At 41.0% G+C, this 72,089-nt stretch overlaps 1 protein-coding gene across 1 annotated transcript; it reads left to right on the top strand.

The window, feature by feature from the left end:
* The first annotated feature begins 15,939 nt into the window (after positions 1–15,939).
* Positions 15,940–55,469, top strand: tshz2 (teashirt zinc finger homeobox 2). Its single transcript, XM_085394384.1, has 3 exons — positions 15,940–16,338; positions 16,425–16,593; positions 51,713–55,469. The coding sequence occupies exons 2-3, from the start codon at positions 16,554–16,556 to the stop codon at positions 54,748–54,750; spliced, it is 3,078 nt and encodes a 1,025-aa protein (XP_085250510.1). The 5' UTR covers positions 15,940–16,338; positions 16,425–16,553; the 3' UTR covers positions 54,751–55,469.
* The last annotated feature ends 16,620 nt before the right edge of the window (positions 55,470–72,089 follow it).

Genomic DNA, 72,089 nt, shown 5'->3' with positions numbered 1-72,089 from the left:
TAGACTGACCCAAAAAAGACACGGGAGAACAAATGAAGAGCAGCATCAGAGGGAAAGTAATGAAACGTCTTTCAACAACACTTTGTCTCCGCTCCTTTGGCCAAGTCTGGGATACCTATTAACACTCCCTTTAAATTATTCATTCTGATGGATAAAACACCTCCACAATTAATTGCATGTGAGCCACCCAACCCCCTTAAATCTCTTGAAGAGGCTGAAATTCATAGCGTGTGCTTGTTAAATGTATCATTTCCGTACACGGGACTTTTAAATATAGAGTTAAATGTGAAAATAATAACTTCTAGGTAAATACAGTCAAAGACGGATGCTGATTAATGGGCGTGAGATGAAATATCGCTCTCTTTGTCGCTTCACGCCCACCCTTCCCCACCTTTTGTGGCATGCCAGAGGAGAAGGAAAATAAAAGAGAGACGCCCTTCTGATAGGAAACTTTCCCATCCTTTGTACATTCTGTTTCATGGACATCACTTCAGAGAAAATGAGCACCCCGCGTCTCGCTCACTCATGTAAATTACATCAGAATCCCAACCTTGCACCATTCACTGTGAAAACGACATTCAGGGTTATATATTAATCATAGACATCACCAATGTATGCAGTATTAATTGTCCTACTTTCTTAAGATGAAAGAAAACTTGGGTATCGTGTTCTGCTGTGGGGAGGTCTGCTGAGTCTGAGTTGTTAATTTGTAGATAATGTGTAACATGATTTCATTTACTAGCTGCTTATTTATATTTGATTTTGTCCTAAGTCTTGCTTTACACTATTAGCTTGCTGGAACTGTACTGTTGGATCCATCTGGAGAGGAATGGATATTACATTTGTGTCTCACATTCAAGGATTAAGTGGGCAGAAAGTGCAGTATTGATGTGGGATATAAACATAAAGGAAGACTGATGGCTGCTACTAAACTGATGTTAGTGTCAGTATTGACGTTTTTGTAAAATGCCGTTTTAAAAATGCAAACTCAGAAGCTAGAAGAAAAAAAAGAAGAAGTTATATTAAAAAAAAGTAATGCTGTAAGCAAAGAGGGAAAATAAGCATTGTGTTTTTGTAAAAGAAGCTCATCCAGGAAGAAGAGTGTGCTGCCCAGCTATTTATTGCTGTGCTGCTGAATGCATCGCCAGCTCAAAAGGCTTCAAATCATTGGGGAGATTGTTAGGCTTCTGTGAAAATTACGGAAATGCAGGGGAAATGGATGAGCAACACTTCATAACAATTAATCAGAGGCCGCTGATTAATAAAGTTCATTTTTTATTCCCGATGATTCAGGGGATTATCAAAAGGACACTGTCCTTGTCATTTTGATTAACAAACCCATCCTCGCTCTGGAAGAGGACGCGCTGAAGGGAGACGCTCTCTTTCGCCCATAAAATAAATATTGAATGAGAATATTAACTCGTTAACCTTGACAAGTATTTGTAATTTTCATAAGGGGGTAAACTAGCAGATTCAGCACAAAAAATGCTGTGGGGGCTTGAGAAAAGGCACAGGAACAGGGGAGGGGGAACGACAACGCACAACAAATTAGAGAGAATGAAGAATGCTACTGCATGAATCCTGTCATTTTTATGGGCTGCAATGATTAATTTGTTTGTTCAAATTCTCAATTAAGCCAGGAGGAACTGGCAGAATTAGAAAAGGAGAGCAGTGCAGTGCTGTCTTGGCTTTGCAAGCACCCTGGGGAGATATAGCCCTACCTGATCTCAGGTCATCAGGCTATTCTGCAGACAGCTCACACAGCCAGGAGCAGGGGTGCGGTATATGTCTTCACTATTCATTTCGAACAGCACGGAAAAAACGTAAGTCAAAATATTTCAGCAGCCCCCCCCGCTCCGATAAATCATTCTGCCTTTTTCTTTCATTTGTCCAGGTCGCCTTGTCAAGGGTAATGCCCTTAAAATGTCAATTGTCAGTGTGAGCATGCATTACATTAGATATAAAGTACAGTTCACCGCACACAAAAACAGCAGTCAGTCGCAGTGCTATACAAAAAGAAATAAAATATGGAGCTTGCACTTCCCTTTTCCCTGGAGGCCCTGTGCACTTATTATTTGTCAGAGTGACAGATGTTTTTCAAATGATGGTGTCTCATGTGTGCTGAACTTCTACCAAAGCCCAACCGTGAGAGACTGCGGGATGCTATACACCATCTGATGGAAACCTCTGCGGACTCGCTCCCTGCGCTCGGAGGCTTTTCTTCGGGGAAGTCGAACACAGAGGAAGAGGTTGTCTGGGTGGTCTGCTGAGGTGATTGCAGCAATTTGCTAAGTAACATGCTCGGACCCGGACCCGACGGGAGCAAATATACAGCCCAGGAACCCAGAGTGCAGAGCGGAGTCGCTCATTAGAGTTGAATTTTCAGAGTGCTGCGAATTTGTTTTGGTGGCTGCAACAAATATTATTTACAGCAAAGACATGCATATTTATATAGATAGAAAAACACATTTGCAAGTAAATCTGCAACCGCTCAGTTCCACCAACTGAGCAAAAAGAAAGAGGTCATTTAGTGGTGTGCATTTTTAACTCTGTGTGGGAGGAAAACACTCAGGTAGCATCGTAGAGCTAAAATACTTTTTAGTGGTTGGTTGTTGAAATATGAAGTGTCTGCCAGCACAAAGAAGGTCAATGAGATCTTCTTGTTCTACTTTCTTTCTCGGTTTTAGAGTAAAGGGCCGTAAAGGACGAGCCAACAGCAAGCTGCGCATGAATTTTATTACAGGCGTTTGTGAGATTCTTACCCATTGGTGAGAGACTGTTAATATGTGTCACATCTTTTAACAATATAAACCTCAGATATGCGGGGCCACTCGTGCTCTCAAATACATAACTTGGGGATATCCCTCAGCAAATGTATTATTTTTACTCACCTACATTTATGAAACATCTGCAGCACATCATAAAGATGCACTCTGTAAACGAGCATTCCTAACATACAATGCCCCAGTTAAAGAGAGAGGAATCACAGCATCCGCTCTAAGCTGACCCATTAATGTGTGGACAGTGTCCTTTTCTTTTTCACACAATGCATTCAAAATCAAGTGCCACCCTATTTTATCTTTAATGCACCGCCTTCTGTTTGCTCAGTAAGATATCGGTTTACCACTATAACCATTCTGCTGAAATCAAACAAAGGGAAGCATCTTGTGCATTCAAGTGCAACTTGTCACAGAAAGAAAGCGCTGTATCTGTTCTACATACGCTGCAAATTCCCCGAGTAAAATTGCAACTTTTTTATTGTGTTTACGACCATTATATGATTTTTGTAATGAAATCACAGTGTGTTTTCCGGACCAGTGGGTGCTTTTAATAGTGTTGGCCACCTTTCTTTCTTTTTTTTCCAATTCAAGGTGTCCTCTATACCGTATGTATATCCGTAGCAGCAGCATTGACTAGAGCCAGCACTTGTGAAACGAAAATGCTTATTAGTCAAACAGTCCCCATCGGAATAATGCCACGGTCAGCCAGTGGTGAGGGATAACTCTGCCTGGATGACACTCTGGATCCTATTCTGTAGGGGATCTGCTTTAGTACAGCCCGCACAAACATAATGTATGGAAACACAAGCAGAGAAGCATCATGGGACCACACAATGGAAGAGCTGCAGATGAGATACTGTAGCAAGAGCTGGGCTTGCACAGAATATGCTCTTCAAAACAATGACAGTATGTTCTAGTTTCTGTTTAATGATCCATTTGCCCCTGAATCCTTGATCCAAACCGACAGGCAAAAAGAACGCAGTTAAAAATGAAGATCGAATGATTACGGGCGGTGTTAAAACTTGTGTCCTTCGAAGAATCGATTAACTCTGAACAAAAACTTAAGACACATTTTTAGGCTAGTGACTTCAGATCCGGCTACACAGAATATATACATACAAAAGATGGGCTTTTCAGTTTTATGCATAATCGCTTTAAGCCTGCTTTCTTTCTAATGGCCAGAAGGGTGTGACTCATAAGGTCACAAAATAAATCAGGTTGTTTCAAAGTATAGGAAAGTGATCATACAAGTGTATTTTGACATGTTTTACATTTTTATGCTTTTTAAAGTTATAGTTATAGAATGATAGGTGATATAATAAAGAATGGCAGGTAGCCTATGGTCCAGAGCGGGTCTGCTTTCTGGTTGTTACTCTTTGTGTGCGTTGTGTTCAAATTCTCAGCAGAATCTGCTCTTTGCTCGCAAGGCCCAGTTTCAAAACACCAAAATAGTGAGGTTCCAAAACTCAGAGCTTTAAAACAGAACTGACAAATCCATGGTTGACGTAATGGTAGCCATTAATTCATCTTTTACTCTGGCAGGGCTTCTCAAAGCTCTGACTGAGTGCCAATTTATGAAACCGGCATATGATTGAGGGCTGCACAGGAAGACTCAATCCATCAAACAAAATAACTGCAAATCCAATGATTTATCTCTTTTTTATTTCTTTACATTTTTTTAAAAGTTATTTTTAAATGACTTACTTTTCAAAAGAAAAACCTTTCTGGTAGTACAGGACAACCTGGAGAAAGGTCACTAAATTCCTGACCTGACACGTGTGTTGGGGGCGGAGTTTTGGGCAAATGTTACTTTTAGTTAATGTTTGAAGTTTGTCTGTTGTGGCTGTTTCTTCATTCTATGAGAACCTTAAGAAATTGTAGGCAAAGATTTTGTGTTGCTGGGCTAACAGCTAATCCACCACCAGTTTTTAATTTAAACTGTAAATTATTTATATTATTTTTACATTGAACTAGAGTGAAGAAAACAAATTTAGTAACATAACGAGAACTCGTTTGATATAATAGATTAGGCTAAATATTATAAAATTGTTTTTGAAATTTAGCAAGCTCTCCAGGATATTTTGTATTCACATATTAGACAAAATACTAGACATGATTCCTTTTGTATTGTTAAAAAAAGATTAAAGGTGGTCAAACATGCCTAGAATGATGGAAGTGTAAGTACTGTATTTATTGAAGAGCTACCAAAAGGGGGAAAAGATCAGAGCTAGCAAACCCAACTTATCTGTCAGTTAATAGGCTCGTTAGCTTTGTTGCTAACCAGGCACGCAGTTTATACAATTACACCGTCTTGTTTTATGACCACACACACTATGTTTGGCACTTTATCCCTAGACAGTCTTTATTTGAGCATTTCAAGCTAAAGTAGATTCAGCCACACCTGTTTAAAGCTGGATTCCTTTATTTTGAAATCTGTAACTCTTTCTACCTTAAAGTGAGGATGGTGTTTCCTGGTCAGTTGGTTTCACTCCTTCCTTTGTGTAAATGTTTATACAGATTATAATGATGCAAAAGTATGCTGCTGTGGCTGGGCCCTAACAGAGTTATATTTAGTCTGACTTTCATTGCCAGGATCCTTCACGTTTAATGTGAGGAGGTTTGTCAAAGCATCATATATTTATGTGGAACATTTGCTGCGTATGGGGAAGGGGAAAATCAATTTCCCACCCCTCTTGATAATTTTTTTTTCAGAGTGTACTGGAAAAATGTCATAGCAGGTCTATTATTTTTTGAATGGTAGTCAGGCAGCTGTCCGTCTATATATTTAACATATTTTTGAACACATCAATCTGTCAATAAATTCAGGCAATGACAGTGAAAGGTGATGAAAAAAGCAATAGCTAAAATTAAGCGGGGTACTGGCTTGTGTACTCTACTGATTTAATTCCTCCTCTCCACTTAACAGTCTCAGACACCTTGTCATTAGCCAGTAAACCTTCTCAAAATAAATCCAATCCCATAAATCTACCTCTGAAGGAATCTGATACTTTTAAAAAGTGACAGCAACTGACCTTGAGATTTATTTTTGTCACACCAGAAACTGTCTCCCTCAGCAACGAGAGATGTGCCTGTCCAGATGGTTTTGTGTGGCATCGTCTTGCTAATTGTCAGTGATGCCATCAAAGGGATGTAGCAGACCTGACAACTTAGCTGATGAGCAATAAGATGAGTATGAGGGGGGAAATTAGAGCCAAAAACATGTGACAGTTATTTCGTGCAGCCTACCAATGCTTTTAAGCACTTTAAGTCGTTTGGCTTCTTTTGTTTCCTGCAGTCTAGAATAGAGTAGAAAGCAAAGCTATTATTATTAAACTGGGGTTCAAAATAGTCATTACTGTGTAATTATAATGTCTAATTGCATTTTGCAGGCTATAAATATCTCTGAACGTATAATAACGCTGAAGGAATAGGCCCATAATAGTATGCTGCACTGGGCCTCTGAATACTGTCTCTATGGTAATAATATGTTACATGTTTTTTGAAGCTATCACCTGTCTAAGTTCACTTTAAAGTTGAATAGGCTGCAGCGCAGCAGCACAGCGGTGCGTCCCTGGTGACTGTAAAACATGCAAGACAAAACATATGACACGGGGGATAATCCTGACCTGAGACTGACATGTGCTAAAGTACATTATAGTCATTGCCAGGATAAAGGTCACATTGACTTCTGTTATAAATTGGAGAGGACAGCTCCAGCATACATGGAGTGTCAAGTGTGAGGAGGTCTGAAAGAAAATCTCTCAGATGTTTCAGGACACACACGCAGGCGGACAGACGGATAAAAGTGTCTACGTCTCGCTCTCACTTGTGATTAGCACACTTAATCATCGCATTAAAAGAGAAGTCCGAGCTAAGTTCATCACATAATGGAGACGCACTCGTAGGTTTTTGCTGCCTTTACTTCCAAACCTGGTGGTGGTCATTAAAATAACAGATAAAGGTGGGATAACAGCTAAAGTTGGAGTTTATTATTGTTACTGTTTATACTTAATGAGTAAATTCAGGGTCTCGACTATTCTGCGGCAGGAAAAAAAGTGCATTTACATATTCATTTGAGGCATGATAGTCTTTTGACTAAGAATACCCTGCTTGAAACGACAGTGAGCACAAGAGCAGACTTTTGCTCTGAGATACAAAGGGAAATGACTTGAAAGGAAATAAGCAAATGAATGCAATGCCTCATTAGGCGGGTTTTATTTGACCGTAGCCAATTAGAGAGCATCTGTAATTTAAAACAGTCAGCCTAAAAAAAGACTCAACGAAGAACACATTTCTCTCATGGGACTGAATCCTTTGCCTTGTTTTCATTCAAATTATTTTTTACCAGTGACATTTTCTATTTGAGTAAAAATAAATAATACTCAGAGGACACTGGAGTTCAGAAATATGCAGATAGGCAGACTGCGATATGAGTTTACAAGTTTAGATTTTAAAAAATGCCCGGTCTGAGGGACTTCGCAGAGGTCAAGGTTGCTTGCCGAGGTGTTTGGCCTCGCTCTCGGCTGGCTGTGCTGAATTGTTTCGCCGTTGCTTTGTGATCAATATCCCTCCCTCTGTCTTAATCAGCGACCTGCTGAGGCATTTGCGGGCTGTTACCTTAATGACACAAAGGTGCGCTTTGAAAACAGAGCTGCAGTCGAGGCAAGACTGACAGCTGGTTTAGCCATGAATCACACCTGAGTGCAGATTAACGTGGCGCTTCTCGCAAACAGAGACAGCACTGAAATATTGATAGGGGGAAGTCGTTTCTGGGGCTTGTGCGAGTGATCCGCAAAGATATGACCAAAACACGATCCCAACTGCTTACTTTGCAGGGAGAGCCTCGTGAAAAATAGTAACACCTGTATTGCTTATACTGGTTGTTAAGCATTGGAATAAAATTTTGTGCAATATGCATAACCAAATGCTGGAATAATGAGCCATCTGTATGTGTGGTCCCTTCCTTGGAGATGCCAAGAACGGCACCATCTGTGATGCAGCTACCAGCTGTTTTCCTTCTTATTACATGTTTATTAAAAGCTGAAGTTGTCCTCTTCAAGAAGAGGAAAAGAGAGCATGGGTGGCAGTGTTGGTTATCTGATTGCCTCCATCTCCATTAGAAACAGACTTGAGCTCTATTTCTGGTCCTATAAAAATACACTTACTGTTTCAACAGAACAGAGGGAGCGCTAATTAAATACTCCTTCTTTTTCATCAGCGACTCGAAGGAAATTAAGAGAACAAACACAAGATTGACTGGCAGCAAAGCAACAAACATAAAAGAGGATGAATGAATCGAATCCACAAGGGCTGCAAATAAATAAATAAATGATGTCACTTACCCCACCTTCGCTTAGCCTTTTGGGTTTGTATTTCAAAATCCCTCAGCAGGGTTTGCGCATCTTTTCTATTTGCATTGTTTTCAATTTTCAAAACCTATTAGCAAGATATCGATCGACCACAATTGAGCATTTATGCACAGCAGGCAACCTACATCCCTCAAGTCAGAATCAGATCACATCTCCCATAATTGAGGGTGGCAGAACTGCAGACCACCCTCTGCAACTGTCAACAAATTTCAGGAGCTCAAACTAAGATGCGTCAGGGATGCATCCTGCACCGAGTGATGGACACCGAGAAGGAGAACTGGAAATGTCCATCAGCGTCCTCTGCCATGAGCTGAACAAGACAGGTCAGGTCTGAATAGACACTGACAAACCCAGAGTGGACACACTGTCGACGCAGACTAAAGCAATACCAAGGGACAAGTGACAGGCTGTTCTGATGCCTTACCTAACTGCAGCACACGCATGCTGGGAGGCAAAAATAGTGTGTGGCTGATCGGACACCCACATCCACTCTAGTCTTTACGGACAGATGGGCCTCACACCCTAGAAAAGGATATTTAATGAACTACAGCGCGTGGCTCAATTCAAAAAAGTCCGAATGCTGAAGTTGGCACTGTGTGTTAATATGTGTGATAAGAGTTACAAGCGCAGAATGCAGTCGAAAACAGCAAATTAATATTTCTGACAGTGCATCCATTTCTGAGGTTAGTATGTTCACTCTGCTCAATGCTCAATAAAACAAACAAAATGCCCTCTCTTTCTCTATAAACAATTACCTGCCATAGATTGTAACCTTATTGGATCGAGTGAAATGTTTGAAATAAATCATTAAAGGCACTGACAGGGCATTTATCTTCACTCTTGCTTTAATGCTCTGTGCACAACACACTGGATGAAGTCAGTCAAGGGTGTTCTTTTTTTTTTTGTTCGAGTAAGCCGGGCCCCAGTGTGCCTCAGTGTGTGTGCTTGTAAGAGCACTGTTGCGTGTGTCAATCCTCCTGTGGAGCCATGTTCTCAAAGCTCTTCATTTTGAAATCAAGCATGAATAATTAAGCTATTTCACAAGGCTGCTTTAACGATATATTACATGAGAAGAAATAGGTCAAGCAGCAGTGTAAGAAAGATTGTTTGTATGTTGTATGGGTTTTATTGGGTTAAAAAGACGGTGTACAATGCTCCCCTCCCTTCTCGGCCCGCGTGCTGTACTTACTCTGCAGGATGACTGACAGCCCCAGATTCAGACTCATTTTCCTACACATATGTAAACCTTTAATGACGAGTCATTCGTTTGTTAGGGTTAGATTTAGGTCACGGTGCCATTCCACCTGAGATAACAGGTCAACTTTAACCTTAACTAACCTTAATAATTTTACTTTTTAAGATGTCTATCTGAATGTTTTGCTGTTGTTTTTAACAGACTCTATTTTTATAAAGAATGAGTCTTTTATCATAAAGCATTTTTTAAAATTATACACATTGTAAAGAAATATCTTCTGGGCGTGGCATGGATAATAAAGACCGGAATAATCCAATTATGACAACATCTAAGAGACTATCCAAGGTATTGTATTTACTTAAAGGTTTCCTGTTGTGTATTATAGTGAAGCCCCGTCATAAAGAGGCCCTAAATTCCCCCAGGAAGTCTGGACTCATAACTATATGATTGTAGGTTATTTCCTTTAACCTTCCATAGTGTGAGAGGCGGGGTACATCCTGGAAAACGAATCAAACACAAAAACTCCCAAAGAGTTTGTAAATTATGGTGATTGCCACCTACCCAGCCTCACAATGCAGTCTTTGCTGCTCTTAAAAAGAGCAACTTGTGGTCCAGAGCATTGCCACGACTGGAGAACTGACACCAAAATACTCCTTGTGCTTAATTAGTGACACCAGCAGCATTTAACAGAACCATGGGATGAGAATGTGTTGATTTTACAACTAGTTGCTAGCTTGGTCTGCCTGTTGTAAAGGGCTGGGTCTGTCATATGGGTGTATTTTATTTTCTAACCCTAAACGTCTGCTTGCTTTTAAAATTAAGTTCAAGTGAAAGGAAGAGCTGGAAGATCATAAAATGATCTGTAGAGCAAATGCAAACTGCAGAGCCAGATTTTTTTTTCAGTCCGTTTATCACCAAACACGACTCGTTTACACATCAGATCCACTTTACCTACATTTAAAAAAGGCTTTAAGGAGTCTGATCTTTGACACTGTGTCATAACCCACAACATTTGTTTTTCAGTGGCCAGAACAAAATGTCTCTAAATCCTTTAGTTTTCTCTGTTTTGACAAGAATTTACGACATGTCCCTGTTTTTGTGTCCACTGCTCGGTTTACATTATGGCGCTACAGTTCTCAGATGTTTTTGTAATCATGTTCCAAAATGAAATCTGACGGCTTGTAAAATCTTTGTTAGAGTTTATCCTGTAAATCAGCACTACATAAATAAGATGAGGTGGCATGGTGATGCAGTGTTAGCACTGTGGCCGGCAGCAACAAACTCCTGGGTTTGAATCCACCGGCCAGCTTTGGCCTTTCTGCGTAGAGCTTACATGTTCTCTCTGTGCCTTTGTAGGTTCTCTCCTGGTACGCTGGCTTTCCCCTACAGTCCAAAGACTTGCTTGTTAGGCTAACTAGTGACTAGTAACTGCCTGTAGGTGTGAATGTGAGCATCAGTGGTCGGCTGGCTGTCTCTGTCCAGGGTGTCTCTTGCCCCAGAATAGTTGGAACAAGGTTTCAAAACCCCCATGACCCTGCTTGGTGACAGTGGTGAGGAAAAAACCTCCAGCTCAGAGAGGGGCATACATCTGCCTTCACTGTTTAAGGAGGGGAGGAAGTCGGGACAAAAACACACTGTGGAAGAGAGCCAGAGGTTAATATTAGCTAAATAAATGCACAGCAATGGCAGTATATTCTTCTGCACATACAATTTCCGATGTGCAAAAAGCCTTAGACAATACAGAATCAAAAAGTAGTCACCAAAATAACAGGAGAAGGAGTGTGAGGCATTAACACCTGTCAAGAAAAGAACAACAAGTACCCACTTGTCAAGTACCAACCTTAGTTCAACAATATCAGAATGGTGTCTGAGTCTCTATGGAGTACTGTAAAATTGTGAAAAGGAGTAAGTTCTGACTAATGTGAAAAAAAGCTCCAACGATCTCTGTCATCTGTTACACCGAGCCCCGAGGACAAACACGCCGAGTCCCGCAAAGCTCCTTTAAATGTGCTTTCAACAACAACACACACATCAGCTTGTTCACCTACTTTTAACAAAACGGTTTTCTTCTCACACAGGACGGGCCCACATACTGTCGCGTGTGTATATAACCACGGGTAGCCTTTTCCTCTCTCTGTGTTTAGATTAACTCTTTCATTGCAAACATTATTTATAACTCACGCTATTCATCGAGACGTCTTAATGTCATCATCAAAAATCCACAACCGCGGCGTCATTTGAAAAATGTTAGATGATGTTTGTATCTGTTTATATGATCACAGATTACTCCTGTTTCATGTGTGTGCGTATGTTATTTTTTTTATCCCTCAGTCTTGACATAAGTTCATATTAAGCGTGCATCATTAAATTGCTGAAATGTAGTCCTGCTCTCAGAAATTTTTATTTTTAACCACTTGTCAATCACGCAACTGGAAACTTCAGTTATTTCCACAGAAAATGTAATAGCTCTTTGTTTTTTTAAGGCTTTGGTAAGTTTTCACAAGCATTACAAGAATTACATCTTAAAATCAAGCAGCTGCTTTTGACTGTATGCATATGTTGTTGCACTGCTTTGAAAATAGTGAAACCAGACTTCAATCAGAGGCTGTCCATTGTACATGAAATTTCATCTTTTGATTAAAGACAGGTTTGGATTTTCAGACCATCCTCCTTTTATCATGACTAGAACATTATAATTAGATTTCCTATTGTGGAAAGACTGTAACTAAATAGTTCAGCCACAAAATATGAATGCACTCAGTCTCATGATATTGGAAACATTCTTAGGTTGAGCCCAGATTTCACTCGAATGGATAATTGACCAGTGCGGCTCCACAAAAAGCTCGTGTGTTTTTAAATGTTCCACATTCGCAGGCGGTAGCTTGTCAATCTCGTAACGTGAGCGGATCTGTGAAGTCTCGACGACGTTGCTTGTTTGGGTTCACTTTGAACTCGCTCTGTTCTTGTGCATCGCTGTCTGTCAGATATTTTCTGAGTCTGTTGCATTGTCTTAACAATTATGAAATAATTTGAAAGATTCCCCTGGATTGTGTTTGCATGGCAGAGCTTTAGAGGAACTGTGTCGAAATTGTTTTCACATTTCCTGTTCTGACCTGGGAAAAAGTGTCCATAAATCTTCTTGGAGAGTTTATAATGTCTATGATGATCAAACAGGAAAAAATGCTATAATTCCTGTATAAAAACACTGGAAAATCTTGACACATTTCACACTCAGATTTTTTAAACTGCACTTTTAAGTGCTGGTGAACTGTGTGAGCTCATATGCAGCCAATTAGATAAATCTGAAATGCTAGAGAGTGGGAGAAGACGGACACAAATGTCAAAGATGGGGAAAAAAAGAAATAAAATGTCTTAATTGCAGTATTGTCCTCTATCTCGCTGCACTGGCTCAAACCAAAGAGTTGCGATTCATTTTCTTTAAAGGCCATTAGTTTCACAAAGAAACAAATCAGGGAATTTGAAAGACATCCATTCATTTTCTGGGTATATTAAACATAACAAATAGGGTCACTTTGGGTCAGCAAAACAAGCTGTAAAAACACAATCAACATATGTATATTATAAGATTTAGGAAACAGTTGCGTCTTTACGCGATCAGGATAAACGATGTAGCATTAACGTTGTGTATTCGCTATCCTTTAAGCCCTTGTCTGGCCTATATCATCTCCTGTGGGAAATATGTGCCTTTTTAGCTTTCAGGGCTTTACTGTGCTGTCCAAGCAGTTACTTTGTCTCTGCTATTTGCTTCCTTTGTACAGTTTGTTTATTGAGATGCATATGATGAGGTGAGACCAAAATAACACGCTGAAAGATGCGAAAGTGTTCCAGTTGGCTAGGAGAAACTGAAAATGCACTTCAAGCTATATATTTTGCTTAAATTAGTATCTTGTGAAGTATTACTGACTTTAATCTATTTTAGCTGTTTAGATCCATATCGGGAGTCACGGTTATCGTATAATGTTCTTTTTGAAAAAAATGAGAACTGGTTTTTCAGACACCGATATCAAACATGTGAAACTCCTAACAGCTGTCTGTTATGCAGTTTTATTTCAGTTTACAACACCGACTGTATGTGAGGCACACCGTTCAAGGTTAACCTCAAACTTCACTCCAAAAGCGGTGTTTGACAAGCTCTGAATGGTCCAAAATAGACTGCGAAGATGCTTCAAACCCTCTCAAAGTAAAAACTATGAGAGGTCAGAACTTTGGCTGCAGTCAAAAGACACTTTGTTGAGCCTCTTTGTTGACAATAAATAAAAGACTGATTTTGTTGACACTCCAAAAAACAGTGCTATGGGTGACTTCCAAGGAATGTGGGCACATTTTTGGTTTCAGAGCTGACTGATCGGGATTACATGGGTGTCAAAGCTCAAACAAAAATTTCAAGAATGCAAAAACTCTGTTTTTTGTTCTTTGTCGGAGACGCAGCCTCGCTTCGTGATGAGATATGAGGCAAAAGATTTACTGAATTAAGATCCGATTTCCAGCTTGGGAAACATCTGCTTGTGTAACTGGGAAGAATTTCAATTAGTTTTGTAGATTTTTTTTTTTTTTTCAGCAGTAAATTTGATATATGATTTTAATTCCACTTACGGTTTATAAGCCTGTCGTCAAAAACTAGTCAAGTTTTTTTTTTCCTGTTTTTTGATGTCTAGTTTCTCAGCATGTGTGCTCTATATTAACTTCACTGTAATGAGAGCCACAGGTGGCTGTGAAAAAGCACTAACAAGATATATGTTTGTCAGATGCGGTTACAGTGGCGGATCACACTTAAGTGAAATCTGTTGAAGTTGTATCCCGGAAAATCCTCGAGTATCCAGGCATAAAAACTGCAAACACGAGAAGAAGAAAAAAGCCCATCAAGACTTAAAGGATGGCAGATTCAACCATCTGCATGTGTGCGCTACTGACGCATGAACGGTAGGTAAAAAGTTGTAAACACAAGCGCTGATCAGAAACTTTTTTTTAACCCGCCAGTCATGCTCCAGCACCACATCCACATGCATGGACGGTGTGTAAAAAGCTGTAAATACAAGCGCTGATCAGAAACTTTTTTGTTTTTACAGCTCGGTGAATGAAGGTGTGGAGATACGGGATTCAGTAGGTGCAGGCGGCAGCGGAGCGAGGCCATTCTGGGAGAGATAAGGTGAGTTTGTGGTGGGCGCTGGTGTAACGGCTGTCACCGCACATGCATGCTTTGTGTACACACAGGGTGTTAAGAGCTGTCAGACAGGTATGGCTCAGGCTTGATCTGAGACGTGATTGATCGCACAGGTTCAGGTGGAGTTCACGGGAGGTCTCTGGTATCATTGGCGAAATGAGTGACAGACACAAAATAGGGTGATGGAATATTATCAGGAAGCCATTTGTAATGCGGGGAGAGCCTGGATCTCAGAGGGGTGTTGTCTCTCTGAAATGAAGTCATCCATCAACTCAACTTCATATTTGATTAGGTCACGAGTTGCTTTTAAAGAGAAAGAGAGTCTTTACTATTATGCTCCTTAGTCATAGAGGATTAAGGCAAAGAAATGTTCGGTTTAAAGTGAATAAAGTTAAAAATGCCTTCTGAGATTGTTTCAGAAAAATCTGGCAACATACAAACCCCCTTCCTGGAAGTAGAGCAGAGCTACTAATATTTTTTTCCTACCACTTTGTCACTTTTAGAAAATGGGATCAAATTAGAAGTAGAATAAAATGTCATGTTAGCAGTGGTGATGATTTTCTTTGTTTTATTCAGAAAGTAAAGTTTGTAGTATTTTGGAGTGTTGGTCAGGGGAAAAAAGCAATGTGATTACATCAGTGTGAGCATTTTTTTCTTTACTCTTTTCCCTCACAGTTTGCAGACTACACTCAAACAAAAAAGTCAGTGTCACTGTAGCTTTGCTGCTTTTACTTTCATCGTACACTTTATCAAGAAAATAATGGGCAGATTAATTTATAGTGAAAATATTCTTAGGTTGTAATTCTAAATTAAATAGTTGGTCATGTTTTCACTTGGATTGATGCCTCTTATTTGTAGCCATAATGAGAAGATTAATCAGAGATACAGGAAGGACTAGAGAACTAAGAGGAAGGAACTAAGTCTAATGTGATCTTTATGTAAACAGTGTCCTGAAATGTCAGTTTTTACTGTGTGTTTTGTAATTATCGATTCAGGACCCTTTTGTAATTTGAGTATCCACAATGCCATCGACATGGCCATGCATAATCTCAGACCAATTACACGTTCATAGGGACTTTATGAAGCATTTACAACGCATATAAAGCATTTTTACATCAGGCCTCCAGAACTGCATTCAGCTTGGAAAGTATTAACCGAAACAAAAAAAAAACAAAACAATTTTGTGCATTTTGATACTCCTGCAAAGAGCGGGCTGTTTTTTGGAATCAGCCTGTTCACATAAGTAGGTTTATTCCAACATTCAGCGAGTTACTCGGTCAAACCCACACAATAACCGTGTGTCTGCGGCAGTTCATTCATATCTGCTGGAGATCTTACAAACTTGTCTTTCATCCAGCGAGCAAAGCGGAAGCTGCAGGAAAGGCTCTAAAAACAAGAAAAGCTGCATGAAAAGGCGCCGAGCACAGAGTGATAGAAAGCAGCAGCCCAGCAGCACACAGCCTGTGCTCCCGTCTCTTTTCTCTGGCCTCTGTTCCTTTAATAAACTCATGGTTATCTAGTGTAACAAATGTCTCGCTGCCATCATCAAGTCCAGGCGAGGAGGGAGGAGTTTTTAATGTTCAGTTTGTTCTATGGATCGATGTCTGCTGGCATCGCCTCTCCCCTCGCCTGCACCGTGCGTAATATACTGTACCATTACCAAACGCTTTTTACGCGCATTCCTAACACATTTTAGCCACCGAAAACAGCCTGCGGAACTGACTGACACGCGTCGATCAACATATGTGGCACTGATGGACACAAACGGATCGTGAAAGAAGAAGATTCGCAGCCCGTAGGAGGAAGAAGAAGGTGAAAGAACGATCCCGATTTAACATCTGTTTCCCCCCCACCGCTCTCTCTAAAAACGATTCCTAACTGGATTTTTCTTTATATAGTGAGAGAGACTGAAGTAGTCGGAGAGCCACAATAAAGACTCACACACACTCTCTGTCTATGCATGGACTATCGTAGACCGCATTCAGTTTTCACCTGGGCACAGTAGTGAACTGCGACTCCAGAAAAAAATGCCACGGAGGAAACAGCAGGCACCCAAACGGGCTGCGGGTAAGAGATTTTTTTTTTGTCAAAAAAGAACCTGTGTGTGAGATTTGTCGATATTTGTTTTACGATTCTGCGAATAGCGTGTCTACAACACAGGGTTTCCCTTTCAAACTTTTATCATGTGGGACCCCCGAAGAGATACGAATCAGATCCTTCCGTTTAGTAAGAGATTGTCCCGAGGAGCCCATCAGAGCAGGTTTTCTATAAATGTACATGTGGCTATGGGTTACTATGTCCCGTAGAGAAGAACGTGAACGCAGATAAAGTGAATTTAATAATACGGAAATGAAACTAATTCTCATTTCACTCGGGACCTTCTAGAAGCCCAGTGAGGGGGATTCATCAGGGACCTCAGACACCAGTTTTTGGTATCAATTACTGTAAAAAGTCAAATGTTATAAAACAGTAGAGGAAGACTTGCAGCTTTAAGAGCACTTCTGGGATGATTAATTAGATTAATAATGGAAAACACTAGAAAGGGGGAAAGGAAGGACAATAAAGCCTTCTAGGTGCCCCCCACCCCTCCAAAAAAGAAAAAAAAAATACTCATACCATGTCAAGGGGCATTTATTCATTCATTGATCAGAAACTTTCTTTGCCCATACTTTTTTTTTTAACCCTCTCTCACTGCATTTGATTTGACCCGCATGAAGTGTGGAGAGGGGCTGAAAGATGTGGGGCTGCTGGATCCGTAGCAGATGAACTCTGTATGAACTCTTCATAATCTTATGGACAAATGGAGAATGGGTTACACTCACTCACACACACTCTCTCTCTCTCTCTTACACACACACACACACACACACACACACACACAGAGGCACCCATATACACTCCATCCTTGCTGCTGGCAGGCAAAACAGGATGTGCACACTTCCACAACACACACATTTTTACTTTTTGTGAAGCGGGGTAATCTAGTCAAATGCTTATGTACATTCTGCTGTTTTGTTAAAGCACACAAACGACGCTATATGGAGGCCCGTGCAGTGTGTGCTGGAGGCCAGCATGTTAGTTGTAAAACGGTTTTGTAAATGTTTGTGTTTACAGCTTCTCTTTTTTAATGCAGCACTGTAGGGAAGCTGAATCTCAGCGTTTCTATCCCAAAGGACCCCCTCAAAAAATACCACTAAACTTAATTTTTGCTTATAATATTTAAAAAAAAAAAAATCTAAACTACACAAAAAGGTCACAAATTACCTTTGACCACTTTTTAAGCAGCGTTAGCAATTGTGCTATTTAATGTAAATTATAATGTTCCCAAAAAGGCTGCCTCATTACGATCGAGCCGGTGCATTAAAACTAGATTGATCAAGGGTATTTCAGCGTTTGAGGATGCAATTACTTGGTTGTGGTGTGCTGAGAAGTTATCAGTCTTTATTATGGTTGCGGATGTAGCAACCAGATGGTGATTGTTCGCTGCCAATAATAGCGTCTCTTTATACCCGCTTAAGATACTGAGACCCTTATCTGCCCGGCACACTCTCAGTTTACACACACACACACACATAGACACTCGGTGCCATACAGTCACACACTAAATATTTTTCCCACATTTCAGTCGCCAAAAGCCCTCTTTTCTTAAAAACAATGCCCCCAGTTTTATTCAGAGAACTTTTGAGTAGATGCCTAAGTGATCCCTTTACACGCTCTCAGCTGCCTCGCCTGTACTCTGGTAAATGTGTCAGCCCTATAGAGAAATAAGCCTTCCAGAAGAGTTTCTTCATTGTTGAGGTAATTGTCTCCTCTTTGACAGGCACATTCATCAGTGGCTTAATGGTCAATCAAAAGTTGGCAGGCAGAGTGTTTTCATTCTTTCCTATCCACTACATTAGGAATACTTAATCAAAATGTCTCCCGGTAATGGCTGTGAAGAGTTCATGACTGACTGATCCGTTGTCTGTGCCGATAGAAAATTAACAGCTCGGCACTGGAGAGATGTGGGCCTGCAGATAAACAAATTGTGCATTAATATTTCATCTTCAAGACCTGGGATGTGCTATCAAGCGGTGGAATATTCCTGGGCTGTGTTGTCATTTTTCTCGCATTCTTTTTTTTTTTCCTCCTGTATTCTTGAAGGCTCTTTGCAGCTGTAACTCATTTCACTTGATGACTTTACTGGGGTTACAGAGAGTGACGACAAATTGATTACCTGGCAGAGCAAGAATGGAGCGAAGAGAGGCGCAGGCTGACAGTCATGTTATAATAATATGTTTAATGATGTGTGGAGGGGGAACAAGGAGAGAGGAGTATTGAAATAAGAGCATGGAAGATGCAAAGGAATAGGTTTCATTTTTGTAGGGCTCTTAAAGATGCAGTATCCCCCCCTTGGTAGGAAATAGTGTTTTGCAAGGTGTTGTGAGGGGGTAAAAAAAATCGCAATTTCCAGCTCGAGCATTTATTCAAAGGACATGCCGCACTCAGGGCTCTTGCATTCTCTACTGGGGATTGTATTATTAATAGGCGTATTTGTAAATGTGAGACCACAGTTGTATCTGATTTACTTCCTTTACATACAGGGTTTGTGTGGTAATTTAAAACGCCAATTACTCACCAGTCCGGGATAGGATGCACTAAACCTTTACTTTATTACTGAGAAAACATCACTAAGGCCGAGGCTATCAGGCTGCAGATTCCAGGATGAAATTTGTGTATCGGCTTTATATATGGTGTAAACGTAAAGCCCTATAAGTGCACGGGATGCATTTTTGAGTGAAGGGAGCCATATGTTATTTTGCGGCCGTGGGAGTATTCCTCTTTCTGTTTTTTACAATAGCTCTCTGCCTCAAACTGTTAGCCCAATTTGCTGTTAACAAGATAAATTGGAGAACAGACAAAGGCATTAAGTGTTGCAGTGCCAGCTAGTGACTGACAGCAGCTTGTGGGAATTGGCTAGCAGAAATTCCTCCTAAGTGGTTTGTTCAGAAAACATCCTACGATCAAGGCAGATGTTGTTTATCCAGTTTAGGTAGAAAAAGGAAGTCCATTTTGTATGACAAAAACTGCGAGGAAAATGGCAGCAAGTACAAGAGAGTCTTATTGTATTTTTTTAAAATCCCATTACTGCTCTCATTCCTCTGTATTCACTCGCTTTTGTCTAAAGCCTTTGTACCGACTTTTTTCTGTGATTTTTCTTACATTTATTTGACTAATTAAGATTTAAAAGGAATGATGGTCTTGCTAGATTGAACTTTTTTCGATAATTTAACTGATCTCGTGTATGTCTGTTTTTTTATATTTATCCTGTGACTCTGACTCTAGAGTACAGCTTTTTGACATACTGAGCTTCTCCCCATACTTGATACGGTTGCATCATCAGGCTACAAGTTAGGAATCAATGCATGGCACAACATATGGTGACTGCCCGACCCTTTTACAGAGTACACCCCATAATCTTACATGGTTTTCCAGAGAAAAGACACAGTGCATGACAACAATGAGGCAAACCATCTTCTTGGCCTTGGAAAGCATGTGATTGTTACTGCTAAAAAAAAAGCCTCCATGTGCCTTTTTTGCCATTTTGATACAGGAGATAATGAAAGTTTTTGCAGAATAAGATGAAAAACCTCCCCTTACAATAAAAAATATGTAGTAGTCATTTTGTAACAGTGCTCATTCTGAGTGCAAAACTCTTGTTTGAATAGTTACCAAAGGATATTATCATTAGCACTAATTAAATCAGTGTATTTTTATGCACCATATCTCTGTGAATTTATTTCAGCAGGGCAAATATTTTGTTTTGATCAAATCCAGCCTTGAAATTTTGTTTTCTTATGAGCAAACCCAACTCTATGTGCACACTTTGTTGCAAAGCTTGCAATTCTCTAACTTGCAGCCGCTCCCCATAGAGATATCCTTTAATAACTTTCTCCTCATCAGCTAGTTTTCTTGCTGTATATTCTCGCCACGGTGGGGGGAAAAAAGGGAGGGGGGGTGGGATCAAGTCAGGTGGTTCCAGCGTGATCTCGTTGCATTTTCTCCTGCGTGCTAGTTAGTTGACAGGTGTAGATGGCTAATAGTTTGGGAAGGTTTTTGTTTGCGTGAGAGGCAGACAGTGTGGTGCACTGTCTAGGTGATAAGAACCAAGACTCCTGTGCCCTCCAGCACAGTGATCTCTCTCCTCCGCGCTGCGCTCTCCTGTGTGGAAAAAACTGCCTGTTATGATTGGTCTCAAGGCAAGTGCCTGTGCAGTGTTGCACCTCTCTACAGCAACTGCTCATTCACCTTGCCTTCCCTCAGAGACCTGCACTAGTTTCCAGGCAAATGACACAATTTGATATGCCGTTGGGGTGATTCATGTGGATAATGTTTCCACGTGATCATCACTGCAGAAAAGAGACTATTTCTTGTTATGTTTTTTTTTTTTCCTCATTAAGTCTGACAATAACTGGAATATTGGGAGAGTTTATTGCAAGGAGGCTAAAACTCATTATTTCTGCTAGACATTCCAAGTACAAAAGAAATTATGTTATGGTATTTTGTCCAGGTCCCTAAAGATGTAATGATTTACAGAGGAAAATAGGGAGGAGACTTTATAGCTTTGGTTGTTCATTTATGTGGATTTAGAGGATAAGAATGCAAGGCGAGTTTGCAGTTAATACAGTAGCACTGAGGACCTGGTATTGATTACACAGAGGAGGTATGGTGTGTCTTATATGGTTTATGGTAAAGCGGACTGCAGCTCATATGCTTCGTATTATTGTAATGATATACATTCCTACCATAGTTTATGCCGCTTTGTCAGGACATCATCTGTGTCCACGCAGAGTCGAGAAGATGTAAGTGAAGAAATCCATCTTGTAGTTGTTGACCTACATGTGTAGTCAGTCAGAGAGCATACTTGTCGGCCATATGGTTAGGAGGTTTTTATATACAATCACAGCCGGATCAGGTTAACCTAACCTGAGAGGCTTTTCAAAGCTCTTAACATATTATGTTTCTTAAAAAGAGGTCCTCTCCAGATTTAAAAATCACATCTGCTCAGGTTTCAGGGGTGGGGACCATCTGGGGTTCCTGCGCTGCTTTAGCTCAGCAGCAACGTGGCTGATAGTTTCAAGTAGAGAAAGATCCCCATTTAGATGTTTTTCACCGGTTCCTGTGTTAAAAGTTTACTTTAACTTATATCATATATCTTACAGTGATGTAAGATGCCCAGTAATGAATGAATATGACATTTCGCTTCAATATGCAAGCACCAAAAAAAAGAGAAAGCATTAATCTTAAGTTATCCGCGGTGTACCTGATTTGCTTCTTATCAAATCCTTAATGAGCTTCAATTAAGATTTATTATGCAAATTAACCCTCGGCTGCTACTGACTGCAGGAGCAGGAGCTATGACAATATTGTGCTAATGGTGTGATCTGTAACAATTACAAAGGTAAGCTGCCTTCACAGTGCATGCTCCATGAGCCTCTGCGAGGTCAGACCACTAAATATGCGTTCAGGTGTTCTGGAGGTTTGGAAAATTGTTTATCAAGTCTTTATGAATTAGTCTTTTAGATAGCAGTAGATAGAGATGTGATTGTTTCCCTGATATGCGATGTGTTCACAAGCATTGCTGCTGCTTATAGCTGCTTGTTTTTTTATAAAGTGTTTGCCAGTATATGTATTTATTTAGCTAAACTTAAACAAAGGAAGGCAAAGGGTAAAGGAAATCTGAGACTGTAAACCAAAATAAGTTGACAGAGCTTAAAAAATAGGCAGCCAGCTGTATTTATTAAAAATGAAATATTTTCAAAATAAAAAAAATATTCAGCTGTTTGATTCCAGCTAAAATCAAATGCTCATTAACTGAGACTATTTCAGTGAATATTTCTCTCTCTCCGCCTCTTAAACACAAAAATAAACGTGCGGCATTGTTATTCCAACACTTAAGGCCTGGACAGGTAATGTGTCTAATTATCTCATCAAGTTAATTAGTGGAATTAATATTCATTACTTTTTGCTCTTGCGTTAGGAGCTTTCTTTTCACATTGAAACGAATGTCAAAATGTACACGTGCTGGTCATCAACTCAGCAACTTCACTCGTGCTTTTACAAGTTAGCTGTTCTGACTCAAAGATAATCAAATCGTAAGCTAGACACTAAATATCCCGTGGGGAGAAAAACAAAGAGCTCGGAATGACAGAACATCGTTAATGTCCATAATCTGCTCTGCAAACCCAGAACCTTATCAAGAGGCCCGCTCTGGACCCTGCAGTATTATCCACAGTATAGAGCATACCACCCACAAACACGCACCAAATAAGCACAGTGATGTACACTTCTAAGTGGTAATTACCTCATTAACTCAAAAAAGAAGAAAATGTCACAAGAAACTCTACATATTTATGTTAGTTGGGTTTTTTGTTTGTTTGTTTTCATTTCATTTTTATTTAATTACTTTGAGTGGCTGGGTTTACCTTCACCTTTACTGAGCTACACATTGCAAGCAAAATTCAAAATGCTGGCACACAGCCAGGCTCAGTGGGCATGGGTTTCATTTGAACTCTGGATGGGACACATTAGTCAAGGTCCTGGTGGTCCTGCCACAGGAAATTTCAAACAGTCCGTTTCATGCATTCCAGCAAATCTTTATGTACAAAATTTTCCATTTTCTGCATTCATGTAAAGGGAATTTTTCTTTATTTATATAAACAAAATACATATTTTAACAACTATACCAAATAAATTGCAAATATTTGTCATCGTTTAAATAATCCTGAATCCTAAGACACTCCAAATACAGGCCTGATTCACTCTTCTTGCCTTTTTGGTGTATTTTGTTGGGGGAATCAAATAGTTTTAACGTGCATGTGGCACCTATTCATATTTCATGATTATCTATTCATGAGCAAAATTTCTGCTCATGTTAAAAATCTCTGCACGATGAAAACATGTGGCACATATATATCTTTGTTTTGTTTTCAAAGTAAAAGTCTGTGCAAACGCATTTCTTCTAAATATTAAGGAGGATGCATCTTTTGTGCCTCCCCCCGACTGAAATCCACACCTGTGCCACAGCCTTTGAGGTTATGACCAGAGGAATTGCTGCTGGACACTTTACTCTAGCACTGCATGAAGTTGTGAACCTTGCACCTTGTGTAACTTCATTTACCACGAGGCTGATGGCTTCCTGACAGCTTTATAGCCTACGTGTTTTATGAGTCGTCATGCAGCACAATTACATAGGAGCTAATTTGATGAATCAAGTCAATGTTCTGCCGGCTCTGTTGACCTTGGTGGCCTGTGATCGTCCGTCTCTCTTCGGGGGTCATGCAGAGGCTTTCGCATTTTGTACTATTCGGTTACAGTTAGGCAGACAAAGAAAAATAGAATTAACTCACACTTCTTATTATTGCCAATCAAGATTTGTAATGAGAAATTTTCTTGCCTTGTTTTAAATGTCTTTGGTAAACTTTCAAATGAATCAGTTAATTAGCCTATTTTGTATTCCATCGTATTGGAATGCAAAATGATTCCTGTGTTTCTGATCTTTTTCGTTTTAATACACATTATATAGACTCGGTTGTGGAAAACAAGCTGAAATGTCATTTGGAGGTATTTTGTAATCTTCATTCTATAATTAACTGCATTTAAACACTTTAAATTGTCTAATTTATACCGATGTGTTTCAGTGGCATGACCGCAGGGATCGAATGCCCAAAAAGCAATAAAAGACCTGGCCACAGTTAAGATGGAATAATATAATTTGAATTTTTGTGGATTTTATAAACTATCAAAACATCCCAAAAAATCTGCTGCAGTCAAACTGTTTTATATTTGAGTAACCACACACTGGTTAGACTATCAGACGGTTTAACAAGATTTAATCAAATGATTTTAATAGTCATCTTACGTATTACTTGTTACAGATACAGAAAGCTTAAATTATAAATTAAACACATAATGTAAAGTGGTGAAATAATAACTCATATTAGTCCCACTGAATTAGAAACCAGACAGCACTCTCATGATTCTGTGTTCTTAGTGCTTTCAGTGACGTTATCTAACAAACTCTTCTCGCACTAGAAACACTGATTTAGGGGAGTAGAAACTTCAGCTTGCTAATTAGCACAGCTTTCAAATGCTGAATGGCTCATTTGACAATTTTTGTTAGCAGTAGACACGTTTTAATGTCAAACTGAATGTAAAGTGACAGGAATAAAGAGTTTGTTTTTTCTTCGTGGCGGGGGGTCCAGTGGATCATGCACTCTATTAAACACATTACCATTCGGCCCCGTGACACTTTGAGGTGCAGATTGGCTGAAACCTAAACGTGGTCGTGAATAAAGAATGACAGTAAAGTTTCCACTTTACTGTGTAACTAATATTTCGTGTGTTTTTTTTAAATTATTATGGTGATATTTCTATTTTGCGTTATTAAAACGGTCCCCAAAAATATTGTCAAATAAAAATCAATCAGTAAAGTGCTTCATTTTTCTCCACATACATAAAATTTGTCTATTTTTGTCGACTGAGTAATATTAGCCACAACCTAAGCATCCTGTAGATCTTTACAGAGCGCTAAGAAAGAATTTCCTTCTTGAAAGCATCACCGTCATCATCATGGGAGACTCCAAAAGTGGAAAAAATCAGAAAAACACAAGTGTTTAAAAAAAAACCTTGGAAGCAGATACTGTTTACCTGTTTGCCATAAAACTAAGAGACATTGCTTGGTAAAAATACCAAACATTTTCTTTGTTTTAGCTTTACTGCTGTACCTAAACGGTGCCTGAGACTTGCACGGCATCGTGTTAAGAACCTTCTCCTTAGGGCTGTGCCTGCCTGTTTGTGTCTACAGTATGTGCTGAGCTAGTCTGTTGAAACAGCTTAATTGATACTCATTAAACAGCAGTGACAGCTTAGGTATCCATGATGAATGTTGAATAATTCTGTTGTACTTACAACTTGATTAAGGAGAAGCACACAACATGTCAGTGTTGTAGCCTATGGCTTGGTCTGTGTGCACTTACCAGCAATGATTTCTTATTGCTACCTGCAGTCTGCCTTTAAGTTAATCTCAAGCGTTTGTGTGTGTGTGCCTGAAATAAACAAGTTTTCAAGCACTACATAAACAAGTATTAGAATTTCGCACGAGGATTAAAAATAGTTTTTACTTCATTTGACTTTGATTGTGATAGATTTTGCAGAGAGTGCAACACCAACCAATATACTTCATCTATAAATGTGAATAATGTTGACTTTTCTTTGTGTTTATTCAGCCACAGTCTGGCATTTTCATACAATAATAAAGTCAATGGATGTCAGGCAGATGAAAAATGTGCATCTTGTATTATTTCTGTTAGAAATTAAAGGCAATTGGAATTGGTTCAAAATTGACTGTCCTTGTAATGAGTGCATGACGAATGGTATAATTTAGAGAAGAAAATGAATGCTAGGGAACCAAAAATATTATTCTGCAGCATTTTATATGCTGTGATATTCCATGAAGATGAACTAATTTCACTAAATACCACATAAAATCTACTCATAATATTTTTCTACAGTATCATAAAACAGTGAGGATCAGGTCACCGGGGCAGATTCAGATTGAGGCAGATTCTCAAGTTAGTGTGATTTGATTTTTAGCGCTGTCTGTTTGTCTTTCTGTCAGCTGCTTTACGCAAAAACTACCCGCCCGAATTCGATGAAACCTGGGGGAGAGGTGGATTATGGGAGAAGAAACAGCCTATTACATTTTGGGTTGGATCCGCATCACTTTCTTTTAAACTGGGAGACTAGGCACTGGCTTTGGTATCGGTCTGTGCTCTCTAAGTACCCTTCTAGGGTTTTGTTTGTTTGCTTTCTTTGACAGCCTTGGATGAATAAAAAAAAAAAAGCTACATTAAAATCCTTATCATTTTCAGATTTCGAGGCCTGCACAGCTTCTCAAATTGCTGACATCTGATTAAACCGACGTTCTGTTCCCATAAGAGAAAAGAAGCCTTTTCTCCATTTTGAGAGTAGATGAAAGAGGGGGAATTTCCGCAGAGGATGGATTTACAACTTTATCCTCACATGATTAATATTACACAGGGAAGTCTTTGTACAGGAAGCAGCATGTCTAATTATGGTCCAACTGTGTCTTGACTGAGAGCAAACAAAGAGGAACTGCACTGACACGTCACACAAACGGTTCATGCGGGTGCGGGGTGATGTCATCGTCACCCAGATTTCATGATGCTAAGCCCACAACTGATTGAGCAACGGCAGAAGTCTGGCTTTCAGTATACTACGTCCAGCTGGCGACTGCCTCCTAGAAACTCTGTGGGCATATGGGTTTAGCTTCAATAAAACCCACGGCCGCCGGTGACGTGCATTTCCTTCTTTTTCATGTTTTCAAGGTTACGCATTTCCACCAAACACATAACCTCACCACTTATGACCTCACTGATGATAACTACAGTATGTCTACATTCGCCGTACTGTTAGGAGCAGATGCAGATTCATCACGCTCGCCCCCTCTGCAAGAATTCCAGGGACTCCATGTCCTCCCACGTTTGCCTGTTCATCATATATCTCAGCCCAGACATTCAAGAGGTTGCTAGCCAGGCCAGCCATAAGTCTTCCTGTCCATCAGGACGGCACCGTGTTTCTCTGCCTGATTTTCAGCTGTTACTTGTAAACCAGAACAGCATTCTTTAGATTAACAGAGTGACAGGGAGGCCTCTAAAAGCAAACTATAATAGTATGATATGTTACAGTCATATTTTATGGCTTTTAGTGTGTGAGGTCGTGCATGTGCGTGTGCGTGTGTGCAGACAGATCAGCTTAAGGATCTAATAGGCCTGCATTGCACCTCGGGGAGTAAAGAAAATAATGGTGCTGTGTTACTGCTGTTTATCATTAGGTTGATAATGATAACACGTGCACAGCGCAGGAAACCTGGCCGCACCTGGTCATCGTCACAAGTGGACATCACGTGTGACGTCAAAAAAGTCAATGATATAGAACTAACTGTCAAAATAAGTTGTGTTCAATCCAAAACCGCTTAAGGTGTCAAGGACACGTTTTCCTCCCTCCCATATCCTGACAAACATTGAGTCAGCAATTGTCTGTTGTATTTTCAGTACTCTCATGCCACCCCCCCTCCCCCCCCCCCTCCCCACCCACCCCCAGGCCATTTTAAAGTTGTAGAAAGTGGTCATTTTCTCTGTGTCAGTGGGAGGTCAGTGCTGTGGCAGTCAGCAAAGCTATTCGGTCTGGTGAAACAGAGTCTGTTGGGAACCTTAAAGACATTTTGTCCGGTGTAGTCGCCTCTCACTGTGTGTCTTCACGCCTGTCGCTTTGTACTCCTTGTGCTCGTAGAAAGTCTAAAAGAGCTCGAAGCATTTGTTGGATTGCTTCCAGAGCTCCAAACTTTTATTCTTGACACCTAAGACTACCCAGCTGTCAATTTTAAACCTGCTTATTAAACTGGCATATATGAATCTTGTCGAATATTTCCATTTGCACGGCTTTACTCCGTCTGTGTGGTCATTTGTCCTTGTGTCAAAACTACTTCTTGTTATACCCAGCTCCTATTCAATCTGAATACCTACCTGTCCTTGCAGCTCCCTGTGTTGGTGACTGACATGTCCTCTCTGTGCTGCGTACTGTATCCCTGGTAACTGTTGCCTGGGGCCCACTCACTCATCCCTAAAATGTAACAGAGGTCACACACAGATCATTGCTTTAGCCAAAGGCCCTGACTTTAATACAGAGTGACCTGCACAGGACACAGCGGTACAGCAGCTGGTCAGTGATGAATCTGGAAACCTGCTCCATCATCAGTATTATAGAGAGTTTGATTGTGTGGAAACCTGACCTGGATGAGAGTGAAAAGCAATCCAATAGATGAAATACTAACATTAATATAATATTATTTTGATATCAAAGAAATATTAAAAAATAAATAAGACAAGATTTGGTCACCTACTAGTGAATATTTATTTGCTTAAACTATGAGTAACTACAAAAAATCTTCTGTATAGTACAAACCACGTTGACTTAAAATAGTTATATTACCCTGATTCTGTCCAAAAGTATTTAAAGGTGACCGCTTTGTAGTTGCAGTTGCTCATGGTACTAATGGCACACTAAGTAAGCCATGTCTGATTAATTAACTAATTAAAGCTGAAGATATCAGTTGTCATCTAAGTGATCCTTTTGACAGCTCCCCATCTGCACTATAGCTAAAGAGCTAACATTAGTTAACGTTGTAACTGCACAGATTGAGATGTTAAACGAAGGCTCAGCATTACATGTGTGGAGATCCAGATTAAAAAATTACATTTTTAGGTTTATATCTATTTAAGAATGTCATCGACTGTTGTTTAAATACTAAAAATACACAGTAAGCTCCCATGAGATTTTTTTGTAGTCTTCTCAAACATGAAAATGATGCACTCTCTGTGAAATATTGAGACGGGACTGATTAATTTTAAACATTGATTAAAAAAACCCAAATACGCAGGTTAATTGTTTAAGGTGGTCCGTCCGGCTGATGCTTACGTGGTTAAAATCTTGGGAAATTCTCCAAACTTTTCAGAAAAGCAGTAGTATTGTGACTTCTGCTTGTTTTCATAGGTTTGGGTTTTTCAGACCTGATGCAGTCTTCCTCGGTCTATTGAAGTGACAGAAATATATGTTTCAAGCATTTTTTAATTTCACATAACTTTTCCTCCCACTTTAATTTCGACATGCCCGTAACAGTCACCGAAGAAAGCCAGCCGGTATTTTCCATATGTGCGAGATCTTCGAGTAATCTATAATCTTTGGTACAGCACTGGCTTGCGGTTTGAGTGGGGTCAACATCACCCTGCCCTTGTTGCTGTCTAATCAGTGTGTGTGTGTAGATGGTGCTGTAGTGGAGGCGAAAGCAGTGAAAAGAGACATCTGCTTCAAAACTTCTTTGAAGAAGTTGTTTTGAGCCTTCTGCACCTCCTTTCTGCATAGCCTCGCCTCTCATACTCCCTTGCTTTCTGCAAACTCCGTCCACATATTCCCTCGCCTCCTGGATGTGACACCATCTGTCCATGTGAGCCAAAAACCTACGCAAGTCCTTTCGAAGTTTGTTAATCACTCGTCTTCTTTCATGTACGTTTGGCTCTTACGTCAGCGCACCGTAATCTCGTTCTTGCCTAACTGCCATTGTGACCACACAGAGTGCAGACAGGGCCCATTTTATCTCACGCCATGAATATTTCCTAAACCTAAACAAACAGCGACGGAAAATGGATATAACAATAAAAGAAAACTGGAAAGTAGTTAAGTAAGTACTTCTAGCTGTTAGCAACAGGAAGATGGCGCAAATGACCTTGCATGCTTAAATGGCATTAAACATCCCATAAGTAACCTCATCATTATGAAAAGTTGTTACATTACACTTCATCCATATCTTATTTTGTAATTTCATCTTATGAAATGTAGTTTAGCTCAGTCCTTTTACATGCTGCATGTACTTTACCGCCTTGAAATCTGTTCTAATCCCTAACCAGGAATTCCCGTCTCCCTCAGTGAATTAGCTGTTGATGTGGCGGATCAGTTTTACCCAACTTCCAGGGGGCGTCCTGACTCTCCAGCCTCACTGAGGCTGAGACTGATCTTCGGCTGCTGCCTCAGTGTGTCTAAACACTTCTATTTTTCTAAAGCCTCGCCTGCCACATCCTCACATGGCACAGCGAGGCGAATAGCACTCGTTGGTGCTATATGACTATTTACAGAGTGTGATAACGAAATGTATCTCTTCATTCTGAGACTTGTGACTGAGGGTGACTTTGTAGTGTTTACACAGCTACTTTCAGATTGTCCCGCTGAAATATGAGAATTAACCTGAGGTGCCACACGGGACTGTTTTAGTTGGAGCTTATTGACATCTTTGTGTCTTTAAAAAACACTCTTTGTATCAGTCGGATTTCTACTCATTGAAATTTAGCTCGCTAAGAGAGAGATGTTGCAAGGGTCTTTAACTCATCAGCCTCTGAGCGCGCAACCTTTTTGTATGTATGCTTTCTTTCTTTGAGTTGTTCCTGGGTTTTTGCATGTGTTACAGTTGTGTTTGCATGTGTTTCTTACATGCTTCATGGCAGCCCTCACACCCTGGCAGCGACCCAGCTGAAAAGTTCCGGTACTGTCCAGACGCATCCTTTAGGGACCTCATCAGCCCCTGAATTTCCTTCCCCTCACGCCTGAGGGCATCCATATTCATTTCCTCCTCTGATTTGGGGAAAATGATGAAAGGCTGGCTTTTTTCCCATCTCTTATTTCCTGCCAAGGTTGCCTGCATTTTAATGCGACGTAAATCTGCAAAGACCTGCAAACATGCTCCCATTTGGACATGGCCAGTTCCATGTTATTAGTATCATGCCATATCAAAAAAAAAGGAAGTCCCAGGGTTGTTAATGTTATTGTAATACGATTCCTTAAAACTTTAGTGTGCATCAGTACGATAATCCATTTTGTTATAAATCTAGCTCGTAGTTAGGCTCAATTACTCCAATTTCACTGTAAGCTGTATTTACCTGTCTTTTCCATAGGTCTGTTTCTCATAAAATGAACATTTCATTCACTCCTAAGTTATGAGTGCTGGATGATATCATGGAGATAACTGCACTGGTTTGAAATAAACCTGTGATTAAGCTGGTGGGTGGGTATTTACTCTTACCGGAGACAGGAAATGAATGTTAATGAAAATAACAGTCGCGTACAGTAATAACCCAACTCTGTAATTATTGGCATGCTTTGATGATGCCATATATACTCAACACACACATGCGCCTACTTAACTAAACCTCAGGTAGACTATTAGCTCCACTAGCAGGATCCTGCCCTCCGCTATGCACAACAGTGCTCAGGGTGGGGAGGCCTTGCCCAATGAAGGAGCGGGCTTTCAGTTGCCGAGACAACCCTAAACACACATGTACACAAAGGAAAGGTCCCACTGTGAGAGAGGATCATCTCCACCTCTGGCTGGATAAAGAGCGCTCCACACACTGGAATGCACTCCTGCCCTACAGGCGTATGCAGCAGTGTGTATATGCAGTTCGCAAGCATCCCACACACCATTCATGGAGTTTATACTTACACCCAGAATGCTGTGTTTGTGTTTCCCTGTATTTAACAGCAAAGCACATTAACAGGTATTAGAAAAACAGCACGGGGTTTCCTTGAAATACGAGGTGAGATTCTAGCTCCTAATAACAAATCTGAGATTTGTACCAAACACAGGAAGTCGACCGTAATAAATTATTAATCACGAAAAGCTGTTTTCAGACATTTAAAAAAAAGAAAAAAAAGAATTATTATTACAAAATTGAATCTGAAGACTTGCCGTTTTGTCTCGTGTCGTCACCGCGACAGCTCACTCTCAAAGATGGCACTTGATGGTTTTCACTAGTGAATTTAGAGCGCTCAGAACTTCATCCGTATTGTTTGGCTTCAAATCTGGGCCACATATGATAACAGAATTATCCCTCTCTACAGTAAGCGTGTGGAAACTCATGCAACGGTCTGTCATCTGAGGTCTGCAAGATGCAAAATAGCTTGTGGCTGTGGGTGTCTGATAGACCTCGGTTTCTTTTATGGTGCAGCTTCAACTCTACGCAGAGAGAGTGTGGGCATGTATCACTCTGACCCAAACACACTTTTAATGCTGACTGGTGCAGCAAAGTAGTTTGTGTATTGCAGCCGGTGCCTCTTTCACCATGAGTGCAGGTTATATTTTGGTGGACGTGGTGTCACCTGTGCATTTATATAATGCCTTTTCAGAAAGTTAATACACTTTGTGTGGCTGCGGAGGCTGCGCTTTTGTTAGAGTGTTTGAGCGGTCAGAGCCAATTAAACTGTTTTAAATGGGTTAACTTTTTCCACATTTCTTTACATTAATAAAATTCTTACTCTAGGCTGTGCAGGTCAAGTTGCTCCAGGATTACACACACATATATATATATCTATAAAGGAACTTAATGTTAGGCCATCTGGAAAATACAGCTTTTAAAGAGGGTGAGTAAAACTTAAGCGCTGCAAAGGGACACAATTCAGCTAATTGTAAACAGCTGCAGGTGATATCACCCTTCAGACTACAGACAAAGCAGGGGTAAAAAGTCCTACTGAAAAGCTCTCAATTTAAAAGAACACTGCAATCCAGTCTATCCTACTGAGGAAAATATAAAGTGTCTGTTTTAACAATAAATGTTACCAATTTACTCTGTCCTCAAGTGACAAATGTTTTTTTTGCAAACATTCAGGCTTTTGCACTGCAACATCCTACAGGCAGAAACCCCTACTGAAAAGTCCATTAGAATCAAATGAATGTCAAATTCTGCTAAGTGTTTGCACATGACAAACATCTAACATGGCTAATTGCAGATAAGTGTCAGGGTGAAATGTGTTTTGAGTCTAGGATGGTGCAAAATGGCGTTGTGTATTTCTGTTTTAGTATAGTAGTGATAAAGCCGAGGTTTGGAGCAAATGTGCCACGAGATTTCCTTTAGAAAAGCAGAAACGTTTGTCTGCATCTTCAGTGTTTGTCAGCGTTGAGTCATTGTGGTTGTTAAGGTCATTTAAGAAAGAGCAAAGTTAAACGCTTCTCATGTCTCATGACCGACATCTGCATTTCTTGTGAAAATAAAAAGAAAGGCACATACTGCACAGACTGTTTGTAACAAGAAAACAAGTCCTGGATTTATTTTCCTTACACATTCGGTGCATTATGAATTAGGGTGTCTGCAGGTTATGAAACAATTTATTCATTTCCCTTAAAAAGGCCTCAGAACCTGTTAAAATTTTTAAATTTTATTTACCAAGATCTTGATTTCTTTTTCTCTTGCCTAAAGGCAACAGAGTTAGTTAAAAAATTTTTATGTGTCAACTGTCAAGTGACATTACACATCCATACACTTCATGTGAGCCTGGTGTGATCGTTGATTGTCTGCACACGAGTCTGTTCGGTGCTTTTTTTATTTTGCTGCTGCCAGCTACAATAGCAGCTCATTAACTCATATATATGTAAGTATGTGTCACATCTTCCAAAACTTCACCAAAATACTTTAATTGGTTAATCCAGTTAAACATTATCTGAGTGTAGGCTACGCTTAGTGAATAATTATATATAGATGTGAAAATTGGATGTAAAAAGTCAATATGTTTGTTGTTTATTTAAATAAATTACAGACCTTATTAACTCTACTTGGAATTAGTTGGAAAAAAAACGGTTTTTTTTTGCAATTAGTTGATTATTTGATGATCAGAAATAAACTATAATTATATTAATAGATTCGTTAAGCAAAACATTAAAAAAAAATCCCCCTGCTGTGATTTTCAGCTGTTACTCTAATGCTATTTGAATTTTGAATAATTGATCACTTAACCAAAGCAGTTTAACAAATAGATTCACCGTCGTGCAGCCTTAGTCTGTTACAGTTTTTTTTGTCTCAGCTGTAATGACTCCCCGTATTTCACATTGTGTTCCCGTGTCTGTTTGTGCTGGAGTTGTAGAGCTTCAAGTGCTGTAGTAGTGCGACTGGGCACCATCTTGTGTCCTGAGCAATAGCAGCAGGCTGTTCCGTGGCAGCACACCAGCTGCCTGTAGTTTAGGGGAAGAGGCACTGGGCTGGCCTATCTCAGATTTGGGTCTCTGAGTTATTGACCCTCGTTGATAAACCCCTCTGAATGACACGGGCACAATTCAGCCTAAAAGTTTGCACTGTCACCGGGATGAGCTCACTGTCTTCGCTGAATATATGGGTGCAATTTTCGAAATAGGTTTATAGCAATTCTTGAGAGAGGAGGGCGAGATAGTGATATTACTGACTTTATCACTGCAGCTGAGCAGCATCTAGCACCTCGGTATCTCTCTATCCCTCCACTGTAGAGCGGTGAGGGATCACAAAGCACATACATTGTCTGTATTACTAAAGCAAAAAGAAAAAAACAGAGTCCAGCTCCTAATGGGGGGGCAGGGAAATGATATGTCATTATAACAGTAATGCTCTATTATCCGCTCTTATCATACACTTACATGTTTTTTCTTCCCTCTGGTTGGGTTTTACATTTACTTTAGTTGTATCCTAACTCAATAAATGTTGCATTGTTTGTCTTCTTGCGAATGGATCTTGCTCAGTGGCTATCTGGATAAGCATGTGGTGTGTGGTGCATTTTATCAGATGGACAATTTGCTTTGAATTAGTATTCAAGTGCAGTTTCTTATGTTGCCATTAAGGGCTCACTTTACTGATTTCCTTCTCAAGTGATATAATATGTGATCTAATGTGTAATTTAAGGACGTGATCAAATTTTGTTCAAACTTGTCTGATAGATGTGATTTTCAGTGTTCCGTCTCTATATTTATCCTAAAAATGACTTCTTGAAGTGAGTGAAATAGAATCACACTGAATGTAATTAAATAATGTGAGACTTGTTAAGCAATAGACAAAATAATGAGTCATTCTGTCTATAAACTGCACCTTTAATCCCATTTAATTTTTTCCCCCTCCATCAGGCTGCATTCTTAATGTATTTTGTCAGTGTAATGTGAACAGCTCATTGTTGAAAATTCACCGAATCTCTTTTCTTCCTTCTTCCTTTTTTCGTTTCACGTGTGGAGACAGAGCCTGAACCCATAAGAATCTAATATACTGAGCCCAGTATAGTGCATCCCATAAATTGATTTTGACCCAGCCTTTGAACAAAAGGAACACTGTTGCATTGCCATCCGCGGCTGATGCCACTCCCTCTTTGGCTCACGCTGAATACTCTCCTTTAATAGTGTGATGGGTGGTAGCTGACTGAAAAAAGTGCCTTATTTAGTTGGTTGGGGAGAGGTAGGCAGAGCAGGGATGGGGTTTCTGTGACTGGCACCGATCAATCACTCTGTGAGGGGAAGCTAATGAAGCAGGCTATGGTTTATTAAAGGGTTAGCAGAGAAAAGATTACTGCAGGGCCCAGGCTTCCCAGAAGCCCAGTGAAGGAGGATACAGTGCATCGCTAATGGTTAGGGGCTAGCCGTAAAGCAATCAAGGTGTTTACTATAATCTGGCTCCTATTATGTGATCTATTATGTGGGTGTGAATAAAGACGGTGTTGAAATGTGTCTTTTGGTTGAAGTTGAAGACAAAGCAAACATTACAGCGCTAAAAATCTTGCTGTTTGCGATCAAATTGACACAATCTGGGGATGCCAGATTGCAAATTTATGGTATAGAAAACACAATCTTTCACAACATGTGACCTCTGCCAGTTTGCCGTTGTTTTGGCATTTGAAAATAGAGCCCTGATTTAAGGCAAACACTCGTCAGATGAAGTCAGTAAAATAACCTTATTCTGAAGAAATATGAGCACGGTGAAACCGAGGCACTCTCTCAGATAGTTTGAAAGACAAATGAGTAGCAGGGGAGTGAAAAATGCAAAGCAGATGTTTTTCTCACCGTTTTTAATGGCAGCAAGACATTACTGATGCCATTACAGAGACCTTTTATGGCTTCTTTTAATCCCCTGGCCTGCCTGAGGAAAGGAACCCCTTGTGGTGCAAAGTAGCCTCTTTACTTCGGAACGACAATTTGAACCCATTTCCAACTCACTTCCCTAATCTGCCACAGGGTTTTACATGGCTTCCTCTGTAATTATTCTGCTCTGAAATCAAAGGTAAAGAGGCATTAAAATGCACCTCCTAGGTAAACATATGCTGCTCATCATATAGGGCTTCACTCAAAAGTGTCTTCAGTAACAAATAGTTCCAAAATCCTGCAGCTTGGGCATAGGTTTGCCTCCCTGCTGCAACTTATTTCGGTCATTTGGTTCACATTTTCAAAACAAAGCAATGCCTTATAATGAGATCCGATAACTGGCTTCTAACTCCGGTTGCACATTGGAGGGCTTGATTTACATAGAGTGTAGCGGCCGTTGTCTGCTTCGTGCATCAGGCCTAACCTGTAAAGCTCAGAGGAGCACTTACAGGGGTCTGGTTAGGGGCTAAAAATGAGGAGGAGATGAACTATATGGCTCCGTCCCGCAGTCCAGCCGACAGTATATCAGCGGAATCGCAGCTGCATGGGTGTGTATGTGTGAACGCTCTGCCCATAAATATCTCCCCCAACCCCAGCCCCCCCCCCTCAACCCACCCCAATGGGGCCTCTCTGATGGTGATGGCGAAAGGATGTCGCTGTCTGGGTGATTGAGTGCTGCTGGTCCTGGCCCTGGGCACATCCCTGCGCTCTGAGCCCAAGTGGGAGGCCTACTGCTGAGCGCTGGCCTGAAGGGACTAGCCTGAAGGCGAGCAGCCGCACAGCAGCAGGATGTGCCTCTCCTTCTGTCTCTGACAGAAGAACACCAACTTGGTGTAACAGCTTCATTCGCTATTACCGGAACAGGCAGTGGAAAGTATTTAATTAGCCTAATGTTTTTAGTTTTAAAGTAATCTATCTATATGATGTATCTTATATTTATATATACATGTACAGCAGCCTTATCTGAACTTGCACCCCATCTCTCTAAGCCGTTGTCATCCTCGCTCACTCAGAAATCTGAAATAATCAAGGCGCAGTAATTAGCCTCACTTGCTGTATTGTAATTGGGGGCAGAAGGAGGTTGCTCAGTCTATATTTTTCCCCTCTTTGGTAATTGCAGACTTTAATGTGCCCTCTGTTTAATTTCTATATATGTACACATATATGGAAGCTGGTTCCCATAGATGCCGCTGTTATTTCAATGCCGTGGCTCATGTGCCTTTCATCAGTCATCAGAAGCTCCAGCGTTTTTGAGAGAGGGGAGAGTTCATTTTGGAAACCCACTGTCTATTCCCTTTTTGGGTTTCAGTGCCGTCAGCCTTCCCACTGCCTCCACCATGAGATCCTTGACACTGTCCAGGTCCGTCCTACTTGGCAAGAGGGAGAGCTACAGAGAAAGGCAGAGTTTATTTCCTGTTCTTGTGAATCATATATCAGTACAATTCCCCTCTGTGCTGTTTGGCAACAGCGGAATGACGGGTGTCATTTATCATACGGACTGAAAGAGGCTGTGGGAAAAGGGATTTGAATTCTTCTGGAAGTGTGTGGACTCTCCTTAGCGGTGAATCATTAAACGGAGGAGTTTTTCAACAGGGATATGAGTAACTCCTTTGCACAGCTACTTTGTTCCCCTGTTTCACTGGCTGGCTCAGTCATTAAAAGTCTCAAAAATAAGATTTACTGGTTTTATATAAATTGTGAAGGGACATGGCATTTAACTTGTAATTGGGGATTTTGTCCTGCTGAATCCATTAAGTCACTCTTCAGTCTTTGGTTTGATGCAGCTTCGTGCTCCCACTTTGCAAGAATTATATTTAAGCTAATTTGAATTTACAAATTTGATTAGCACTGCATTTGTCAGCTTCTTGTTGTCCTGCTAAGTGATGACATTTTCATCTTCACCATACAGTTATTTTCTTCCTCCTTCAGGTTCTGTTGACTGGTATTTAAGATTGTGCTTTATAAACATTTTGTGTTCCTTTGGATTTTTCTCTTCACTTGTCAGGGACGGTTACTATTTCCCACATTTTGAGCTGGGTGATCAAAGAAAACGACTTTTGATAAGGCTGTCACCAGCTCTTCAGCTGCACTGGCAGAAATAAACGTGTCAAGCTTTAACTTATCCTCTGAAAAACATACTCCCAACCCCTGCTGCTCTAATTGAGTGTAACTCCCAGAAACCTGTGAACACACATGCAAAACTGAGCAGATCATAAATCAGGCTTCTATAGACAGCCGCTGCCCCCATCCCTCCCCAAAGGAGCTACTGGTTTCCATAAGCTGCCCAGAAATCAACCTCTCCTTTATGATATTTTTGCACCCACCATTCTTGGGTTTTTTTTTTTTTTTGTTCTGAAAGTTAGTTGAAGTCCTCATCACATGAAAAGTGTCAATAAGGTATTGTATAGGGAAATGGTTCTTGGTGTGTTTCAGCTGTCAGCAACTGTTAGCTGTCTCTCATGTGCAGATCACAAAGTTAAATGTGCTGTCAGCAAGTCCTCAGCTAGAAATAGACGTGTTGAGGTTAGCCTGAGAAGCACCGCCACCCCCTGCTGCCCAGTAGAATGTGGATCCATCAAACAACGTGAACACATATCAAATCTGAGTGTAGAGGTGTAATGAAGTACATTTTCAGGTTTCGAGGTGTTTGTATCTGCTATAAAACAAAACGATTCAAAGCTGCCTTTGGTCTGTCTTTGTGTAGATAAAGATAAACTCCATTGAAAAACACCTCTGATATCGATGCTATTTTGTAATCTTTACCTTTAAAGCTGCAGCTTTATTCAATGCAGAGGTCTGGACTGCCTTCCGCCTTGCGGAGGGTAATATTTTGATGTTTTCTGAACCCAAGCTCTGAGTGCATGACCCCTCCCAGAGGCCCTGAGTCCCGGGCCAATATCTTGACATGTTAGCCTGCCACCGCCTGCTAAAGAAGAGTGTAGATGCCCCTGAGGTAAATGAAAACATTTGGTTCTTGCCAGACCTGTTCACATCTCAGCTGGGCCACATGAGCTGGCAGGTGACGCGTGTACTGAGGAGAATCGGAGACCGCAGCGGTGGCCTACTTCTTTTCTCCCACACAGGCCGTCTAGGCCACAACCCAGAAACACAGATGAATATGTTCTTGGCTCAGAAAACACCCTGGTGAAACTGACAAAGACTGACCCGCATCCAGGTGAAATTCAGGCGCATTCTTAGCCTTTTTATGCTTGGGGATCTCTTTCATTCACCACAGTGGAGCACAGACCAGCACAGCGCTCGTCTGTTTTTGAATCCTTCTTCTGGGTCAGTAGTTCCTCACCGTTGTGTCTCAAGTTGATAAAATCCCCTCGTTAGTGAATTTAGGGGTTTATTTAGTGGCTGTGCATCATCCTCCTTTTTGTTCGGTAATTTTCAGAAATAGACTTGACATTGTGTCACCATCTCATATCAACAACTGCAATTACCACACAATCCACATGCAGGTCCCACGGGGGAGCGTGATTGCAATTAAAAGCATGGGGCAAATGTTAATTAAGTAAACTACTTCAAACTGGAAACAGCGACAGTTTTAAATGTTTTTACTTTTAACCTTGCACTTCTTTTTCACTCCCGTTTATATTCAGAGCCCGGTGCAAATTAGAAATGAGACACAATTTCATTTTTTTTTTAGTTTCCTTACATTCCAAGCTCTGAAATATTTCTACATTTTTAATTGCAAATTTAAAATGAAATTAATAATTTGCCACCTCTGCGAGGTTGCTCGCACTTCCAATTGAAGCTTTTTCACGACCTACTGCTGTTGGTTCATGTTGAAATGTTGTTCAGTTGACTTGAAGACTGGTGCTGGATAGCACTGCAGTTCACCGGGTTATTAAATCAGAGGGAATAACAGGCCAAGTTCTGGCCATTCTTGTGATTGATGAGCCAAGCTTTATTTGCTGAGGCGGTGTGTTTGTTCCTGTGTAATTGTCTACCAGATGGCTAAGCTAACTGTTCTTAAATGCCTTCAGACCTGCAGGGGTCCTGGGTCTTAACATTTCCCCTGCTAATGACATTATGCCTGCAAACATCTCATAGTTTTTCTTTTTTTCCCCTTAACTTTTCTGATCTCTAATGTGCAGGATCAAAATGACTTTGCGAGGCATTTAGCTCAAATTATTTCCTCTGTACAATTCTGTTTTTAATTTCTTCAAAGTAGATGTTTTCTAATCGCTCTGTTGGTAAACTCCTTTGCGAAAATGAGCCCACTCATCTCGAGAGAGAAGGAGAGGGAGACTGAGTGAGAGAGAAGCAGGCCTCCACTTTACCTGTGAGGAGTCAGATTGGAGGAGAAAATGGATCTAGGTGGCAGTGCGAGTCATCAATCACAGCCCCTCAAGGGGAGCTGCAGCTAAAGCTGCTCTGAAGTGCTATCTGTCAGCTGCTCCGATCCAGCCGGGGGACCAGAAAGGGGCCGTATCGCCACCCATCAGCTCATACCCAGCACACAAGCGCCATGTAAACATGTGCAGGTGTGCCTGTCAGAATAACCCTCGTCCCAGTTCACAAGGTCATGCATATTTTCACAAACGGTCACCGTTAGGACGTATCCTCCTTCTTGGTGATTTTCGAAGAGATGCTGCGCTTCCTCTAATAGATTTTTGATTGTTAACAGTGGTGGGTGGTTTATTGTAATTTAAAAATGAGCGTGCCGCTTTCCTCCGTCCCTCCCATTCCAATCCCGGATAAAGCCACCAAGCGCTTCTCAGCCAATGTCGAGCCGCGTATGTCGATACCTCTCAAGATGGATAGTTGTTCTGCATGCTTATTGATTCGGCACAGGCCAGAGATATAAGTATCATTTGTCATTTCTGGAATTATTTGGAGTCCTAGTTAAAACCCAGAGTGGGGGGAGATGGTCGTGCCTTGGGGGGGTTGGTAGTTGGTGGGGGAGCAGCGAGTTGTCTGGGCTTTGATGAATGACTGCATGGGTTTTTGGTTTTTACTGCGAGCGCCGGGGCCCTTTAGCTGCTATTTGCTTTCACTATGGTCCAAGAAAAACAATGCGATGGGTCCAAGGACTGAGCAGCATCGTCCTGTCATGTAGTGTAACGCAGCGAGCAGGGTGGTCCAGGCAGAAGAGTCAGGAGGAGGCTGGGCCTTGGACAGTGCATGCTGCTTTTCCAAAAGACCCAGTAGGTTATAAGCCTTCCTGCTGCTCTCTAGTCCCAGCTGCCGGCCTTGAAACACATGCAATGAATTTGAATATTTACTATTCAGAATTTACAGTGTAATGACAAACAGATCTCAGTCTTTAAAAAAACATACAATGGGGACGAGGAGGGATGTTATGTGGTAACAGTAGCCCCAGCTTATCCCCTGCGACTTTGATTATGTCCCATTTTAGGCAGCAGGCCAGCAGCAGAGCTGGCTTCATTACTGTATGGATCATCTTTTAAGACCGTTTAAGATCAGAGAGAGCTATCGGCCATTAATGACACAGACTCCAAGAAGTTCATTATGCTCAATCCATTTGATTCATTCAGCCGAACAGTCAGTTTTCAGAAAGTGGAGATTTATTTTCTTCTTTTGTAAATGTAATGAAATTGTTTCATTTCCATTTCGGAGCGCAACTTGAAAGTTGAGTCAGACTGTTTTGGAGTTTGGTGGAGGAAAAAGTGTTTAACAGAGGAACATGTTTAACAGCAACAAAAGAAGGGAGAAGAGAAACCCCCGACACGTGAATGACAAGTAATTATTTCTCTTGTCCATCAAACTGTGTTTTGATGCAGGGATGCGATCAAACATGATATGAACAATCTCAAGCCTTCAAATGAAAATGATTCTCAAATCGTGCGAAGCCGGAGCGCGAGCTTTTGTGTTGAGCCGCTGCATGAATCATTCATAAATGTGCGCATATACATGAACACGCGCACTCGAGCGCACTGGGCAGGGCACCCTTTTCTGCTGGACCAATATTATTGCCACAGCTTTTCAATGTTAGATGACCATTGTGTATTCATTTCCATTTTGGCTTGCCAAAATGTCTTCTCACAGCAGGACGGGGATAGAGAGGGAGAGAGTGACAGCTTTGTGTGTCTTTCAGTGTTTGCTGCTGAATATCCCTATATGCACTGGGCTGACCGGCTGCCCCCTGATCTGGGGACAGCGGACTAGGCCAGCCGCGCCGTCTCTTCTCACACTGCCTCAGAAACACTCGTGATTATTAGCAGCTTTACAATGCGCTAACCTAAACTGGGTTATAATAAGCCTGAATAATTAACGACGATCGCGGCGTTATGGTGTAGTTGTAAGTATTAATTTGTAGCAGGCACATGCTCGCTACAGTATGTCACGAAAGAGGGTATTTGCATTAGTGGGGCAGTCTTCTCCATTTTGTTTGCCAGAGCAGCGAGAGGACAGACAACAGGGGCCCGGCTTAATCCCTTTGGAGAACTAGTGCATGAATTGATATATCCTCCTCTCTCTCCGTCTCTCGCTCTCTCTCTGCCCCCCTCGCTAATGTCTTTCCTAGAACTTGAACAAACAGCCAGTGCGTGTAGAACACATAAGACAGATGTTTAGGATTACTTTCACCTCATTGCTCTATTGTGTGCACTTTAAGGGAGCTCAGCTGATGTGGAATGCCACTCATTCAGGCTCTCTGCTCTTACAGGGCTCCTCCTGCTTATCAAAGTGCCATCTGCACTCAAGACAGAGCTACACAATGTTTAAGAGTGGGATGCTGGGAAGATGGATTCAGTGTTTTTGGGTAATAAGACTTTTATACGCTAAAACCGACACAGTAGCAGTGTATGCAATTACTGGTGGTTAGCTTTTGTCCATTTTTGTCTTTTAAGAAACACGGCTGTTTGGTGGGGGCGCCGGATAAGAACCCTCTTTCTCCCCCACATCCCCCTCATCTCAGTGTGTGTTTACAGATGTAGAAACAAATGGGCCAGACACATATTGATATTTGTTGAGGGGTGACATTATCTTTTAGCAGAGCACTTATCTAATCTGGCTGCTGTGGGAAGCTGGAGGAAGTGGCTATGGGACGGGGGCCGGGGATGCTGCATCTTTAATTACCATTGATATCGCAATAGAGAAAAGAGGGGTAGAGGAGCATAGCCGGGGGGAGGCTGGGTGAGGGGGAGCTGAGAGAGGGAGAAGACCCGTGTTCACTTTTTAATTAAGGCTCCGTAGTGTAACTCGTCAATGTACATTATTGGAAGAATGAACGTCAATGCCATTGCTTTTTCTCCCCCTCCTTTATCTCTGTCAATGATTCAAAGACATGATTTATGGTTCGTCTCCGTCTTTCAGGATCATCCATCAAGCGCTGGCTCTGCCGCAGCGCCACCCGTTGTAAATCATTCTGAAAGCCTGTCACTCATTTCCATTAACCGTTCCTCTGTCGCTCTGGTCTCCGCCTCCCTCAACCTCCTTTTTTTTCTCCCCCTTTTCCCACTCCTTTCTCCTCCCCCCTCGGTGCACAACCTACAGCCACACAGGGTATCAGTTCCGTGCCGCTGCTTCGTCCGCCTACCTTCTTTTCAATAAATTAACCACTTTCTCCCATGCAATGAATAAAAAGGCTCTGCACTCGTCTTGCAGTCGGCACCTACTCCTCCTCCATTATAGCCGAACACCTTAGAAATGTCATGCCGCTGACTCGTAGGCTAAATGAGGATATAGCGCAGAGAAAATATTTTTGTTGCACCGACTTTTCCAGTGGCAATATTTGAACAGCTTTGATATGTTTGGAGTGTTTTATCAATGAACGTATTTCGCGCACGTATAGGGCGCTGCGCCTGGCTTTATTATGTTTCCTTCATTGTGGATGAATTTGCCATTTATGCTTTCATTCGGAAAAGTCTAACAGTTAATGGAAACAATATTATGTCTGTAATTATTTCGTGCAGTAAAAGCACCCTTAGTCCAGCTATTAAAATGCTGTTGGTTTTCTGTAAATTCTACCAGTAGCTTAATTCAGACACTCTCACAATGACTGTAGTCTTTAACCAGTTTTTATAGAAACAGGTCTTATGAACAGAAATAATTGGCTCAATGGAGTGACTGTCAATCTCTTACAATGGTTGATGTGCCTGCTCTGGGGAGCCCAATTCACTGGCTTCTTTTTTCATTCTAATCAACATCTAGATATCAACACAGCAGAATACCCACAAACAGCAGAAAGCCTGTTTTGAGGGGAAACTTTCAACTATTGGGTGCCAACACATTTCACTATTTGGGCAGCCATTGTTCTCCGAATGGGCTGTCAAAGTGACAATGCGCACCAGGCAAATCCAGAAGTTTGCACTTTTCAGAAAACAGCGGGCCCTAATCATTTTGTGGAGGACACTTGACAACAAATTTGCCATTAAAATGAATCTGAATAGGAGGGAGCGGGCTGTTTTGAAGCATTTCTGCCTCTCTTACTGCTGCTTGTCTTGTCCCACGGAGCTCCAGGTTTGGCTGCCTTGCTTCTCTCCCTTTATGCTTGCCATGAAGCAGCCTTTGGTCCCACTAGAAACTGACAGTACCATGCTTCAGCTGCAAATTCACTCTGTAGCCTCATTGTATTTAATGAAGGGAAAAAGTGGCAATCTACTATTAATGAACTTGGAATGTAAAAAAATGCCTCCCTTTGCTGAAAATGGCATAAAACTGCTTGTACAAGAAAAGCTTTGGCTGGAGCCCATCCAGAATCTAATGAAAGATCTATACAGGGACAGAGCGGGCGGGAGGAGTTAGTGAAATGCAGATTGTTTTAATAGAATACACACAGTCTCTTCCAGCTGCACTATCAGATTCATCAAGGCCTGACCTTGATGGAGGGCTGTTGCTGTTTGGGAGGGCCAGTGTTTAGGGTTCATGCAAAGTTTATGATGCGGGGACTGTATGCGCTGTATATGCATCTACTGCTCTCGAGGGAAAACTAAATGGAACAGCGTCCAAAAAGATTTGCCACTGGTTTTTGATGCTCTAGTATTATATTATGAAATAACACGATCACAAGGAAATAAAAGTTCAATTCAATAATAAGGATAATTGCATCCGGGATGTCGCCACTCAGATGCAAAATAACAAAATGCTCCTAAAACATCAGAAAATGATTGAATTGGAATTGAAACCCTCTTTATTTAGTCAGGCTAGTGAGCATGAAAAACAAACAGCACGTTAGGTGACTGCAGGCTATCATACCTTTCACTCAGTATCTCATAAAACTCGAACAAAGGCCTTATGTGTTCAAGGCAGTGGTCCTTTAAACGATGGCCCACTTTCCTCCCCGCTGCCACGCAAACATTCCTGACTGACATTCAATCAGGGAAATTTGAACCGAAGCAAGATGGTCTTTTATTAGTACCGCCCTGTTTGCTCGACTGGTCAGCTCCAATATGCGAAGCGGTTTGAGTGGCGTACTGTAAGATGATGGGTTCACTCTCTGATAAGGGTGAATGAGGGGTAAACTGCTATTCTGCAGAAAGGAACCATCAGACCTCATCATGTTGCTCCTGGAGAGCCGTGTCACGGGCTCTTCAGAAACCAAGTGACAGAGCGGCGCGGGGCTGCTCCCCTCCCGCTAGTGGAAAACACACTGGAGCTGAAGCAGCCCCACTTCTGCTCCACCAACTGGAACTTTATCAGTTAGGGCAGAAAAGATCATCCATAATCTGGCAAATATACGCAGAGGCTTTTAAGCCTCTTCAGTTGTAAGCTTATACATGTTCTTGAATTTTTTATATATACCTGTTAGCGAGAGACTGCGGATTCTGGTTGTGCTGCTAGCTACACAAAATACCTCATTACGGTTTATTCAGCAGCCAGTAATTTAAAGCATTAACTCGCTTTTTTTCCAGCTCTTCTTAATTACAGCTAGCCAAGTAAATGTTATGGATTTTTAAAAATCTGCCCCCTCGTTTTAATGAAATTCAGTCGTTTTAGTGGAGGAAGAACCGTTCACATAATTTACTTAAGAAAATGTATCGATGCTGTGCTACAAAATACAACATATGTGAAAAATAGAAAGGTCAGCATTAGAGATTTATATGTTTTTGGATTATTCTTAAATGCATTTAGATACACAGTATGAGTACAGCTCATACTGAACCAGAGACCAGTGGAAAGCTGTGTTAAACAGATTCGGATCAATGCTTATTAGCAGTGCATTAGAACTGGTAATATTGAAGAGACTGAAAACTATTTCCAAAATTCAGGCTGCCTGACACATTCAAAATTCCAGTTGTTATCATATGCGCATACAGCACCTGGCTTTGTGCCGTCAGTGTTTAAAAAATCCTACGAGACAGGAAGGAAACATTATATGTATAAATGTCTCCTCTGGTGCTGACAGGGGACCCTTTGGTGAGACGCAACACCAGGCAGCATCATATAATGTGGCGGCTGTGGCACGTTCAAAGCGATGACTTGGGTGCTGGAGTGCAGATTGCAATGCTCTCCCACCGCTCACTTCCAATTAGGCAGCCGGCCGACTGATGCATCTCAGAGCAGAAGCTTCTAGTAGGCATCAAAAGGAGCAGTGACTTCATGTTGAGAAGGGGCTCCTGGAGTTAGACATTGCAATCTGATGTGGCTCAGTAAATACCATGATTAGCATCCATGCAACATGCAGGAACAGACTTTTACTAACTCCCACATTTGTGTCATTACATAAAAATGTCCCATAACTCAAACTAAACATGCTCGAAAGCTGTGCGACTTGTGCGCGTGAGTGTGTGTGTGTGTTTATTAGCGATTGTGCATTCCAAAGTTCTCTGTGTTTTTAGTTAACAGAATGTTGGTTGTGAAAACATTTTTGATTAATTGCCATAATTATTGTGATCATTTTTGCCCAAATGAACAGCCAGATGGCAGGATATGGTGTCATATTTGCGATCCTATCATATTAATCTGGCTCCGGGTCCATCTGAGCACATTGTGCCATTTGTTGTGTTCACAATCTGTCCTCAAGTTGTCCGTGTCTTTTTTGAGCTTCCAGTTTTTATTTGATTATATTAGACTATTAAATATTAAAGTTGAGGGTGGATGAAAGCAAGGCATTTATCTGCATGAATAGCTTGTGTTTAGTCAAGTACGTAATGCGCTTTAAGTTACATCTCCTTCATGCATACAAAAATTAACAACAGTGTTTCTGTCTCATGGATTTCTAGACAAAGCCTGAGAAAGATCCAGCAAAACTACTTTGCAGGGACTCGTGGCTGCTTTTAAAGCCACTTCACATTATCTAGTCTTTTATATATTTTTTTGCAGTATTCTTAATAACTGTTTGCAGCTAAATACAACACGATAAAGACTCAGTCTGTCTGCAGAGTTTCCAAGTCTGTTAACTGCATCGTTGGAATCATTTAACACAAAAGCGCTCAAACTAAATAATAGGTCAGACAGGATCTAATGACACATTCTGATTTAAAAGCAACTCAAAAACTGTTTCATTCTGTGATATCAATTAACCTCCAGACAAATTTTGTCAAAGGGAGCAGGCTGCGTGTGATTGTTCTCTCTTTACTCTGCAGTGTCCTTGGGCTCGGGGAGACTGTTTCCTGACAGGGAACAATGAAGAGAGAGGTGTTTACAGATCTTTACAGATGGCTTCGGGGCTCAGAATTAGGTCTTCGCCGTTTCTCATGTGATTCAGTTCAGAATTAACTTCAGATGTGTCATCAGGACTATCATCAGGATGTCTGACAATGTATCTGTTTGATCTTGACGTGCACTTCTCACCGAGTTTGTCAGATATCACTGTCAAATATTAAACCTTGTGGCATGTGCGCGTCTCATTCTAATGATAGCTCACTGAAGAAATCGCATCATGGTGACTTTTATAAACACATCATGCTGTTTCCAACATTGACAAAGAGGAAAAAAACTTCACAACTTTGTTTGCAATTATGTTTTGTACAGCAAGTACTTTCTGAGTGACATTTCCCACCTATTTATAACAACAGATGAGCAGACGGTGACTAAGTGCTGCGCCACGTAAAGCTACAGTTAACTGGGTACATTGCTTAGATGTGAGTGAAAGCACAAAGTGGAAACAGATACATAGTACTACATTTACAGACGACCCGGAGAGAAGCTTCAGTCCTGACCTGCGTTGTTACTGTGTGCTCTGCCGATCCAGCAGGCCTCTCTCTATCTCCTTCTCTCTCTTCCCTTTTTTTTTCTCTTCACGTGGCATAAATCCGGGAGATGAAAATGTCATGGAGCAGGTTCATTTTGCAAAGAGGTTTTGATTGCCATGCGCGTGTAATTGATTGTTCCAAGGACAGGGGGAAATCTAGAAATGTCATAACAGTCCTGCTTAGGTTGGTCCCACCGCTATGCAATCAATGAGAAGTAAAAAGAGATATTGATTTGCGAGCAGCAAAAACTGTAGCTTGAGACAACCGGGGAGCACTGGGGAAAGTGGCGCAGACGTGCAGACCTGTCACTGGCACCTATGAATTACCCAATCTTCTCTGAAGATAGTGTTACCTCGGATACTCACAAAGTCCTGCGATGGGTATTGCAGCTGTCCATTAGCTAAGCTCCTCGGGCTGCTAACTCTCTGTGGCTTGTCAGATTAATGAAGGAAATGTTGACCTTCCAAGGGATAAATGTTGATGTTCTCACCATTACAAAAGTTTCTCCTGGCATGTTAATATCGGAAACAGAATGCCCTTTTACAGCTGTCACATACATTTCTACAATGACTGACGCATTTTGAATAGACTCACTTCCTCTGGGAGAGGGGATTTCGCTCGATGAAGATACTAATGCTGAAAAGTTGAGTTGTAAATATAATCTCATGTACGCTTTTAACACCGGCCCTGTTGGACAGCATGCCACCATGAAGGTAGCAGTAAATATAATCTATTATTTTCTGTGCAGTTAGCTGTTTTTCTCTGGATGTATGGGGAAAAAGCTTTTGGCTCAGAAACAGGCTGCCGCTTCTGTAAATCCCAGCCTCGCTATGCCAAGAGTCTGTTCTAACGGATAAAGGTTATAAACACTTCAACCGTCTGATTTATGATGGACACCTCAGGTTTTTTGACCTTTGCATATCTCTGTCTGAAGATATAAATTTGTAGTGACACAGATTGGAGGCTTTACAGCAGTTTATGACATGCTAAATCTCAAGCAAGGCATGCCAGCCTCTTGTTTTCTAAGGCTAGCTGGGCTACGAGTTGCCTCGTTCGGACTCCGAGACAACATTTTCAAAGCCAGCATTTCTTATTCTTTCTGATTTATGAAAAAACAAGAACTGTGCCCAAGAACTAGAAATAGCTGTTCACTATTGTTTTACAAGATGATACACAACTTAGTGCTTATGCTTTGAACAGTGCTGCTTTATGAAGCGTATCACTTGACAAACATGTCACAATACAATGATCACTCTTGTAGGTGTTTGGTTGTTTTCACATTGTCCTTGAGTGTGCTCTTGGATTAAAGAGTAATGCAGCTTGGCATGGCAGCAGTTCTGTGGTAGATCAAGAGCTGGCAAAGCACAGTTACAAATGGTGTGAGAAGCGGAGTTAGACATGTGGGTATCTTGGAATGATCCCCTCTAGAAGGTTAATTGGTGCCTCAGGATGTCTGCTACTGGGGGCATCTGATAGAAAGGCATACAACAGCAGGAAGGGCAGCTGTTAATCTCTGTCAATTTCATCCTCAAATACTAAGATGAGGACAAACATTCACATTAAAGTCGGTATAGCTTTGTCGTATTTCCAGGAACCCAGTGTTTATCCCTTCTTTGTCAAATGCACAATTATTTTACTAAGAGGGCAGTAAATTTCTAGGCACAGGAGATGTGCAGAAAATGGCCTGCACTGTAAATTATGGTCTGATCAAGGAGTGAACAATTTTCCTTTAACCACCACCAGACTGGAAAATACTGTTCTCCCCACTTTGGTGAACATTCTTGCTATACTTTCAGCTTTAGTGATGACTTTGAAGAGAGATGACATCAACTGGCTGCTTGTCAAAGCCATTGGTGTTCTCCTTCACTGTGAATACTATATATAAGACTATAAATAAAACATACCTCTGTGCTCTTGACAACTCTCTCCCTTAGCATCAAGGGTGTTTCGGAGGCCATCACAGACCTCGGCTGGCCAATCAAAACATTTCTCTTGCGGTAGATCAAGGTCACAGCACATAGGGGCTCTTGAGTCTGTGTGTGTGTGTGTGTGTACAGGCTCTTGTTCGCCAGGCCCTGTGCTCGATGTTTGTTTTGAAAGTCCGAATCCCATCTCCATCTCCATCCATTAGCTAGCAAGCAGTTCATCTCCCGGGTTTCTCTTGAGGCACTTGTGAAATATTGATAATAAAAAAGTCGTACTTTCAGAAGGCAGAGAAGACGAAGACATTCTATGGGCTGCCCAGTGTGGGACTTCTGAGTGCTCGGCTTCAGTCATCCCCTCATGGAGTGCCCCTTTATTCAGAACAGAAATATTAACCACATGAAATGCATAAGTGCCTGGACAGGGCTGTTATGTCCTATTCATATTTAACTCGGAGCACATCTGCCGCGTCTCTCCCAAAATGCACATTTTCCAGCACGACTACGAGGCGGAAAATATCTCAGATGTGTGACAACTCTGACAAACTGCATTTACTGCAGGATGTCTTCAACAGATATGCAAACTTTGTTTGCGATATTGTTGGCGTGGGTTGCCGGGTAGTTAGATTTAAAATAATCAGAAACAGTTATTGTCAGAAAGGTTGTAATAATCTTCTGTAGCCGTCTTCATATGCCACGCAGACCCTGCAGCCACGGCTCTGTGCTGAGTCAGAGTTTCCACTAATTGGATGATGGGAAATGTGTCAATTAGAAATACTGTTGTTTAATTATCTGTTAATTGAAGCAATAATGTTTGTGCTCTATGAGTTGAGAGAATGAACAGGTGAATAATGAAAGAAGTAATTGCTGTTTATGAGACTGTCAGGGAAAATATAATGACTTGACAGATTGCCAGTAATCTTTTGAAATTTTGTATAATTGTCTGGTTTTAGCACTGATAATTTAATCACTTTTTCCACCAGCGTGATCAACATTTGCATCGGGACCAGTGTCCGTATTTACAATATACTTTTATTTTTGCTATCAACAAAATCAGTTGCCCGATGTCAAATTACAGAATGCTGAAAGAATATTCCGAATAGTCTCATTTTTCTCAGCTATGGCTTTTAATTTATTTCTAAATCACTGAGGGATGTTATAATATCTCAGTTTATGTTAAGCCATTCCTCACAAGTGGCTTCAGGGAGTCTAAGATGTTATCCAGAACAGCAGGCTTACATTTTCATTGCAGTTTTGAGGCATCTATAATCACCGTGGAATAGGTCATTTGCAATAACACTCAACAAGCCCCAGAAGAATCAATTTCCTTTTGTCACTCAGTGGCCAATGATTGTTGTAAACATCTCAACTTGAGGCCAGGGAAAGCTTGGACACAGCGCTAAGTCAATGGCCTGTCGTGAATCAAATGGTGCTGTTACACCAGCAGCAGTCTGTTAGCAGAAACATTATGTCCACCTATACTCAGCCGCCTCCCAAGGCACAAGGCAATCGCCATTATGCTTTCTGGAATGACTTTTGCTTTCACTGTATAGATTGTTTAGAAATTACAAATTAACGAAACTGTTGTTTCACAGTGTGTTTTTAATGTTATATCTCTCTTGCTTTTTTAGTGTACGTGCCCGATGAAGATGCCGCTCTTCAGGATTCCATCGCTGAAGAAGACGGAGATAACGACACTCAGACTGAAGAGGAATGCTCGGAGAAGACCAGCCCCAAAGTGTCTGAGGACAGAGAGCTTGACAACAAGAGCACTAACACTTACAGCAACCAGAACTCTCCCATTAGTGTCCTTTCCAATCAAGAGGCAGAGTTGGAATCGCGCCTTAGCGACAGCAGTGACAGGCTCTCAGACTTCAAAACCTCATCGCCACCTGAGAGCCAGCGAGACGAAGAAAGCAGCACCTCCAAGCATAAAGAAGAGACGGGCAGCAGCTTAGAGAAAATGAGGGCGGCCTATGCAAACTTTCTCGCGGATTCTTATTGGACGGGGATAGGAATGGACTTGAAAATTGGCAAAAACACCAGCAAAGCCAACTGTGACAGCACCAATGGAAGCACCAAGAGTGAGTTCGACTGGCACCAGGACGCGCTCTCTAAGACCTTGCAGCAGACACTCTCCCCAAAGCCTGCAACCAAACCCAACCTCTTTAGCTCTGTGCACCTCTACAGGCAAACCACCAAACCTTGTGGCTCGGTGTTCACGGGAGCCAGCCGATTTCGCTGCAAGGACTGCAGCGCTGCTTATGACACTCTGGTTGAGCTGACAGTTCACATGAACAAGAGCGGGCACTACCAAGACAACAACCACAGCAAACAGAGTAATTCCTCTGCCTCGTCCTCCAAATCTAGGAAACGAAATTTGCAAGACATGGAAGGGAAGGAGGATGCGCAGAAAGTTTTGAAGTGCATGTTTTGTGGCCATTCTTTTGACTCGCTCCAGGATTTGAGCGTCCATATGATTAAAACTAAGCATTACCAAAAAGTGCCTTTAAAAGAGCCGATCCCAGTAATCACACCCAAATTACTGCCACCAGCAAAGAAACGGGCTTTCGAAACGAGGCCCTGCTCCCCTGACTCCACGACTGGTGTGTCTGGCTACACTGAGGCACAACGAGCTGCCAGCATTGCAAACGCCAACAACAATCGATATGGATATCAGAATGGAGCGAGTTACACCTGGCAGTTTGAGACGTGCAAATCTCAGATTCTGAAATGCATGGAGTGTGGAAGCTCCCATGACACCCTTCAGCAACTGACCACACATATGATGGTTACTGGACACTTCATCAAAGTTACAAACTCAGCTTCTAAAAAGGGCAAACAGTTAGCCCTTGACCCCTTGGCCATAGAGAAGATCCAGGGTTTGGCTGAGCCTGCTGTCAGTGACACTGAAGGAGAAAAAGCGTCTCCAAAAAATCCTTCCCCAGGGAACTGTGAGAAGGATAGCCAGGGGGAAGGTACTTCAGACAAAATGGAAGAAAGTGATACTAAAGATGACAAGCAAGAGAGTGAGGATCAAAAGGCCAGCAATGGGACTTTTAAGTACCCTTATCTACGTGAGGAGGATCTTGAACAGGACTCAGGTGGAGGAGGGGACATTCTTAAATCTTTAGCCAACACAGTGGCCTCTGCCATAAATAAAGCTCAAACAGGGACACCGAGCTGGAGTGCCTACCCAAGCATTCATGCTGCCTATCAGCTCTCTGGCATCATCAAAAGCGCCCCTCTCTCAGCATCTCCACCTACTCAGCTAAAGCAGACGTTCAACCACAAGCTGAGACCGATTGCCCCAAAGGGGAAGTTATACCACAGTGCTGTGGGAGTTGAGGCTCCCCAGGGACAGCATCAAACTGTGGACATCAAAAAAGAAAAGGTTGGCATTAGCGATGGTAAAGAAAGTCAGAATATTAAGTTTGATCTGGTGGAGAATGATGACAGCGATTGTCAGGACGATTCCTCTTCCTCTTCAAAGCTTGATACAGACTGTGTGAATGAAGGGAGTGAAGCGATCAAAGGAAAGTTGAGCCCAGATTTCTCCGACAGAGGCAAGACACCGAGCCCCACTGCCAGCAATGGACGCAGCACTACTTCAGAGCCTCTCAGTGACAGTCTGGATATACTTGGCATAAACCCACTTAGTGCACTGCAGTCAGTTCTGAACAATCATCTGGGGAAAGCAAATAAGCCCAATAACTCAAGAGTAGATAAACTATCGGCTCACACACAGTCTATGTTTGCAGACATTAATCGTAGCAGCGAGAAGTCGGCTTTAATGCTCAGAAATCCTGTAAGAAATAAGCCTGATAACCCCTTTCTCTTTGTTAACGATGACCAGCCAATAGATCTGACGAAATCTAAACACAACAAGGCGAGCTCCCTGCTAATGCAGCCCTCCGCACCGATGCCACAGAAATATGCTCTGTCTGATATCGCCGATATGGTTAAAGTGCTTCCGAAAGCCACCACTCCAAAACCATCAATACCATCAAGGATTCCATCTATGAAACTGGAATCGGATGTCAGGCGCTTCGAAGATGTCTCAGCGGAGGTGTACTCCGTCCACAAGCGTAAAGGTAGACAGTCAAACTGGAATCCGCGCCATCTTCTCATCCTGCAAGCTCAGTTTGCCTCCAGCCTCTTCCAGACCTCTGAAGGAAAGTATTTGCTCTCGGACCTCGGCCCTCAGGAGCGGATGCACATCTCCAAATTCACTGGCCTGTCCATGACTACCATAAGCCATTGGTTAGCAAATGTAAAGTACCAGCTGCGGAAAACGGGAGGGACCAAATTCCTGAAGAACATGGACACGGGCCACCCAGTCTTCTACTGCAATGACTGCGCTTCCCAGTTTAGGTCACCCACCACATTCATTTCCCATCTGGAATCCCATCTCGGGTTCCAAATCAAAGACATGTGCAAAATGCCGGTAGAGCATCAGACGAAGGTAGAGGAGCCAGAACTGTCGAAGGCCCTCAGCGTCAGAGCCACAGAGGCTCTAGTCGCGGAGGAGGACATTGACTCAAAATTCAAATGCAAGCTCTGCTGTCGGACATTTGCAAGTAATCATGCAGTCAAACTCCATTTGAGTAAAACTCACAGCAAATCCCCTGACAACCATTCACAATATGTGGAAATGGACAAGGAGTAGTTTTTCATATTACCATCACCTTTTTTTTTTCCTTTTTCTTGCCTTTTTATTTCAATACACGGGTCAGATATTTCAACCATTTTTCAATTATCATTGTGTAGTGTGCATTGTAACGACTTAAAAAAAAATTAATGGATTACAGCAAAGACACACTGGTTAGAATTTGTGTAAGGAAACACTAAGAGATACTTTTGCACCCTGCTCAAATGCATCACCAGTAATGAAATGTATTACTGCTTGAAGAAACATTATTGCTGATGTTTGCATGCAATAGCCCTGGCTATGACTACTATTTATTTGTATGATATGTCAAGTTTCAATTGTATTTCAAAGACAAAATAATGACTAACTGTACTTTACAACCTCTGTGATACAGTGCAGCCGCACAGACGTGCAGTTGTTGAAGCAGGTAGCCTGATAACGCGATCACACTCATGCAGACCTGTACAGTGTATTGCTATGTAAAGATGTTTCGTGTTGCAACGATAGACGAGGGGGGGAAAAGCACTTTAATAAAAATTTAATCACCAGTTTAGACTCGGATCCTGTACATGACTCAAAAATAAATTAGACAGTTTCAAAATAAGGCTCTTTCACATGTAAATATATTTTAGAAGGAAAAAAAAAAACGTGTTTCATGCAACAAGGATAACAAAAAGGCAGATGATACCTGTGATACCTGCACCTTTTTTTACTTATTCAAATAAAGAGTTAACATTTGATTGCCTTGTATTTTTTGGCTCCCTTAATTTGATTATTTTCCTACTTTTACACATAATAATCAGCTGATATGATTCACAATAATAATATAATTCACACAATAAAGCCTTTCCGGTTATTCATACTGTATCAGCTGAATGTGTGGACCTGTAAAATACTGTGAAACATTCATTGAAATCTTCGCAGGCCACACAGAACCTATACACGACAAAGAACAACATCACGACACTATAGAGCACGCCACACTCATTTGTTACCTTATGACTTTTAGATACACTTCAAAGATCTTGTTGTCAGACTTTATTGCTTTCCTGTGAATGCTGCCGCAAGATGGTATCATAACAATTAAACATATTTCCTCCAGCTCTATTATTTCAAGGCTATTAAAAATAATTGCCTCCTAAATTCATAAACATTTTATGCAATTCATCTTTTTTTTCAAGCAATCAAGTCCTCAATTACCTCCACCCATCAAATCTCTATTTTATAACAGGCAACTGACATTTGATGGTAAATGGGAAAAAGCACATGGGCACTGTGGTGATTTGAATGCTGTGACACCAACTTGCCCCCTATTGTTGGAAATGAGCAGGCAATCACGTTGTTCATCAGATGACTCCTAATGCAGTTAAAGTATTCAGCTATAATTTCTCCCTGCATTTATAATTACTGTCAAAGACCACACACCTCAGTGAGCAGATTAAAGCTATAAATTATTTAGTGCCTTTCTTCGCCGATGGATCTCTGATTTGTCTGTGGGGCCATTATGTTTTAAAGGAGCAACTTACTTCTTTTTTTTTTTTTTGAAGCAAGCATTGTCCTTAAGCTGCAGCAGAATGCTCTGCAGAGAAACAATGAGAATACTATTGGGTTTTTTTTTGTTCATTAAAGCGAGGCTGTGCATTTTGCAGCACATACTTTTTCCATTTTTATCTCAAATGCACGTTGATTTGCCGTAATTCTATCCACAGCAGTTATTCAGAGCATATTTAGTCTACAAGTGCATTTTGAAGAATCAGCACAACCTAGTAGAGACTTACCCAAGGCTAACTAAAGAAAAATGCTGTCATCAGTGCAGCCACAGAAGGAAATTAGTTGTCTCTGGCTATAATTTGCCCTAATAAGTCAAAGTCAATGTGGGATTTATTGTTGGTACACAAAAAGCTCGTATGGATGTGCATTTTTTAAGGTTAATAAGATTCTTATCGTGAAATAATTTAAAGGTGCAAATCAAAATACATATCCGCTGTTTTCAAATACACATTATTCTTTCTAATGCGTGATTTATTAAATACCTACATTCTTTAGGTACCATAATCATCATAATTAGGTGAAATAACCCCATTATTCTTTGGGTGCTTTATATTCATTTTGAGTGTTTGCATACATTAACGCTGTTAATTGCATTCTACATGCAACATGTCATGGCTAATTACTGAACACAGACACACCCACAGACACATGCACGGTGGAAAAAAAACAAAAAACCTGGTTGTCATACGTATCAGTGACGCTAACGCGCTCATACGTGGACCTAATATAAACACAATATAAGCTTTTATTTGTTGCAGTTCCACATTAGCGCTGGGTAGATGGCCCAGTGATGAAGCATGACTCCGTTCATGTTGCTCTTAATGAAAAAAGAAATAGAATTAAGAAAACATGTAGTGAACAGTGGATGCGGTCACACCTCGCCCTAAATGGAATGAAGCCAATTTATTATGTTATTTTCACTATTAATAACATTGATTTTTACAAAAGTTCAGCTGTGAAATTGTTTTGAAATGTTTTAAGGCTTTGCAAATGTCTCAGTGTCCAAATACCAAAAGTGCTTCTATTATTCCCTCCTTGAAGATACTTTCTAAAATAGTCCTAATGGCTTGGCTGAAAAATCAAATTATGCACATAAGTATACTTGCGTCGCAGATGCAGTGATAAGCGACCTTAGCAAAATTGACGCCAGCTCGCATCTACGAATCCTTTGTCAATCTGTCATTAAACATGCTATCAAATAATGATAAGTGTGCGCTCCTTGCTTGCACTGGCGTGCGTCTCTCTGATGCTGATGTGCTGTAATAGGGCAAATGTGCATCAGAATTTGCCTGCTTGGATACACACAAAACATTTACACTGTGCTTGACTTTGCTTCGCCCCGTGCCAGACAAGCATGGATTCACTTGCATCATCTGGCCTGTAAACCGGAGGTGGCGGGGAGGGAGGAGGGTTCAAAATGTTCATCACACAGCAGCAGCAGCAGCAGCAGCAGCGTAATGACGAGCTCATGTGTTTAATGAAGGGCTTTAGAACTTATAGCTATAATGACCCACATCCTAACTCCCTTTACTCCCATTTATTCTCCCCAAAGTCCTCAGGTTATTACGTCCCTCGGAGAAATCTCCAACAAAGAGCGTCGCATTGCTCTATTCCTATCACATATTACATATCAGAACATTTTATTGCCCTACAATGTACTATTGAAGACACGGTGACATGATATTAGTTTTAAATATGGCGAAGAACATACTCTAAATATAAAAGTAGTAGAGGGATAAAAACAACGTATCCTAATGCTACACTCCTGCCTTCCATCTTTATTTCCTCCTTTTTGTGGTTAATAATAAGCTCTAAAATCTGCCTTCTAATGAATTCTACCTCCTGAGAATATGAGCACTGCAAGACAAAGAGTTATGCACGTATGTCTGCTCCCTTACATACATCATATCTTCCAAATAGCCCATAGTCCTCCACTGTTAATGGTGTTGCTTCAAATATGCTAATTAAGCAAAAATAAGTGATGAATGGAATACATTTGATCAATCAAGTAGGCCTAAGCCCCTGGTGCTGCATATTCATTGTACATCATGAATATGAAACCAAAGTCATTTATCAAATATCAGTTGCACATTTGTATCTTATTAATCATACATGCTGAAACTTCTGTCTTGTCAAAAAAGCTGAAGGTTGATGAAGCACTTGCAAAAAGGATTAAACTCAGGGAACTCAGGGTGGTGCTTCAGTTATAATGCATGAGATATTCTGAAACTTTCAGAATCTTAAACAGTCGGTCCAGCCACGCTCCTGATAATGCTCAAGCGATCTTAAATCTTTGCACATTTGGCTTTTTAATTATTTCTCCCCCCCCCTCTGTCTTTTAGACACCACTACTGCCAGTGCTCCAAAAAGGATGGGTGACTAACGTTGTTATGTTTGAGTCATTGTCAGTGAGACGGGCTTCATTCAGGATATTTAGGGCTGTACTTTAGCATGTAAATAATTCATTAGTTTTTACATTTGTATTCCAATATAAATGTCAAATTTAAGTAGTACTTTACCTAAAAACACAATTAGAATTTATAAGAAGTAAACATTTAATAGATGTTTAGAGAAATGTATAAGAGCGGGGATAGTCATAATAATATAAATGTGGACGACAAAAATGGCAAAAACGAACCAGCAAATGTTTGCATGTTGCTTGCGAACGCTGAACAGGGCGGCTTAAAGTTGCCAAATTGGGGTAGTTGTGGGAGCACGAGAAGCCTTTGGCAAAAGTGTAAATGGATGACTGAACAAAAGATTATTAAATACATTAAATCCCCTTCATTTTAAACTGAAATGTATTATAATAAACAAAATGATGCCATCAGTATTTTGCCAAGCCGCTGTGTAACAATGTGTGGAGGTTTTCACTGCCATCATATAGTGGATGAGAGAACTAACACTTGATTGCCAGCAGTTCATCAGCGCATCCTTCATATTTTTCACCCAGCCTGCCTCAAGGCAGCGTGCTAGCTCAAATTGAAGCTGACATCTTCCAAATATGAAAGCAACAAATCACACATTTTTATTGGGCTTAATCTCCAGCCTAGCCCCTTGCAGACGTCAGCACAATCACGGACTCTGCTCTAATTCTTGCCGACTGGCTGCTTGTGCCTCCCAAGCATCTCTGGACTCGCAGAGTAAAGGAAGAAAGTGGCCAGACACCAGAGACAGGGGTGACACCTAGGCTTATTAGGAGGCTTTAATATGGCGGTAGGAATGTGTGCAACTCATCTAACAGGATTGTGCTTTGAGTAATCTGTGGTTCAGCTGTAAATAGAAATTATATCTGGAAACACGTCATATTGATTCTTGTGACAAATGAAAAGGGAATTTCCAAATTTGACTCAGTGGATTATTCAGTTGTGTAAAAAAAAAAAAAAAAGGTTACAGGGAATGCAACTACAATTTAAAAAAAAAAAAAAAAGGATGACTGGAAGTAAAACCAGGGCACTGGTAATAAAATTAATGTCAATGCAGCAAAATTTTTGGAGGCAAAAATTGTCTAGTCTGGAATTTTAACAGCAGGTGCCTTTTTCTGAACCCACATAAAAGTGTAACTGAAAGCAATATAAAAATCCAGATGTTGATGATGAAAAAAGTGTTTCTTTCTGAAAATAATGATACAGAAACAGGTCTGATGCACTCTTTTAAGACTATGAATCCCAAATGTTTTTGTGTTTGTTTGTTTTTCACTTCAGTGTAACCTCATTAATGATTTACACCATGCAAAGACATTTGTGAATGGACTTTGAAGGTTCCTCATTTGAACACTGCATAGACTGTACATAAATGATGGCTACAACCATTTATTTTGAATGCCGCCATCTTGGAGTTTTGAAAAGACTACATGCTCATTTGTCTGCTTTGGCCCCGCCCTAAAGCAGGGCCTTTTTCACTCTAACAAGGACCTCAGTTTACAAAATAAATATCATATTGCAGCGGTCCCCAACCTTTTTTGCGCAACGGGCCGGCTTATGTCCGACAATATTTTCACGGACCGGCCTTTAAGGTATCGCAGATAAATACAACAAAATAAAACCAGTACTGGTACCAATAAAAAGATTTATTCATAACACACGGGAATAGACCCAGGGAAACTGAGTTAACGCTAAAAAAAGAAAAAGATAAAAGCCAATTGAAAACCCTGAAAACCTTAAATTTCACACCTGAGTCTCAACTGTCGTGGCCCAGTATCAAACGACTCATGAACCAGTACCGACCCATGGCCCGGGGGTTGGGGACTGCTGTCATATAGTAATCAACACAATATGAAACTAGCAACTGAGACTATACACAAATTGAACAGTGTTCACTGTACAAATGTCATAGCTCAAGTCCACATAGACTTGTCAGCTCCCATTTTAAAAAGTCCACTTTTGCAGCAGAAACAAATGTAACTTTTTGATTTCTGAGGCTGTACAGGGAGTGAATTTCTTTCTTATTCACCCATTTAAATTGCACTAAGGATCAGTGTATTCATTACCAGGGGAATGGGCACTTTAAGTGACAGGCGGGTGCTGACAAGCCCGCTGGTAGGTGTTGCATTAACTAACTGAGGTTATTGAACCATAACTTTGCACCTTACTAACCAAGCTTGCTAGCATTAGCTGATAACTGAACTCTCCATCTTGTCTAAATATAGTCCCACCTGGATCCATAAAAAACAATGACTGTGGCTACAATGTTAAAAACACGAGGCTTAAATTTTCTTAAATCAACATAGTAAGTTGGTGGCAGCTTCTATCTTCTATTTACAGTCTTTGGTGTGACCTGAGAGAGAGGTGGAGTTGTGCCCATTGATTCTGTCACTTAAATCAGCTTAAAATCGGACTGCAAGCTAGAACATCTCTGAGTGTAGATACAGAAGAAGTCAGCTTATCAGATATTTATAGCAGGTCCTCATGTCTGCTTAGGAATTGTAGGCAATATAGGCAGCCATTTATATAACAACAGTAATGAACTGCTTGGTACAGTTTATCTCTATTGTGTTGCATCAGCTGTGGTCTTAAAACTTAAAACTGCCCAACCCATTTCTTAAATTCATGTGCATTAAGTGCAGTGCTTAAACTGTGAAGCAAAGTTTTAAGCTTATTCAGATCAAATCTTAATGTTGTCAAATAAAAATGCATGAAACTACAAGTTAATGAAGATAAATGGTTACCGGGTCCAGAGATGTGAAACTGAGCTTCCCAAGTACATCCTGAGCTTTAATGCCGATAACAGACACTCGGGTTAAGAACAAAACATATCCTAGCAGGAGATATGAAGATTTCGCTGGGAGCAAGCAGAAATTCAGTCACTTTTTGTCACATTCCAGCCAACAGAAACCTTTTCTTTTTTTTGTAAGGCTCTGATACCAGAGAGTGCTAGTGTGTGTGACAAGGGGATTTCAAAGATAAACTGAACTAAACAGTCAGTGCCAGAAGGAGAAAGATTACAAATGACTACAGCTTCCTGTAGCACTAAGCACCCACAGATGTATTGTTGCAGTAATTTCCAGCTTGATGTTAGCTACAGTGAAAAAACAGCAGCTTATATGACGACTCACACCTGTAAACAGCCCAGAGCCTGCTGTCAACCGGGCAGACTTTGACTTTTACTGTAACTTACCCATCAATACGTGACATATTTGTAATGATATGGTAAAAGTATTCAGAAAATAAAGCAGCTCCTTTGGAAGAAAATTGGCTAGTTTGTTGCGCTAGCTGTTGTGGTCACGTGAGGACTTGAAAAACTGAGAGGAAAGTCGAGACTTCACTGATTTGTCTGCTTAGGGACGATGCAAAAAGTCTTAAACTTGGTGCAATAAACATACCTGAGATAAATTTGGCTGGTCTTCACTTGAAGGCTCTTTGGGCAGCTCTGCCCCACTTTAGCTGCTATTTTTAGATTGCCACTTGGAGGTCTTGTGGACTTGTGCATCCCTGATGCGTGCAGTATCACGTCCACTATGTCATGGTGGCCTTTCAGCAAGGATTTAAATCAGGTGAGCATGGTGGACAATAAGAAAAGGTTATGTTGGCGTGGCCATCAAGCAAACATGGTTGAAATGACAATTTTACTTCAGTCTAAATTGATCTAAAGCAAAACCAGAACCACAGAAATTGATTGACAGCTTATTTGGTTAATAAACGGTGCTGCACCGACAGCCATGTAGTGGCCAGCAGTATTATTGGACCTCCTGTTATAATTATTTACAACATATCTATGATACTTATTCTTATCTATCAGTTAATTATGTCTCATTTATTGCCTGGTGAACTTACTACCATCTAATATCAGCATTACCAATGGTGTGAGTGAAGTAGCATACAGATTATTTATCTTATTGGTTAAAAAGACTGACTGTGGGTGGCCAAATTTACATTTTTCTTCTCTCCATTTGTTGTTTTGTTGATTTAATTATCTTCTAAGAAATAAAAGGATACAATAAAACCGTTCTTGTACACAGATGTCATCTTGCTAAAAATCCAAACAAATGTGTTGAGTTCACTTTTAACAAGACTAAACTTTGAGAAAAGGCGGTCAGCTGATAGTTGAACAACGTCTTGCGCTGTGATGAAGTCGCCGTGTGCCTTACAGATGAAGTTGCTTCTACTGAGTTTTTACTGAATGACAGCAACACTCTGCACTGACAGTCTGACTGTGGGAGATGAATTCACAGTGCACAGCCGTTCTCCTGGTTATACTCTTGACCTGATGCTCCACCTAAAGCCCAAAACTCCTGTTTGGGCTCTGGATGATAGCCGGAGCTCATCCACCAGGGATGATTCTCAACCTGAAAGTCGAACCCATTTCACACAGAAGTCGATGTTTGCTCTCTGCTCATATTTGACGCGTGTAGCGAAACTGCAGCCGAGCACATGCGAGAGGTCAGAGCTGCGTTTCCAAGGAGAGCTCTAAAAACAGAAGCTAGGCTGGAGGTGGTCCAAATGTCCACAAAGACATAACTTTGGAGGGGCCAGGTAGTTCATTTATTTTTATTATTTTATAGTTGGAGGTGCAGGACTTTAGGATCACACCTTGTTATCATTTCCCTATAAAGTTGATAAGGCGCATTTGTGAACAAGCAGTTGCCTATTTGCACATCCAGGAGACGACAGCTGCATTTGTTCAAGGTTATAAGCTTGTGGGAATAAGTTATCAGGATCTTTAGATGCCAAGGTTCACCAGTTTGTTGCTGATAAGAGCTACAGCCTGGGTTTATAAGCAACTGCTTGCAGCTTTAAATAAATTTGATGGAAACGGTCAGAGAAAACCAAAACAGAAAGCACAATGAGCTGATGGACACTAAAATGCTCTGCTGGCCTGACAGTAACATGGGGCCAGGGTGAAGATGCTCTTTTAAATATGTTAAAGGTAAGTTTAATGCAACATAAGAGTCGTGAAGCCACTTCTTTTCATATCGAGCTAAATCTTGAAAATGATGAAACTAACAGCTGTGTTTTTAGATTTTCCGAATTACACATATGAGCCCAATAGAAACAGCGCAACATCTGTTTGCTCATTTATGTGTCAGACACAAAACATCAGACATGACTGATCTCACTTTGACAAAATGTGGAAAATGATTCATATCGCCGCTGCTTTTCGGCAATCAGAATTACACTGATTGGTCCGAGGGGAAATTACATTTCAAAACAAAGTGACACATTTGTTGCTGATTGGTCCAGATGGGGACATTTTGGGTGCGAAATTACTATTACTTATTTTTACTAATATAAATTTTTCGAAAGCTGATTTTTTTAATCAGACATTATAGAATATTGATGCTTTTAATCGTTTCAGTTTATCGACTTTCAGCTGCAAACGATTTAATGCAGTTTTTTGTAACATCGTGGCACAGCGAGATATAACATTTATAAAATCCAAGGAAACAGCCTGGAAAGAATTTGACTGTCAGCACCGTGCAAGGTCATCCTCGCTGTAAACTAACAACCGGAATTGGAGGGGATTGGATTCGGGCCCCTCAGACGCTGTCAGGAGAATTCGGGGTTTGTTGGCTCTGCTGCAACCAGCCGTCAACAAGGGCACATGCATGCTTACGTTTTGCCACTGCACATTTGTAGGCGAGCAGGAGCATTTTCATTCCCTCTCTCTTCTTGTCCACATTTTTCACTAGGAGCATATAGTGTTCACACCTTTCTATTAATGGACCGCTTCCTGACTTGCAGCCTTGTTAGTCCTGAAGCCACAAACACTTATTCCTCACTTGTATTTGGCTACAATGTAATTTCTGCTGCTACGACCGCATAATGTAACTACAATGACCTTTTTGATTGACAAGCAATTTTAAAATCTGGTGATTTGTACGTGTGCTGTAACATTACGGAGTCTAACTCTACCCAGATGCACTATAGTCTTGGTAGAAGTGACACTTAAAAAGTAAAACAACGAATCTGTAACAAGTTACTTCAACATCTGACATAGCTGTATTATTTTAACAAGTGAATGCTCTCATTTCCCCTTGTCTATCAGTAAGCTTGAATGGATAGTGGCCAAGAGGGGGATGGGTTGATGGATAGATGGAGAGCTTGGGGGGGGGTTGCACACAGAGCTCTCCACCTCTTGCCCTCCTCTGCTGTCATCTGTTGCCCCACAGCAGGCCAGAGGTTGTTGGCGTTTTGCTCACTTGTAATCCGTCTCACTGTCTGGCTGCCGGCTCTCGGGTCACCTGCCACTCAATTTGACATGAATCAGCATTGACGCCAGCAGATTTAAGCTATTTCTCTCAGCCTGTAAACACAGCCTGGGTTCATGGGCCTCAAGCAAAGTTTGAAAATAATAAATAAAACACCCTTCACCACCTATCCAAAAACTACTGAATGTTGTCTAATGACCCATAAGAGCATGAGAGAGCATGCATAAGAATATGGTTAGACATGTTTTTTTTTTTTCTGTCATATAACTCGAATTAAATATGATGTGACAATCAGGTTGTGTTAATGTGACGTGATGTGCTGCTGCAACTCACTTTTCCTGGCCCAGATTAGGGCACAGTTTTAGACTGAGAAAACACATTGTTGTAGCAGTAAATCTCCCATCAACCCGACACGCTGCGGTTTGATAATGTATGGCAGATTTCTTCAAAATGAAATGTTTTTAGTGAGTTTCTTTTGAGATACTGAGTCAGATGTAAAGCACATGTTAATGCTTCTCTGATTTTAGTTTTTTAAAACAATGGAGATTACGGCCATGAAATTAAATGACCCTGTAAACAAATAACACAATAAATGAATAAAATAATAAACAAATAAACAGTCTACGACGAGTTTTTTCGTAATAAGTATTTGTGAAGTTTCCAGAAAATGGTCCGAAAGACAGAAATTACCTAGTGACCGGCAGTTCTTTGGATAAAAATACCTTGTTAATGCTGGTCAGAGGAGGAAAATAAAGAGACTTCTGCACAGAGACTTATGGGTTCTTCTGGCAGGATAATGTGCCGTGCCATAAATCTCAAATCATCTCAAGCTGTTTTTTTAACATGACAACGAGATCAGTGTAGTCAAATAAACCACAGCCAGTAGATTTTAATCCAGTCGAACACCTTTGGGATGTGGTGGAACAGGAGAGTCATATCATGGATGTGCAGCCAACCAATTTGCAGCAACTGTGTGACACTCTTAGTCAATACAGACACCTTGTTGAATCTATGACCTGAAGAAATAAGGCAGCTCTGAAGGCAAAGCGCGGTCCAACACAGATGCACCTAATTAAGCGGTGGTGAGTGTATACAGTGGGGCAAAAAAGTATTTAGTCAGCCACCGATTGTGCAAGTTCCCCCACTTAAAATGATGACAGAGGTCAGTAATTTGCACCAGAGGTACACTTCAACTGTGAGAGACAGAATGTGAAAAAAAAATCCATGAATCCACATGGTAGGATTTGTAAAGAATTTATTCGTAAATTAGGGTGGAAAATAAGTATTTGGTCACCTCAAACAAGGAAAATCTCTGGCTCTCACAGACCTGTAACGTCTTCTGTAAGAAGCTTTTCTGTCCCCCACTCGTTACCTGTATGAATGGCACCTGTTTGAACTCATCATCTGTATAAAAGACACCTGTCCACAGCCTCAAACAGTCAGACTCCAAACTCCGCCATGGCCAAGACCAAAGAGCTTTCGAAGGACACCAGGAAAAGTATTGTAGACCTGCACCAGACTGGGAAGAGTGAATCTACAATAGGCAAGCAGCTTGGTGTGAAAAAATCAACTGTGGGAGCAATCATCAGAAAATGGAAGACATACAAGACCACTGATAATCTCCCTTGATCTGGGGCTCCACGCAAGATCTCATCCCGTGGGGTCAAAATGATCATGAGAACGGTGAGCAAAGATCCCAGAACCACACGGGGGGACCTGGTGAATGACCTGCAGAGAGCTGGGACCAAAGTAACAAAGGTCACCATCAGTAACACACTACAACGGCAGGGAATCAAATCCCGCAGTGCCAGACGTGTTCCGCTGCTGAAGCCAGTGCATGTCCAGGCCCGTCTGAAGTTTGCCAGAGAGCACATGGATGATACAGCAGAGGATTGGGAGAATGTCATGTGGTCAGATGAAACCAAAGTAGAACTTTTTGGTATAAACTCAACTCGTCGTGTTTGGAGGAAGAAGAATACTGAGTTGCATCCCAAGAACACCATACCTACTGTGAAGCATGGGGGTGGAAACATCATGCTATGGGGCTGTTTTTCTGCCAAGGGGACAGGACGACTGATCCGTGTTAAGGACAGAATGAATGGGGCCATGTATCGTGAGATTTTGAGCCAAAACCTCCTTCCATCAGTGAGAACTTTGAAGATGAAACGAGGCTGGGTCTTCCAACATGACAATGATCCAAAACACACCGCCCGGGCAACAAAGGAGTGGCTCCGTAAGAAGCATTTGGAAGTCCTGGAGTGGCCTAGCCAGTCTCCAGACCTCAACCCCATAGAAAATCTGTGGCGGGAGTTGAAAGTCCGTGTTGCTCGGCGACAGCCCCAAAACATCACTGCTCTCGAGAAGATCTGCATGGAGGAATGGGCCAAAATACCAGCTTCGTCTTTAAGTGGCCATGTGATTGGCTTACCACGCCTACTTTATTCTTCCTCAGTCAAACAGCAGCACTCATGTGATTGTTTTGCCCCTTCGCTCCAGGTGTTGTGCTAGAAAGTGATCGTGATTACCGTCCGCGGGAGCGCGCGCAGCTGCTTAAAGCTGTAGCGCTCAGATTACTTACGTAGTTAGCTACTTCCGTGCAACTGATATAAGATGCTGTAAGCTGAACACAGCTTCAACCATCTGTTTGTTGAAAAACAGTAACGGACCGCATTTTCTTGTTAGTAACTGTAACGGCGTTGTAACGATAGGAATAGTAATTAGTTAGATTAAAATGGTAAATGGCCTGTATTTATATAGCGCTTTACTAGTCCCTAAGGACCCCAAAGCGCTTTACATATCCAGTCATCCACACATTCACACACACATTCACACTTGTTACTGAAAAAAGTAACGCCGTTATTCCCATCACTGGTTATGAATAAATATTTTTTTGGTATCAGTACTGGTTTTATTTTGTTGTATTTATCCGCGACACCTTATAGGCTGGTCCGTGAAAATATTGTTGGACATAAACCGGTCCGTGGTGTAAAAGAGGTTGGGGACAGCTGGTTTAGATAACTGCTGCCTGTCTGATATAACTGACACTTTTATGGTTCACATAATACAAAATCCAGATTTCTTTCAGTCATAATGTAACATTTCTTGCAAAGAGTGGGGTTGTTTTGTTTGGGACAGGTTTAAGCGTTAGGGGTCTTTCAGTAAATTGTATGTCAGCCCACCAGTGAATGTATCTGAATGTAAACCTGACTAGCTTTAGTCAGTATTGATTTTGGCTATTTATTAAGAAAAGCTAAGGAAGTAGTAGCATGCTATTGATTTGGTTCAAACACCCAGTTATTATTTATTTGACTTGATCATTATTACTGTTTGTTTTATGTAACCTGTCAGCAACTGGTCACTTTTTGAACAAGCTTATCTGACTGGTTTTCTGTTTTTCATTTTGTCTGCAGGTATATGATATTCTAATTGGTTTTGTGTATGTGTGTATTTTTGTGTGTTTTCATATGCACATTGTCAATTCATTCATTTTGCAAGAAGCCAGCTTTTCCAAGTAGTGTCAGTTAATCAAATTAGAGTTCCTATCACAGTACTCTCGTTGTAATTCTCATCCTCAAAGTAAGGAATAATTGGTAGCTTGTCATGATGCATGCTCAATAATCAAGGTCAGGACATTAGTAGGTTGCAAAACTATGCTTTCAGAGTAAATTTCCCATCGCTATATAAAAAATCGGTACTCTGCAAATTACTAACAGTGCAGCGTATTTCTAGGTATCTCTGAAATCCAATGTGGGTTTATTATTTCCTAGCTGCTGGTCTTTTTTTTTTTTTGTTGACCTAACCAACATTCTCACACTGGTCATTGCTGTAAACCTTTTTTTTTTACTGTCTAATGTAAGAAAATCAGATTGTCAAAAATATCACGTATATGATGGAACATTGGTTGGCAGGTCACACATTGTGTGACACTTCATAGTGTTTACAAGTGAAGTGAATATTTTTGCAAGAAAAACTGTGAACGTGCAACACACTTTGTTGCTTTCACTGGCATAAAAACCACCTTAGATTTGGTTGTGGACACACAGCAGTAGTGCATCAAATAAAGTATTTAAATAATCTTACTTTACATTTATTTAAACAAGTCAGCGGTTTTAAGAATATCCTCCTTTCTCTGCATTTTTGAAGTATGCAAACTAATCCCGCTGCTAACTAATATCATAACAGTTTCTGAATCAATGAAGAAGACGCCTTACCAAGCGTGAATAGCATGCACTGTGATGATCAGTTGAAAACACTGCAAGATATATGTCTCAAACAGCCTGCAACATATCAAATATGCTAGAGTCATGTGTGAATAAACAGTTCTATGAAAGATCTTTTTATTTTTATGTGGAAGATGCACTGAGATTAACTTAAATCTAACAATGCAAATGTAAGAAGCAGGGATACAATGAGGTGCAGACAGACAGCTGTCACTGTAGTCCAGATTCAGACATGCACATGTGCAGTCTTAAAAACCCAGCCGCTGTGCAGACAGGGAAATCAATACAGCATTTTGTTATCTATCTCTATCTTACAACTTAAAAGAGAAGGATTATATGTCATAGAGTAAGCCCAGGCAGGCTTAGGCATAGATCTATCATTGTAGAGAGTCACAGGCCTTTTCCTGTGTAAATCATGTGTCACATGGGCAGCAAGTTCATTCTCCGGCCATGGAATACATTTAGGCCTTGGACACAGTCCTCCATTTTTCACGTTTGATTGAGTGCTTCCCTCCAGTGCTGGACCCGTAAGTAGATTATTTTCCAACATGACGCTTTCATTGTTCGTTTTGTTATTGCTGCCTATATCGGATCAAACTCGTGAAAAATAGCTCGGCGAGCTAAAACAAGTGATTGATACATTTTAATTACTCCACTTCTCTTAGGAGCGCAACCGTCAGAGCTGCCGAGGTTTTAACGTGACGAACGGTTGACAGCGAGACAAGAAAGGCAAATGACACACCTGTGGCAAAGTTGTGAACAAACTAAATTTCTCCCACCTGAGCAGTCAGTCCCGCACATGTCAGAGCCTTCAGTGCAACCGCAGGATCCCCATAAACCAAAACCTGAAACCGAGCTGAGACAGTGAATGATCGGACTTCATCGTTTACAGGACCCTCATCCTTGTGGATTTCTCCGAACCATCTCTCATCTGGAACGTAATGCTGACCGTGCGAGGTGGATAAAGTGAAAAGTAGCCACAGAAAATATGAACAGCCTTGCAGTGTAATACATCCTTTCAGGCAAAGATAAAGGACTCTGAAGAAGATGCTCTACTTGTTAAAGTCCTTGATGGAAAATGAAATCTTGATATTAAACTACAATATCAAACCAGTGATTGATTTTATATTAATGACTCTTATACAGCAACCCATAAAGACGTAAAGAAATGGATCCCCTCCACCCCTCCTTAACCCTCCAGTGGTGGGCAAAGGAAGGTAATCTTGTGGTGTAGTTAGTCAGGTGGGAGCTGTATTCTACAGGTATTGTATATTCTCAGTTATGGGTACAAAGATAGACCAGCAGGTAGTCACTCATTCAAGACATCTATATTACATCTGCGAGATAGGGTCTTCCAGAGACAATCATTCCTACGATTCACTTCCAACACACAAGAATCATCTTATGTGATGAAAGTATGTGAGCGCTGAAATTGTCAGACAGCTCCCACTTCTGGCTTTCATCATCTCTTCCCAAAGCATTTCGATTTAATTTAAGTGTGCCGGGAAGTGCTTTCATTTTGTTTTAATGAAGTTTTAAAACTTGGCTGATCTGTAATGTAAGCTGCTGCTACGATCCAACTCTCACTTACCTATCATCTGTTCTCCGCGTGATTGCCACAGAATACAATATGATGACCTGTCAACCATTACACTGTGTGTGGGATATTCCCGAGTTCACTCAGAAGTTAATCACTAGTGCGGAGAAATAAGTCTGTCCTGGAGTTTCTTTGCTATGATGAAGAGCCATATTGGTATCGGGCTGTAAGTGCCCACCTCTTCTTTCTATTTATTAAAAATAATACCGCGTCCATGTACCTACGTTAATCAAAAGAATAAAGCGTGACCATACAGGATGATATAAACTAAAACCGTACACAGTGTTTATATTGGGACTGCAGCTACGCAATTTAATGTCAACATCGTGAGTGCTTTAATTCAAAGGCTTCCCTGAATGTCCTAATTATGGGCTCGCTGTGTGGGAATTTGGCTCTTCAAGTCTCGCATTGCTGAAAGTGACCCGAGATTACGTGAAACAAAGACGCGGTAAATGGCGTCATCCACACAAAGACAATGAGATGTTACGTCCAATGTCACGGCATTATGTTGGAGAATTTCAACAAAGAATTGAACCACAGACAATATCTGCTTGGAAATAGAGAAGGGTCTTAGCTGCCACATCAAAATGGAGAAAAAAAAAAACGCAGCATAGCATTTGAAAGCCTAAAGGCTTAAACTAATACAAAAAGTCTAATCAGACTAGCAATCCCTGATGTTAATGAAGGTGTCACACATTGCACAAAGAAAGTTGTGCCTGGCAATCTTCCATTTTTCGGCTGCCTACACCAGTGACATTTCATTTCACATTCAAAGAGCGCTGAGGCCCCTTAATGAAATGCATAATTAACATATTCTAATTGTGCTGAGCACAGTGATGGTTTTGACAGAGCTCACTTTCCATGTCTAATTCAATGCTAATTTAATCTGTTCTTTTCCCGCCGACATGACCTTTCTTGATTGAGTTTCACCGCAAAGAATTTTTTGATGGATTGATTTATCAACCTCTCGGAATGCAACAAAAGTGCCAGTTTTAGACAGACGAGAGGGGAAAATGACGAAGACGATGGCAGGCGAAATCAGGTGACTGTGGAGGAAAACAATTTGATATTTTAAAATTAAATGAAGCCAGGCGAGCTATATGGAATTATGTCCGATGATACATTGCGGTATTAAAGCGCTCCTGCACAAAACATAGCATTTTGAATCCTGCAGGTCTAATGGCATCATTTCTCAGTCTCAAGCAGAACATTGCTTAAGCCATTCGGCTGGCGTACCTTTAACACGAGGATTAAGAGGAATCTAAAGGCGTCTTTATGACAGAAAGAGCAAAAGATACCGCCGCTATTCATGGATCTTTTTAATCTGAGTATTTACCAAAGG

This window comes from Rhamphochromis longiceps, linkage group LG20, assembly GCF_057381845.1.
Source record: "Rhamphochromis longiceps isolate RC_006_pf linkage group LG20, R_longiceps_female_GT1.1, whole genome shotgun sequence".
In the NCBI taxonomy this organism is placed as follows: Eukaryota; Metazoa; Chordata; class Actinopteri; order Cichliformes; family Cichlidae; genus Rhamphochromis; species Rhamphochromis longiceps.
This window is presented reverse-complemented; position numbering and strand designations above follow the sequence as displayed.

Coding starts and splice junctions, on each gene's coding strand:
- tshz2 (XM_085394384.1), top strand. CDS start 16,554: ATGCCACGGAGGAAACAGCAGGCACCCAAACGGGCTGCGG. Junction 16,594..51,712: donor GGCACCCAAACGGGCTGCGG/GTAAGAGATTTT, acceptor TTGCTTTTTTAG/TGTACGTGCCCGATGAAGAT.